The following is a 72,089-nucleotide window of genomic DNA, read 5'->3' on the forward strand; positions in this document are numbered from 1 at the left end:
CCCCCTAGTGGAGGATAATGTCTGCACAGAAAAGGCGATTCTAGTCCAGAATGAAAACTCTACAAAGCTCTACAAAGCAAAGAGGTGTGCAAAGTAGTTCCCTATAAGCAAGGCACGATAGATAGATAGATAGATAGATAGATAGATAGATAGATAGATAGATAGATAGATAGATATGAAAGGCACTATATAATAGATAGATAGATAGATAGATAGATAGATAGATAGATAGATAGATAGATAGATAGATAGATAGATAGATAGATAGATAGATAGAATTTTTTTGCAAATTAATTAAAAATAAAAAACCTGAAATATCACATTGACAAAGATATTCAGAGCCTTTGCTATGAGCTCAGCTGTTGAGATGTTTCTGCACCTTGTTTGAAGTCCACTTGATCAGTTGATTGAAGATACTGTAATTAGTAAAGTCCCATACCGGTCTATAGAATTTCCTACAGGTAAGCCAAGCCTGAGCTGAAAGTCAGGATTGTGTTGAGGCTCAGATCTGGGGAAGGCTTCTTCTTCTTCTTTCGGCTGCTCCCGTTAGGGGTCGCCGCAGTGGAGCATCTTCTTCCATAAGATCTGGGGTAAAAAAAAATGGAAGGCAACTTGGAGTTTTCAATAGGCACCTAAAGGGGTCTGAGATTGTGAGAAACAAGATACTCTGGTCTAATGCAACTAATATTGAACTGTCTGGCTTCAATTCTAAGTGTTGTGTAGTAGAAAGCAGGCACTGCTCATCTCCTGCATAACATCATTCCAGTGGTGAAGTATGGTGGTATCAGCATCAGGGACTGGGAGACTAGTGAGGGTTGAGGGAAAGCTGAATGGAGCAAAGTACAGAGATACCCTAAATGATGACCTGCTACAGAGCGCTATGGATCTCAGACTGAGCCAAAGGTTCACCTTCCAACAGGATAAAGCAAAAGACAACACAGGAGTGTCTATGAGGGTCCTTGAGTGGCCCAGTCAGACCCAAGACTTGGACCCAATCAAACATCTCCTAAAGAAACCTGAAAATAGCTGTCCACTGAGGGTCTCCATTCAGCCTGACAGAGTGTGAGAAGATCTGTAGAGAAGGATGGTAGAAAATCCCCAAATATAGGTGTGTGAAGTTTGTCACGTCAGAGCCAAGGAGACTTCAGGCTGGCCAAAGGGGGCTTCAAACGTAATACTGAATGAAGGGTCTGAACACTTGTCTGAATGTGAGATTTCTTTTTTTTTACTTAATTTTAATAAATCTGGAGAGGAAAAAAATGTAAAATCTTGTTTTTGGTTTCAGTGTTGAGCATTGCTTGATGATGTTTTCAAAAGGATGTAAAATAACAAAATGTGAAAAAAGTGAAGAGGTCTGAGTATGTTCTGAATCTACCTCTCTCTTGATCTATATATGTATATGTGTGGGTGTTTATTTTATTTGATCTATTTTATTATATACAGGCAGGTGTGAAAAAATGCTGTAAACAAAGAATGCTTTCAAAAATGGAAGTGTTAATCATTTATTTTCATCAATCAACAAAATGCAGTGAATGAACAAAAAAGAAATCTAAATCAAATCAATATTTGGTGTGACCACCCTTTGCCTTCAAAACAGCATCAGTTCTTCTAGGTACACTTGCACACAGTTTTTGAAGGAACTCGGCTGGTAGGTTGTTCCAAACATCTTGGAGAAATAACCACAGATCTTCTGTGGATGTAGGCTTCCTCACATCCTTCTGTCTCTTCATGTAATCCCAGACACACTTGATGATGTTGAGATCAGGGCTCTGTGGGGGCCATACCATCACTTCCAGGACTTCTTGTTCTTCTTTACGCTGAAGATAGTCCTTAATGACTTTGGCTGTATGTTTGGGGTCGTTGTCCTGCTGCAGAATAAATTTGGGGCCAATCATACGCCTCCCTGATGGTATTGCATGATGGATAAGTATCTGCCTGCATTTCTCAGCATTGAGAACACCATCAATCTTGACCAAATCTCCAACTCCATTTGCAGAAATGCAGCCCCAAACATTCCAGGAACCTCCACCATGCTTCACTGTTGCCTGCAGACACTCATTATTGTACCGCTCTCCAGCTCTTCGACGAACAAACTGCCTTCTGCTACAGCCAAATATTTCAAATTTTGACTCATCAGTCCAGAGCACCTGCTGCCATTTTTCTGCACCCCAGTTCCTATGTTTTTGTGCATACTTGAGTCGCTTGGCCTTGTTTCCATGTCAGAGGTATGGCTTTTTGGCTGCAACTCTTCCATGAAGACCACTTCTGGCCAGACTTTTCCGGACAGTAGATGGGTGTACCTGGGTCCCACTGGTTTCTGCCAGTTCTGAGCTGATGGCACTGCTGGACATCTTCCGATTTCGAAGGGTAATAAGCTTGATGTGTCTTTCATCTGCTGCACTGTTTCCTTGGCTGACCACCGTGTCTACGATCCTCAGTGTTGCCCGTTTCTTTGTGCTTCTTCAAAAGAACTTGAACAGCACATCTTGAAACCCCAGTGTGCTTTGAAATCTTTGTCTGGGACAGACCTTGCTGATGCAGTAGAACTACCTTGTGTCTTGTTGCTGTGCTCAATCTTGCCATGAGAGGAAACTGTCTTCCACAACCTCACCTTGGTAGCAGAGTTTGGCTGTTCCTCACCCAGTTTTAAGCCTCCTACACAGCTGTTTCTGTTTCAGTTAATGACTGTGTTTCAACCTACGTGTGACATTGATGATCATTAGCACCTGTTTGGTAGAATTGGTTGATCAGACACCTGACTTGAATCCTACAAAATCCCTGACTTTGTGCAAGTGGACCTATAAGAATTGATGCTGGTTTGAAGGCAAAAGGTAGTAACACCAAATATTCATTTGATTTAGATTTTTCTTTTGTTCGCTCACTTTGCATTTTGTAAATTGATAACAATAAACAATCATTATTTATATTTCTGAAAGCATTCTTTGTTTACAGCATTTTTTCACACCTACCTAAAACTTGTGCACAGTACTGTATTTATTATAATTTTTTGCGGCTATTAACTGCGTGGCCTCCTCCTGAAGCCGACCGTTATTAGACCTCCGGTCTCCTTGCTTTACTGAGAGCTGCCGGCGGGAGGCGCTGCTCGCATTCGCTTGTCGTTTTTTGATGCACGCAGATTCTCGGCGGAAGCTCCAGTTTGTCATTGACGTCGCAAGCCTTTTGCAGCGGTTCGGGCGCAAAGGTAAGCGACCTGCGCCGTCCTTCTTCTCGCCATGTTGGTAGCAGCGCTCGCAGGTGTCTGTCCGTGATGACGCCCCGATTGCGGACAGCACGCTGGCATTGCTTTAAGGTGCTTTATAATTATGGTAGTAAGGAGCGTCATCAGTGTACGTGTCCGCGCACGTCCGATAACCACCCCACCTAAAAATTAACGGCAATAAACGAATGAGTCTTCTACGAAATGTTATTTATGTGCACTTTTGCGGTTAATTGTGAAGAAGTTATTACCTTGAGCATTACTGCTGTAAATAGTTTTAGCCTGAATAACCCCCAGTCTCTTTATCTTAAATCTGTTTAAGCGCGGTGCCAGTGGGTTAACTGTGACTCTGTGAAAAAAGAATCCTTTTCCTCGTATGCGTTTACACACTAATAGAATATAAAGAACGTATTTATTCATGAAGGTGTTCGCTTCTGTTTTCCCAAAGATGTGGGTTCAAGTTTCGCAGCTGACTGGCAGCTTCGTCCTGAGTTAATTATTGAACCTGCTTATCCACCTTGGCACTTCCTTCATTCTTAAAAATAAAGGTTCCACAGCGGTTCTTCAGAGCAGTGCCACAGGGGAAACATTTTTTAGTTCCCAAAACACCCATCCATATGAAGGTTCCAGAAAGAAATCTTATTCATTTAGATCCCGAACTGGCTCTTCGTCGTAAATAAACATGAATAGATGGTAACAGATGTGAGAAATCCCAGTGGGTCCCGATTCTAAAATGACTCTCGCTGCACACAATAACACAGGCTGACCTCAGGTTTTCAGTATCTGTTTGTGCCCTGCATGGTATTGTACCATACATTAAAGATATCAGTTTGTTTTTCTACATATTAGGAATTTTTTTGGAGCACAAAGAACCAATTTCATCTGCAAAATTCCCTTCCAATGGCACAAGACCCAGTAAAGAACCATAAAGTGCCATTAAAGAACCAGGATGTTCAAGAGTGTACCCTTGTGAGGTTAAAAAAACAATTAGGTGATCTAAAAGAACCTTGGGTTGATTTTCCTTCCAAAGATGTGCATATTGGATTAATTTGTGACTTATAATTGGCCCTGCGAGCACAACTGTGAATTCTAAACGTCCAGGTTGGTTCTCTTTTTTGCACCCAATGCTGCTGGTACATTCCCCAGGCCTATCTCTCTATTATAATAAAAAAATCTTGGGATGAGACAAGACTAGATAGATAGATATTTTATTAATCCCAAGGGGAAATTCACTTACTCCAGCAGCAGCTTACTGATACAAAAAAAAAAAACAATATTAAATTAAAGATTGATAATAATGCAGGTAAAAACAGACAATAACTTTGTATAATGTTAAATGTTAACGTTTACCCCCCCAGGGTGGAATTGAAGAGTTGCATAGTTTGGGGGAGGAACGATCTCCTAAGTCTGTCAGTGGAGCAGCTCGGTGACAGCAGTCTGTCACTGAAGCTGCTCCTCTGTCTGGAGATAATACTGTTTAGTCAATGCAGTGGATTTTGCATAATTGATAGGAGCCTGCTGAGCGCCCGTCGCTCTGCCACAGATGTCAAACTGTCCAGCTCCATGCCAACAATAGAGCCTGCCTTCCTCACCAGTTTGTCCAGGCGTGAGGCGTCCTTCTTCTTAATGCTGCCTCCCCAGCACACCACTGCATAGAAGAGGGCACTCGCCACAACCGTCTGATAGAACATCTGCAGCATCTTATTGCAGATGTTGAAGGACGCCAGCCTTCTAAGGAAGTATAACCGGCTCTGTCCTTTCTTACACAGAGCATCAGTATTGGCAGTCCAGTCCAGTTTATCATCCAGCTGCACTCCCAGGTATTTATAGGTCTGCACCATCTGCACACAGTCACCTCTGATGATCACGGGGTCCATGAGGGGTCTGGGCCTCCTAAAATCCACCACCAGCTCCTTGGTTTTGCTGGTGTTCAGGTGTAGGTGGTTTGAGTCGCACCATTTAACAAAGTCATTGATTAGGTCCCTGTACTCCTCCTCCTGCCCACTCCTGATGCAGCCCACGATAGCAGTGTCATCAACGAACTTTTGCATGTGGCAGGACTCCGAGTTGTGTTGGAAGTCCGATGTATATAGGCTGAACAGGATCGGAGAAAGTACAGTCCCTTGTGGCGCTCCTGTGTTGCTGACCACAATGTCAGACGTGCAGACTAATCCTGCGATGAGACGTGACTTTTTGAAGAGACTTTTTGGAAGGAAGTCCCGCAAGATGGAGACTTTTGGCATGAGATTCTTTCAAGTCTCACCCTACTTACAACTATTTTCAAATAAGACCATGGTCTTCAGGTTCATTCTGGCACTTAACCTGGACGGACAGACACCAATCTATTAAAGGGCTTACTTATGAACACACACACACAAACTTATGAAGATCCAGTTTAGAATCACCCATTCATTTAAATACAGTATGTCACAGAGAAATGATGAAGTCAAACGAATTAACGCAAAAATGTCGATCGGTTACATGGCAAATTGATTAAATGTGTATCAATAGACTGTGCTGAAACAGTTGGTGGTGATGGTGCGGGAGAAGAAAACATCAACTTACAATATCACGAAGAATATCTACAACCGTTAACACCATGTAGTCTTCCACCGGCTGAATTACTGTTGAAAGAAGGATGTATCGTAATGTTATTTTGATGTCTGAGTGATGGGCTATGCAATAGGATAAGATTAGTTGTATTAAAATTGGTTGATCAGTTCTAACATGTAAAATTTTAACAGGCGACAAGAAAGGTGATGTAGTACATCTTGAGGGGATAACATTAGACACCAAAGGAGATCTTGATATGCCATTCATATTAAAACGTTTACAGTTTCCTGTGAGAATAGCTTTTGCTTTAACAATTAACAAATCACAGGGACAAACATTCGAAAAAGTCGGTTTATTTATTAGAGAGAAAGAAGCGATATTCACTCACGGGCAGTTATACGTTGCGTTATCACGATGAAAGTCCAAACAAGGAATCAAAATTCAATGCAATCTTGAAGAAAAGTTAATTCCAAATATTGTTTTAACTGAAGTTTTAAAGTAAAAGTGAAAAGAACACATACTGTATGTAACAATTCCCATGAAAATAACAATCTCTTTAAATTGTATATCCGGTTAACCAGACCCAGGGGTTGGCGAGCGAAGTGAGCAGGGGGCGGAGGCCCCTAGTACTCGTAAAAATAAATGTATCAGAGTGGTTGTATAGTACAGTGCCATAGGAGAACTGATTTTGGTTCCCAAAAAAAGCATCCCTTCCAGAAAGAAGCTTCCAACAACAGGTTCCATGAAGAGCCATGATGGTAACAGATTTGAGAACTACCAATAGGTTGCTGGTTTTTAAAGAACTCTTTCCACACACACAGGTTAAGCTCAGGTTTTCGTGATCTGTTATAACCTGTTAGGTCACCTGCCTTGTATTAAAGATTTCTGTTTTGTCCCCTGTTGGCCAAGTTCAGGAATGACAGGCTTGCCAAAGAACATTTGGGGCACTAATCAGGTCGTCTCGTTTAATTAACACAATGTTTAATCAAAAGAAAAACGTTTCTTAGGCATCATTGCCCTTGTCTTCGGGCTTCAGACAACAAAAGTAAGGCTCAGCTTCTAGCCATGGATTAGAGTCAGTTTGCTCAGTGGGTCACTCTTGTCAAAAATGACTTAACTTTCCGGGAAGCCGAGATTCTTATGGTCGGGGAACCAGAAGGGGGCGGAGTCAGGTGCCCCCAGTGGGCAGTTTCTCAGTGCTGCAGTGAGAGAAGGAGAAGGCAGTGTTAGCAATAGCGCCCCCTTCAGATTTTAATGGTTCTTTGACAAGCAGTGGGTCTATAAGAACTACACACCCCAACTGCCATTTTTAAACAAATGTTTTTAAGACCACCATAAACTACGTAAGTGGGTTAGAAAATAGATTGGTCTAGCTGGTGCCCAGTCCAGGGTTGGTTCCTGTCTCCCACTCAAAGCATCTGACATTGGGGTCATCTCCTGTTGACTTTAAAGTGGGTATGCAGGTCAAGAAATGCACAGCGCCTTCAGACAGTATTCAAACCCCTTCAGTTTTTACATATTTTGCAATGTTGCAGCCTTCTGCTAAAATCATTTCAATTCATTTTTTCCCCTCCATCTAACAACACCCAGTAATCCAGAATGACCAAGCCAAAACAGGATTTTATCATTTTTATCAAATTTATTAAAGATAAAAAACAGAAATATCTCATTGATACATGTATTCATGTCCTTTACGAAGCACTTCATTGAAGCCCCCTTGGCAGCGATTCTGATACGATAAGCTTCACACACCTCAATTTGGGGATTTTCTGCCGTTCTTCTATGAAGATCTTCTCAAGGTCTTGTCAGGTTGGATGGAGACCATAGTTGGACGTCCATTTTCAGGTCTCACCAGAGATGTTCATTTGGGTTCAAATCCAGGCTTTGATTGGGCCACTCAAGAACATCCATAGATTTGTTTATAAGCCATGTCTGTGTTGTCTGTGCTTTGTCCTGTGGCAAGGTGAACCTTTGGCCCAGTCTGAGGTCCAGAGCACTCAGCAGCAGGTTTTCATTATGGGTACCTCTGTACTTTCAGCTTTTCCTTCAACCCAAACCAGTCTCCCAGTCACAGTTGCTGCCACCATCGTGTTTCTCTGTTGGAATGATATTGCACAAGTGACGAGTGAGTGGCGCCTGGTTTCCTCCAGATGTGACATTTATAACTGAGGCTTGACAGTTCAACGAGAAGATCAGCAGCAGCATACAATTCGTCATCAGCCATTGAGGTCAGAGTTGATGGTAACAAGAAATTGAATGTTGAAGCCACTACATCAAGACTGTGAAAACGTTGTTTTAGTTAAGTAATTACAAATTTGAAAAAATCTATACAGCCCTGAGTGGGCCCCTCAAGCTCGTAGGCCCTTGTGCTTTGCACAGTCTGCACAATCCATTGCTATGCCAGTGATTATTACATAGTATTCAGGGAGAGCTTCTTCTTCTTCTTTCAGCTGCTGCCATTGGGGTTTGCCACATCGGATCATCTTATTCCATCTCTTCCTCTCCTTGTCATCTTGTTCTGTCACACCCATCACCTGCATGTCCTCTCTCTCCACATCCATAAACCTTCTCTTAAGCCTTCCTCTTCTCCTCTTGCCTGGCAGCTCTATCCTTAGCATCCTTCTCCCAATATACCCAGCATCTCTCCTCTGCACATGTCCAAACCAACGCAATCTCACCTCTCTGACTTTGTCTCCCAACCGTCCAACTCGAGCTGATCCTCTAATGTCCTCATTTCTAATCCTATCCATCCTCGTCACACCCAGTGCAAATCTTAGCATCTTTAACTCTGCCACCTCCTGTTCTGTCTCCTACTTTCTGGTCAGTGCCACCGTCTCCAACCCATATACCATAGCTGGTCTCACTACTGTCCTGTAGACCTTCCGTGTCACCCTTGCTGATACCCGTCTGTCAGAAATCACTCCTGACACTCTTCTCCACCCATTCCACCCTGCCTGCACTCTCTTTTTCACTTCTCTTCCACAATCCCCATTACTCTGTACTGTTGATCCCAAGTATTTAAACTCCTCCACCTTCGCCAACTCTACTCCCTGCATCCTCACCATTCCACTGACCTCTCTCTCATTCACACACATGTATTCTGTCTTGTTCCTACTGACCTTCATTCCTCTCCTCTCCAGAGCATATCTCCACCTCTCCAGGGTCTCCTTGACCTGCTCCCTAGGGCATCCGGTGTAAAATTTTGCCAAATCAGGAAGAGCAATGTTAAATAAACATCAGTTCCTCAAACTTTATGTATTGTTTAAGCAAACCAATAGGTGCCACTATTACCCAGAATAAAGGTACAGCGCAATGCCACAAAATTTTTTTTTACGTTTTAATACTACAAAGATCAACATATTTTAACATCTTGGAGCAAAGTAAATTGCAGTGCATCTCTGCTTAAAGGTCAACAGTGCACAAATTTTAACAATACGTTCATTCGTAAACAGCAAACATAGCTGAATTGCCCCTCCAAAGCATGAAGCAGGGAATTCTGTACACCCACTGTTATTAAATCATCTGGGTTTAAGGGGGGTCTAAGTTATAAAACAGAAGCTTGTTTGGGTTTTAAGGGAGAGAGAGAGTGAGAGAAGAAAGATTTGGGCTTAACAGAGCAAGTTATGGAGAGTTAGGGCTTGGATGGTTTCTTTATTCTTTCATTCAGGTGATAAATGTCGATTGAGTATCTAGCTGCTGTCAAAAGAGCCACAAAAAGGTTTGAACCCAGCTGTAAAATTGGTAAATAAATTGTACAGTTTTGTACAGACTGGAGTCCAAAACAGAACTGACTCGGCTGAGGCAAAGGTGGCGGCTTTAAAGGAAGCGATGTCATCGGGGAATTGGTCTGCAGTGGAAAGAGAGAAAGGATTAGCACACTTCGCCACCTCCTGGTCTGGCGTGGAATGACATTCGTTCGAGCCCTCTAGCTGCCTCCCAGACGCACGTGTGTGACACTGCGTAAAACTTTGTTTAGCTTAACAGCTAAGTTAGTGTTGTCCCCCTGCCTTGCTTCTTGTTTTGTGTGTAACTGTCTCCATAGCTGTATCCAGCAGGGGGCACTAGCTCCCTTGTTGGAATAAGTTCTTTTGTAATTGCGGTATGTTACATAACCCGAAACGATATAGATATAATATAAAAAGGCGATACCCCTCCCTTAGTGATATGATGGTAAGAAATCCCATAGGAGAAATAACTTAGCTTTCTTTAATGGCGGTTTACGCGGCATAACAGACGAGGAAGCCATGACAAGACCTTCGATGTATATAGTCTGCCATTTTTGTCACTGTGCTGGAAGGATTTTCCGGATTGGATGACGGTATTTCCCATCTGTCCATCGGCTTCAAAGGTGTGCCGGGCAATGTTCCAAGGCTTTATACTCTTTTTTCATGTGCAGGTCTTCACTTAGGTAAATCATGCCATTCCAAACAAGGAAAAGAAGATCCAATGTCATGCCGACTCTGACACACAGAAATTGTACAATGCCCATTTTGCAGTTGTCCTTAACTTGCCTTGTCTTAAAAAGCTTACCTAGCAGTTCGTATATGGAGAACTGCTATGTGCTAAATCTGGCTTTGTGTTAGCTGTACATGTGAGTAGAAAGGAAAAGCAGATTTAAAATATTTGCACAGAGCACAGTGACTTATTAAACTTATATTCTGATTACAATAACTTGTGAGGTTTTCTTTTTGACAGTAAATGGAGTCTGTTATTTTTTTTTTTAGCTGGTTTAGTCTTTTTCTGTATTTTGTCTCCCTCTCTCACTTGTGTGTGGCCTGTTTATATACCCCTAGGCCTTTGGTAGGCCGTAACAGAGAGAATTCGAAACTGAAAACGGATGTAGAAATCCTACACCTGTGTTACTGCTGGATGCGGGGCTGAGTGCGTTTGACGCCAAAAGCTGAGATTACAGGCGATGGCAGATGGCCTCAGACAAGGCAGGTGGTCCCATTGTGTTCCAGTGACGTTTCAGAGTGTCTACCATTGAACTCTGATTTGAAGGTGTGAATTGTTTTTGTGTAAAGAAACCGAGGACCTGGCAGGGGCCTTGCAGAGTGCAGTGCAGTCCGCCTTGATGTGTCAGCTTTAGAAGAACAGCGACCTGGAAATGCTGCTGGGGAAAAAACAGAAATGGAGATTAGGAACTGGAAATGTGGAAATCCCAAAGATTTTGCTTAGCAAATCGATACAATTTTAAAGTCGCCACCACCACTCCACCCTGGCCTCCCATTCACTTCCTGCACACTTTATTGTGTTGTAGATTGAATTTTAAGTGGATAAATGTGCCATTTTTGCCCATCATGTTATACTCTGTAATCCATATTGACAAGGAACAAATATTTATCTGCAAAATAAATAACAAAAATGAAAGCAATAAAAGTTTACTTTTTAATTTCAGTTCACCACACACAACCGTTAGGTTTTAGTTTCTGTTATTATACAGATTTCTGAGATCAAACTCTTGTTCTGGGTGTCCTGAATATGAATTTGACATTGATTTCTCAAAATTCCAGTCACTTAAAGAGCTATCAGATTTTGTGGACCGTTTCATCCTCCATTTGGTATATTGCATGATTGCCACCATATTTGTTTCCCGTTGTTAGGACCGTTTCTCGCGACCTTCATGTACAACACAACAGGATGAATGTTCAACCGCGAAATTGGTGTCTTATCTGAGAGGAGCATTTAAATCCCGTTTTCAAATTGAAAAAGTTTCACAGTCCTGTAGTGTCCTGGTTCTGACTTCTGCTTTAAATTTTTTGAATACGATTCTCGTGTCTCATTTTGGCTTTGACTCTTATTATAATTTTTTGGTTTCCCAGTTTTTGAACCTTTTTCTATTAATTTCATTTCTTAAATCTTGCCAGTTCATAAACATAGAGGAAAAAAAAGAACAATAACAGAATTATATTCCATACGTATAAATCTATATCTGCTTCTCACAACTGAGGGCATCGTGGCAGATGTTAGCCGACTTGCTGACCAACCACAAGCGTTACCTGGTAGGTAACCACCCATACAATCAGATTGTGATTCAGACTACGAATGCCGTGAATGTAATTACCCTGATCTACATGCTGTCAAATAAACGAACCACACGCCGTGGCGCAACGTTAGGGGCTTCGTCTCTAGCGCTGATGTCCGAGGTTCGATTCCCGAGAGGGAGTGCAGTACAGTGTGTACGCCTGATGAGCCCAGAATTAGGGCGAAACATGTGTCGCGTACTCTTTGCATTATTTGACAGTAAACTATTTCAACCATTCTATGATCTGCTTCTCACAACTGAGGGCACCGTGGCAGATGTTAGCTGACTTGCTGACCAACCACAAGCCTTACCTGGTAGGTAACCACCCATACAATCAGATTGTGATTCAGACTACGAATGCCGTGAATATATATATATATATATATATATATATAAGTCAAATATTACTGACTCACTCATCACGAAATCTCCTGAACCATGAGGACTTGGAACTTGAAATTTGGAATGTAGGTTATCCTTGACTCATAGGTGCTCGCTAAGAAACAGTTTTAAAAATTTCATTGTCCCAAGTGTGTTCTGTCTGTATGTCTGTCCGCTTTTCACGAGAGAACTACTTCACAGATTTAGATCGGGTTTTTTTCTATACTTTGCTTGAACTTTCCAGTTGATTTTGCGACTTCTCTCATTGCGCTAAGTATCATAGTTCACTTGTGGTACTGATGTATTTATGGCTGTGGGCCGAGAGCAGGGGGTAGGGCCTTCCTCATTCACTCGTCAGCCTCTGTTCAAGTTGGTCTACATCTCGCCATGTGTTGGAGTGCACCTTGCCCCCGTTTAGCTAGCGATATCTATTTGTTCAACAGACATTATCATCTACAGATTGTTAAGGAGTAACGTTTGATGTTTTTGAGAGATAGATCAGAGCTACATGTGTTTTAGAGGGTAGCTGCTGATTGCCAGAGATATCACGGCCATGTGCTCTTCTCCCCACGCGGGGAACGCTCTCCCGTCAGAGCTGAACGTGATCAGATACAGTGCCAACGTCTATTGATTTTTAAAGTTTGTCCTGTTTCATTACTATGTGGGCGCAACCACAGGGTACACTAGTATCCAATGTAATAAAAAATACACAAATACAAACAGGTAAATGCAACATTTAGTCACAAATGCAAAAGCTTGTGTGCTGTTCAAAGCTGGCCACCATTTTAAATATCGTTATGTTGATGAAGTCGTGAGCTGTGACTTCCGACTGTCATGTGATAACAACAGGAGAGTGTCACCTGTTATGAGACACGTAGTCACTCGAGATTAGTGCAGGCAAAGCAAGGACCTGGAGGTAAAGAACGGGAGTCAAAATTTGTAGTCGAGGACAGGCAGAGGCCAAAACTGAGAATGAAATGAGAATTTGTAGACAAAGCCAAATCAAAGTTAAGATAAAAATGTATTTGAAAACCTCACTCAAGCTCCTACTTGTTTAGAAAGGTGACAGAGCCGGTCATGTGATGCTATTCAGAAAATCACAGCACCTCCTCAAAGTAGTTTCTGCAGCTTCTCACTCACTAACTCAGGGTCATCTCTTAACAGTATGTTGCCCAGTGGTTTATTGTAAAATACTTGGGGGCTTCGCTTGCCCACCCCCTGGTTTGGTTAACCGGATATACAATTTAAAGAGATTGTTATTTTCATGGGAATTGTTATGTACTCTTTTGATTCTATGTTGCATTGCTTCTCCGTGTTCATAAATATACACCTGACCGAATTGTGGTTTCTTCCAAATTAAACTTGTCGTTGCTTTAATTGTTGCAGGACCTCAGATTCTCATAGCGTACGGTCCATTATTGTGTAAATCTACGTTTTGAGCATTGAATGATGCAATCGCGAAAAGCTTATTGTAGACTCGGATATTTTGCCTGTAGTATTTGTGGATTTCACTTTCACCAAACAACAAATCTTTTCATTCTCACGGATACGCCTCTTCATTGGGAGGCAACACGACTTCTCCCTGATGGCAACACAAATTCGACGATCTACAACTCTCCGACTTAAACTATAAAGCCTTACAATATCTACATACTACTGACATATCACCTATGTCCATATATTTAATCTCTTTTTGCTGTTCCGTTATTTCACCGAGTAATAATGTCTGTTTGTTTGTGCTAATTCGGTCTTTACTTTCTTTTTTTTTTGATACTTTCGAATTTTACTACTTTCATATTCTTTAACTTGCTCTGCATGTGTATCGCACCATTGTTTTTAAATGTCTTTATGAAGTCTTAGAACGTATAAAATTTTTAAGAGCTGGGAGCACATGAAATGTGTCAGCCAAAAGCATTCCAACAACTGAGAGGTTAGATGTCTGTGATCTTGTTTTAAATTGTTTGTAAGTAGGGCGTGACATGCAAAAGTCACCGTCTCATGGGTCTTGCTTGCAAAGGATGTAAAGTCTAGTCTCGTGGAACGTCAAAGTGTCTTTCCGAGAAGATCACGTCTTGACCCAAGATTTGTTTATGATAATAGAGAGATTACCTTGACAGTGGCAAACACTACACAACTTTTTTTCTCTTCTTCTTTCTCTCTTCTCCTCTACACCTCCCAGGCGAGCGTTGTCCTTCTACCAGTCGACTCCAACTCACAGAGTGATTCCCTTTACCCAAAACCCGGGAGTACTTCCAGTGCTAGGGCATATCCTGTCGGAAGTACTTCTGGGTCAACCAGAACTCCCTGTAAGAGAGCATAAACCCGTGCAGCTCCTCCTGGTGGCACCCAGGGTACCCAACAGGGCTGCTCCATGGCACCACAATTCCCAGCATGCCCTGCAGGTGTTCATTTGGGTACTGAAGCCCAGGGATGCTGCCATCAATGTTATGGAGTCCTCCCCGACTGTTCCATGATGTTGTCCTTCTGGCAAATTTCATGGCAAAGACAGGAAGACCCCTACCTTTTCTTTCTCCTGTCCTCCCAGTCATATAATGCCAACCCAGGTGTGCTGTCCATGACACTAAATAATCCTAAAATAACAACACACACGTTAAATATTTCGAGTCTTATTTAATAAACTGAAAAAAACTCCATTACAAGCCCTATAATGCTGAGCCCCTTTTCTGTCCCCTCTTCTCTCTCTTTCCAGGATGACCACTGATATTGAACCCTGTTCCTGTGATTGCTTTGTGGCCCTCCCGCCTGGATCGGCGGGCGACTACGTTATTTTTGGGAAGAATTCGGATCGGCCAGAGGATGAAGTTCAGGAGGTGGTTTATTTTCCAGCTGCCTCTTATGAGCCGGGGTCAACAGTCGAGGTGAGTGTGGGGGGGACCCTGAAGTTATCATCCAAGGGCCTCATGTAAATCTTGTTTACACTCGGAAATGTGAGTAAGCCATTTCTTACGCAAAAGTCAGGATTTATAAAACATGAACTTGGCATAGATATTGGCAAGTTACGGCAAGAGAATGAAGTGAATGGAAAATTTGATTTCATCAGTGTTGTGCAAGTTCACACCTCACAAGGACTCGCTCAAAGTTCAATTCACACAGATTAAAATGAATAAACTCACCTTCATAGTTCACCATTTCAATTTTCGTGTTCAGTTCATTTTGTATTTTTTAAGGAGTGAGAATTAATGACCCATGAGTTTACTTTTTGCAATTTTGCATGCCTTATATTAGGCTTTACAGTGTTTTTGAATCAAATACAATAAATATGAAGACTTTTTTATTTAAATACACTTTGTTGAGTTATACTCGGCAACAAATGCGTATAACCATATATGCTAATATCCTCCCGGTCAAAAAAGAAATTAAATAGATGCAAGTATCCGTATAAATTACTGCTCTATTTCCAACCGTGTGACTGTGGAACCAGCGTGTTGGTGAACTAACCTGTTTGCGTTACATATTGCATGTCCGACAGGGAAAAATATAAAGTCGCCTCGCGAAGTCCAGCGTTTTCCTAAAAGCGAAATCGGAGCTTCACCACATGCTCGTGTCAGAGGGGGTGCAGCTTAAGCACAAGCAGGCAGACACAGACAGCGGCGATTTGATTTAACGTTATTTTTTCCTAATACAAATACAATCATATGAAAAAGTTTGGGAACCCCTCTTAATTCTTTGGATTTTTGTTTATCATTGGCTGAGCTTTCAAAGTAGCAACTTCCTTTTAATAGATGACATGACTTATGGAAACAGTAGTATTTCTGCAGTGACATTAAGTTTATTGGATTATTAACAGAAAATATGCAATATGCATCATAACAAAATTAGACAGGTGCATACATTTGGGCACCCCAACAGAGATATGACATCAATACTTGGTTGAGCCTCCTTTTGCCAATATAGCAGCCTCTAGACGCCTCCTATAGCCTTTGAGGAGTGTCTGGATTCTGGATGGAGGTATTTTTGACCATTCTTCCATACAAAATCTCTCCAGTTCAGTTAAATTTGATGGCTACCGAGCATGGACAGCCTGCTTCAAATCATCCCATAGATTTTCGATGATATTCAAGTCAGGGGACTGTGACGGCCATTCCAGAACATTGTACTTCTCCCTCTGCATGAAGGCCTTTGTAGATTTCGAACTGTGTTTTGGGTCATTGTCTTGTTGGAATATCCAAGCCCTGCGTAACTTCAACTTTGTGACTGATGCTTGAACATTATCCTGAACAATTTGTTGATATTGGGTTGAATTCATCTGACCCTCGACTTTAACAAGGGCCCCAGTCCCTGAATTGGCCACACAGCCCCACAGCATGATGGAACCTCCACCAAATTTGACAGTAGGTAGCAGGTGTTTTTCTTGGAATGTGGTGTTCTTCTTCTGCCATGCAAAGCGCTTTTTGTTATGACCAGATAACTCAATTTTTGTCTCATCAGTCCAAAGCACTTTGTTCCAAAATGAATCTGGCTTGTCTAAATGAGCATTTGCATACAACATGCGACTGTATTTGTGGCGTGAGTGCAGAAAGGGCTTCTTTCTCATCACCCTGCCATACAGATGTTCTTTATGCAAATTGCGCTGAATTGTAGAACAATGTACAGATACACCATCTGCAGCAAGATGTTCTTGCAGGTCTTTGGAGTGATGTATGAGAGACTTATTTTTTCTTTTTAGTACACTTTTTAACTTTATATAAGTGTGGTTTTTAGAAGTATTTTTTATATATGTATTATTGTCTATAAAAAGGGTGTGCTGTGTGTTGTATGACATGACTAGCAATGGCAGTGCCAGCTCTTTTGGAGAATATCACTAATGACAGTCTAAAGCATGTTTTCAGGCATCACAATGATTTTGTGTCTCATAATGATGACTGGCTTATAAGCCAGTTTAGACTTCTGACATGGCATCACAATAGAGAGAATGTCTCCTGGCAAACATGTGACATGTTAAGTGACAGCCAGTCTCCAACTTTGTCCCTCTAGTGCACCTACATTGAAATTGAGCAGGCTGAGACGACACATGCAGTGATCCTGAGTCGACCTTCTTGGCTCTGGGGGGCCGAGATGGGAGCCAATGAACATGGTGTCTGTATTGGGAATGAAGCTGTCTGGACAAAAGTGCCTGTGGTGGATGAGGAAGCCCTGCTTGGCATGGATCTGGTCAGGTAATCCACTGACTTGCTCTTGTGCATTTGTGGTTCTTATTAAATTTATGGTATACATTTTTCCACGGGTTTATAAATTTTTATTTGTGAACTACTGTTTTTACTTTTATGTTTTGACCCACACAGATTCTAAAAATAACATTGTTTTCCCCAGAAGTATTGTTTGGGAATCATTTACCATTTTATTTTAAAATGTTGTTACAACACAGCTTTGCCATTTTGAATTACTGTTGCTAAGATGCAGCAGCAAGTTGCCAGGGGGTGTGTCCACGGAAGTCATATTTGCATGACATCATTAGTGCAACCATATTTAAATCTATATTCACATGAGTGTTGCGTGGTATGCTGGTTCTGAAAAAGTACTAAAAAACCTAATTTTTATAATGTCTCTGTACCAGCATTAAGCTAATTTTGGTACCAGACGTAAATGGTTTCTTTGATGCACATCATAATTATTTGTATATCTGCGTGAACTCCACAGGATCCCTCAAGCCCAACCCAATCAAACAGAATTTTTTATACTTATATTAATGTGCTGGAAGTCTAAAGGGAAACAAATCCCGATCAGATGAGACAAAACTTGAACTCTTTAGGCAGAACTCCAAATACTATGTCAGGCGAAGACCACACACTTCTCATCACCTGCCTACTACCATCCCTTCAGTGAAGCATGGTGTTGGCAGCATCATCCTGTGGGGGTGCTTCTCATTGGCAGAGACAGGATCAGTGGTAAGAACTGAGGGAAGGGCGAATGCAGCCAAACACAGAGAGGTTCTTGAAGAAGAGCTGCTCCAGAGTGTAGACCACCTCAGACTGGGGCGACGGTTCTCTTTTCAGCATGACATTGATCTGACACATACAGTCAAGACAACACTGGAGTAACATTGGGACAAGTCTCTGAGTGGCCAAGCCAAAGCCCAGCCTTAAACCCCATAGAATATTTGTAGAAAGACCTGAAGATGGCAGTTTACAGACAATACATACATATATATATATATATATATATATATATATATATATATATATATATATATATATATATATATATATGGTTGCAATAGTTTACTGTCAAATAAATGCAAAGAGTACACGACACGTGTTTCGCCCTCATTCTGGGCTCATCAGGTGTACACACTCCACTGCACTCCCTCTCGGGAATCGGACGTCAGCGTCAGAGGCGATGCCCCTAACGTTGCGCCACGGCGTGTGGTTCGTTTATTTGACAGCATGTAGATCGGGGTAATTACATTCACGGCATTCGAAGTCTGTGCCACAATCTGTTAGTGTGGGTGGTTACCTACCAGGTAACGCTTTGTGGTTGGCCAGCAATCTGCTAACATCCGCCACGGTGCCCTCAGTTTGTGAAGAGCAGATCATAGAATGGTTGCAATAGTTTACTGTCAAATAAATGCAAAGAGTACACGACACGTGTTTCGCCCTCATTCTGGGCTCATCAGGTGTACACACTCCACTGCACTCCCTCTCGGGAATCGAACCTCGGGCGTCAGCGTCAGAGGCGATGCCCCTAACGTTGCGCCACGGCGTGTGGTTCGTTTATTTGACAGCATGTAGATCGGGGTAATTACATTCACGGCATTCGAAGTCTGTGTCACAATCTGTTAGTGTGGGTGGTTACCTACCAGGTAACGCTTTGTGGTTGGCCAGCAATCTGCTAACATCCGCCACGGTGCCCTCAGTTTGTGAAGAGCAGATCATAGAATGGTTGCAATAGTTTACTGTCAAATAAATGCAAAGAGTACACGACACGTGTTTCGCCCGCATTCTGGGCTCATCAGGTGTACACACTCCACTGCACTCCCTCTCGGGAATCGAACCTCGGGCGTCAGCGTCAGAGGCGATGCCCCTAACGTTGCGCCACGGCGTGTGGTTCGTTTATTTGACAGCATGTAGATCGGGGTAATTACATTCACGGCATTCGAAGTCTGTGTCACAATCTGTTAGTGTGGGTGGTTACCTACCAGGTAACGCTTTGTGGTTGGCCAGCAATCTGCTAACATCCGCCACGGTGCCCTCAGTTTGTGAAGAGCAGATCATAGAATGGTTGCAATAGTTTACTGTCAAATAAATGCAAAGAGTACATGACACGTGTTTCGCCCTCATTCTGGGCTCATCAGGTGTACACACTCCACTGCACTCCCTCTCGGGAATTGAACCATATATATATATATATATATATATATATATATATATGAAAAAGTTTTGGGACCCCTCTTAATTCTTTGGATTTTTGTTTATCATTGGCTGAGCTTTCAAAGTAGCAAGTTCCTTTTAATATATGACATGCCTTATGGAAACAGTAGGATTTCAGCAGTGACATTAAGTTTATTGGATTAACAGAAAATATGCAATATGTATCATAACAAAATTAGACAGGTGCATAAATTTGGGCACCCCAACAGAGATATGACCTCAATACTTAGTTGAGCCCCCTTTTGTAAATATAACAGCCTCTAGACGCCTCCTATAGCCTTTGATGAGTGTCTGGATTCTCCATCCATCCATCCATCCATTTTCCAACCCGCTGAATCCGAACACAGGGTCACGGGGGTCTGCCGGAGCCAATCCCAGCCAACACAGGGCACAAGGCAGGGAACCAATCCTGGGCAGGGTGCCAACCCACCGCAGGTGTCTGGATTCTGGATGGTGGTATTTTTGACCATTCTTCCATACAAAATCTCTCCAGTTCAGTTAAATTTAATAGCTGCCGAGCATGGACAGCCTGCTTCAAATCATCCCATAGATTTTCGATGATATTCAAGTCAGGGGACTGTGACGGCCATTCCAGAACATTGTACTTCTCCTTCTGCATGAATGCCTTTGTAGATTTCGAACTGTGTTTTGGGTCATTGTCTTGTTGGAATATCCAACCCCTGCATAACTTCAACTTTGTGACTGATGCTTGAACATTATCCTGAAGAATTTGTTGATATTGGGTTGAATTCATCTGACCCTCGACTTTAACAAGGGCCCCAGTCCCTGAACTAGCCACACAGTCCCACAGCATGATGGAACCTCCACCAAATTTGACAGTAGGTAGCAGGTGTTTTTTCTTGGAATGCGGTGTTCTTCTTCTGCCATGCAAAGTGCTTTTTGTTATTACCAAATAACTCAATTTTTGTCTCATCAGTCCAAAGCACTTTGTTCCAAAATGAATCTGGCTTGTCTAAATGAGCATTGGCATACAACAAGTGACTCTGTTTATGGCGTGAGTGCAGAAAGGGCTTCTTTCTCATCACCCTGCCATACGGATGTTCTTTATGCAAATTGTGCTGAATTGTAAAATGATGTACAGTTACACCATCTGCAGCGAGATGTTCTTGCAGGTCTTTGGAGGTGATCTGTGGGTTGTCTGTAACCATTCTCACAATCCTGCGCATATGCCGCTCCTGTATTTTTCTTGGCCTGCCAGACCTGCTGGGTTTAACAGCAACTGTGCCTGTGGCCTTCCATTTCCTGATTACATTCCTTAGTGTTGAAACTGACAGTTTAAACCTCTGAGATAGCTTTTTGTATCCTTCCCCTAAACCATGAGACTGAACAATCTTTGTTTCCAGATCTTTTGAGAGTTGCTTTGAGGATCCCATGCTGTCACTCTTCAGAGGAGAGTCAAAGGGAAGGAAGCACAACTTGCAATTGACCACCTTAAATACCTTTATATCTCATGATTGGACACACCTGTCTATGACGTTCATGGCTTAATGAGCTCATCCAACCAATTCGGTGTTGTAAGTAATCAGCATTGAGCAGTGACAGACATTCAAGTCAGCAAAATTACAAGGGGACCCAAATTTTTGCGCATCCGGTTTTTCGCATTTGATTTAATTTCATATAACTAAATACTGCTTCACTAAAAATTATGCAGGCTGAGAGGGCTTCCCAAACTTTTTCATATGACTGGTGTATATATAAATATACTGTATGTATATATATATATATATATATATATATATATATATATATATATATATATATATATATATATATATAGTGCAAGTAACGGGGGCCATAGCGCTCCCCAGACACGGACACAGACAGGCACGGAGACACAATTGTAAAACCACTACACGGTTTATCCTTTTCTTGTCTTTTTGACACACAGTGCACAAATCAACAACAAATAATGCTCAGTCCCTTTTCTCTTTTCTTCTTCTTTCTTTCTCTCTCACTCTCTCTCTCTCTCTTTCTCTTCTGTGCCACCTCCACTCCATGCAAGCTTTGTCCTCCACCTCCCGACTCTGGCTTTGGAAAGGAGTGAGGTGGTCTCCTTTATAGTGCACCCAGATCCTCTTCTGGCAGCACTTCCGGGTGTAGTGGAAGTGCTGCAGTCCAGGGCTCCAGGACTCTCCAGGCGGCCCCTGACGGTGGCCACGGGCCCCAGCAGGGCTGACCTTCCAAGCTCCAAGTCCGTGGCCCCAATGGAATTCCCAGGGGTTGCCATCTCGTGTTCCAGGGGGAGGTATTCATATGGACATGTCCTCTTCCTCGGTCCTTCCTTTACAAGGGCGCCCTTGCCCGGGCAAGGCCCTTGCTGTACGCCACAATATATATATATATATATATATACTAGCTGTCCCCCGCAGCTCTGCCCACATAGTAGTGAAACAGGACTATCTTTAAAAATAATAAAAAATGTGAAAAAAAAAAATGTCATTCTGGGCAAACGTTAGGTAGGTACGCTCCAGTGTCAAACATTGGCACTATATCTGATCGTGTTCAGCTCTGATGGGAGAGTGTTCTCTGCATGGGGAGAAAACCACGTGGCCATGATATCTCTGCCAAACACCAGGGCCCCGCTTGCTTGCCCCTCCCCTCGGCTCGCAGCCTCTCTGTCAGATTCGCGTGAATAAATCAGTACCGCAAGCAAACTAAGATAATTAGTGCAATGAGAGAAGTTGCAAAATCAACAAGAATGTTCAAGCAAATTATTGAAAAAAACCCAATCTAAATCCATTAGGGAGTTCTCTCGTGAAAAGCGGACAGACATACAGACAGACCTTGGATTTTATATATATATATATATATTCACGGCATTCGTAGTCTGAATCACAATCTGATTGTATGGGTGGTTACCTATCAGGTAACGCTTGTGGTTGGTCAGCAAGTCAGCTAACATCCGCCACGGTGCCCTCTTTCAGTTGCGAGAAGCAGATCATAGAATGGTTGAAATAGTTTACTGTCAAATAATGCAAAGAGTACGCGACACGTGTTTCGCCCTAATTCTGGGCTCATCAGGTGTACACACTCACTGCACTCCCTCTCGGGAATTGAACCTCGGACGTCAGCGCTAGAGGCGAAGCCCCTAATGTTGAGGCACGTTTCAACCATTCTATGATCTGCTTCTCGCAACTGAAAGAGGGCACCCTGGCGGATGTTAGCTGACCTGCTGACCAACCACAAGCGTTACCTGGTAGGTAACCACCCATACAATCAGATTGTGATTGAGACTACGAATGCCGTGAATGTAATTACCCCGATCTACATGCTGTCAAATAAACGAACCACACGCCATGGCGCAACGTTAGGGGCTTCGCCTCTGGCGCCGAGGTTCGATTCCCGAGAGGGAGTGCGGTAGAGTGTGTACGCCTGATGAGCCCAGAATTAGGGCAAAACACGTGTCGCGTACTCTTTGCATTATTTGACAGTAAACTATTTCAACCATATATATATATATATATATATATATTGTTTTTTTTTGTTTTTTTTTCAGGAACCACCTAGAATTTTAATTTTGAAGCTTTTAGGTCAGGTGTACCCATCATGCCCACTGGTACTTAGGGCAGCAACAAAGCTCATTGACCCATGTCTATCCTTGGCCAATTCCAGGTATATGAGCCCCTGCAGAGGACTCAGGAAGGCCATTCCACATGGGAGTAAATGAACTCTTTGTTGCTGTTTCCATAACATAATTTTTTTTTTTTACAAGTTTGGCTTGTTGCTCCAAAGCTTAACCCCCTATAAGCTGGATGACTGGCAGATCGCCCTTTGTCTACCCTTAGACCTGTCTGGCTTGGGTGGTCCTTCCAGGAGCACATACTGTATCTCCCACCAGCATAGCTCTTTAGGTCATTGAGGCGATCCAGTGGGGAAGTTCAAAGCTTTTAGGGTGACCCAAACTCCCCAGAAGCCCTTTGTATTTCACATTTTGACTATCTCTTTTTGACTTTTATGACTCTCTTTTTCGACTACGATTTTTGCATCATGTTTTGCTTTTGGTGACTTGGTTGATTTGTCTTCCCCTAAATGACTCCTGGCGTTAATATCAACAATCCTTTTGAATCTAAATAGTCTACAAAGCTCTTCCTCCCAATCCAAGTTACTGTTTATCCTTTTGAATGCAGCACTTTGTTATCACTGTTGCTGATAAGGAGGTCAACATGGATTCAGGTCTCATTTCTTATATTTGTGGGTGATTTTATCTCTAAGGAGAAGCTCTTCTATTGTCCCGCTAACTTTGGTCCCTTTTTTAGGTCAACAGTAGGAAAATGGAGACCTCCATGCTAGCCTGCATTTTCATATTCAAATGATTAGATGGCCACTTCTCCTTCAGTTCTTACATAGTCTGCCAGACTTTACAGAGGTCTACTCCACTGATGCTCGATGTTCTCCACTTTTATGTGCTTTCTAGGCTGGCCCTGGAGCGTGGAAGCTCTGCCAAGAATGCTATGGATGTTATTGTTAACCTCTTGCAACACTATGGTCAAGGGGGCAATTGTCGGGAAGTGATGACCCCATTCAGCTATCACAATACTTTTCTGCTAGTTGACCGTCGGGAGGCCTGGGTACTAGAGACTGCTGGACATTTGTGGGCTGCACAGAAAATTAATGGTATGCTTTACCTGGCAATGAGATTCCTTTCTTGTAAACTTTGTGTTTTCTGTCATTTCTCGGGTATCATGGAGGTTGATATTAATGTGAAGTTCTGTTCTGTTCTTTTGTTTTTTGTTTCTGAGAAGACGGTGTGAAGAACATCTCGAACCAGCTGACAATCAGGACTGAGATTACCACTGAACACCCTGAGCTTCGGAGCTTTGCACAAAGCCATGGCTGGTGGGATGGGGAGGCAGAGTTCAGCTTCTCTCAGGTGTACTCGCCGGAGAACCCGCCAGCCAGGATGGAGGCAGCCAAGAGACGCTACCATGGAGGCCAGGAGTTGCTCAACAAACACTGTGGTAGTCCAGATTGTTGCCTAATTTCTGCAGTCTTGTGGCATTACTTTTTAGCATCAGTGGGATCTGCTAATGTGATTCCCTATTGTGCAGCAAGGGCTACACGATGATGTTCAGTGTGAGGTCCTAACAGGTTTGCTGGGAGGTCTTCCTATCTTGAAGCAACAGCAGGCATTACAAAAGGCCCAAAGGTGTCATCTAGAGTTGCTACAGCTGATAGAAACTCACCAAAAGGGCCCTAAAGTAGTGTCTTAACAGATCAATGGGAACTGGCCTGAGGGCTTCAGTGTATCCTGAGATAGTCCTGGTCGAAGTCTATATGGAGCACTAGGCTGAGGGGAAGGTCCCTTCAGTGTCCAGAGTGTTTGCCCCTTGAGTTACCAAAATGGTGCCCCTTGGTGTCCTCAAGGCACCTTCAGTAGTATTAAGCTTCAAGTACCAAAGGGGTCCTCCTTGGTGTCCAGATCACACTCCTTGTGACTTTCATAAATGGCACCCCAAGGAAACTGCATCCTAGGAGGCTGCCTGTGTCATATAATGGATTGATCGTCTATACCCTGAGAAGTGTCCTGGGGGTCTTGAAGCAATAGGGACTGTGAGATACTCCTCACTGGGGTCCACGTGGAGCTAATTGTTGAATCCAAAATCAGTTCATGCTACCAGGAGCTTTTCAGGGCTCACCACAAGCTAACTTATACCTGATATAGCAGGGGCTGTTGGGATCTTTCTAGAGCTGACACCCAGGTCAATAACGACTATCAAAAGTACCTCAGCGTGCTATCAGAAGTGTTGCAAAACTTTTCTATTGTTGTCTTAGAGGAACATTGACTTGCCAGTAGGTTTTTATTGGGGTTATGGAGTAATGGGGATGGGGACTGTCAGGAGCTCTTTGATGGCATCCTGGAGCAGCCATAAGGTCTACCAACATCCCAGCATTAAGGTTGCAGGAAACAGGGAGAACTATAACCTCTTTGGTAGGATCCTGGAGGACCTGCAGGTCCTACCAAAGATTTTCCCTGGAGTTTTAGAGGAAGAGACCTGCTGGGGGGTTCTAAATTGGAATGCTAGAAGAGTCGCAGAGTTTGCTGAGAATCATCCAGTGTGGTCCTGGAATTAGCTCACAGTTGGAATCCCTGATTGGTAGGTACTACCAGAAGTACTCTGATTGGTCCTGTAGAGGTGCCACAGATAACCAGATGGGATCTTGGAAGAAAAAGGGCATGCCAGGCGCTTTTCAGTGAGATCCAAGTGAGCTCATCTTTAGGGTTCCAGGACTTTGAGGTTACTGGACCTCATCAGCAGAGTCAATGAAAAACTGTAGAGGCAACAAAAATAACACATTTGGCGTGCAAGAGCATTAAGGGATGAAAGGGTCATTGGGGATTCCCAATGAGCTTTAATAGAATGGTTTACCCGGACTTCATTATGTGATCCCTCATGAGATCCTTGCAATTTGATTATCTAAGGGATTTATAAATCCCAGTCTGGTATAACCCCAAAGGAGTAGAGACTTGTGGGAGCTTTTCTAGTGTTGTTCAATAGGAACTGGAAGAGTAGTTGTCAAAAGCTGTTAAGTAGGTCAGTAGATGAGGAGGAGGAGCAAAGGCTGCTGGGAGAGCTTAGCAGAAACTACCAGTGGGATCAACAACCAATAGAGACTACCCAGAATCCTCAACTGGGCATTCATAGTAGTAATAGTAACAGGGCCTTCGATGAACACTCTATAGAGGTGCCTGTCAGCAGAAAGGCCCAAAAGACTCCAGCTGAGTAGGGTGTTAGAGGTGCTCATTGTTGCAATTCCAGGTCAATAAAGATCTCTTTAGTTGATTTCCAGACAAGTACTTCTGGAACATATAAATTTAAAATAAGTTGGAGGAGAGAAGTTGCGATATACTCCTCACATATAGCCCCCTTGGATCTCCTTTTGTAGGCTCCATGACATTGAAGACCATGATGGAGATCTTGCGGGATGAGGCTAGTGGAATCTGCATGGATTCAGGTGGATTTCGCACCACTGGCAGCATGGTCTCCATTCTGCCTCAGGACTCCTCTCAACCTTGTGTGCACTTCTTCACTGCTACCCCAAATCCATCCTGGTAAGAGCATGAGCATCTGTGATGGTCATTCAAACTGGCATCTCAAATCTGTCCACTAATTCACTCTACTCTCCTCTTCTGACAATTACAGTTCTGTGTTTAAACCGTTTATCTTTACGGATTCACCAACTCCAGTCCTGCAAACCATCTCTCCAAAGTATGGAGCACATGACCCAGTGAAGAAAAAGCCACGGTTCCAGAATAGTGTGGACAGGCGTCATGAGCTTTACCTAGCACATCAGGCAGCGTTCAAAGGCTCAGTAAGTGTGGCATGGTGCTGGACAAATTGACAAAGTGCATCTACCTCTTACATAACACATTTTGCATATGTCTGTTTATATAGTGCCTTTTATAATTTGATATTTATAATATAGCTATATTGATACCAGTCTGGGTGGCACGGTGACGCAGTGGTAGCGCTGCTGCCTTGCAGTTAGGAGACCCAGGTTCGCTTCCTGTGTGGAGTTTGCATGTTCTCCCCGTGTCTGCGTGGGTTTCCTCCTGGTGCTCTGGTTTCCTCCCACACTCCAAAGACATGCAAGTTAGGTGCATTGGCAATCCTAAATTGTCCCTAGTGTGTGCTTGGTGTGTGTGTTTATGTGTGCCCAGCGGTGGGCTGGCGCCCTGCCTGGGGTTTGTTTCCTGCCTTGCGCCCTGTGTTGGCTGGGATTGGCTCCAGCAGACCCCTGTGACCATGTAGTTAGGATATAGTGGGTTGGATAATGGATGGGTGGATGATACCAGTCTACTATGTGTTGCCCTTATTATCTGTTTATATAGTGCCTGTCATATCTAAGTATTTGCTTTACATCACTTTATCTATCTATCTATTGATTATATAGTGCCTTACATATCTATCCATCTGTCTATCTATTATATAGTGCCTTACATATCTATCTGTTTATTAAATAGTGCCTTATCTATCTATCTATCTATCTATCTATCTATCTATCTATCTATCTATCTATCTATCTATCTATCTGTCTGTCTGTCTGTCTGTCTGTCTATTATATAACACCATTTATATCTATCACATAGTGTCGTTCATTTCTATGTAAACTATCTAGTGCCTTTCATATCGGTCTGTCACTTTATAGCATAGTGCTTTTAATCATTATCTATGACAGTATCTGTTGACTAATTTACTGTAGAGCATCTTTCACACCAATCTAAATGCTTATTTATTACGTAGTGCCTTTATTCTTTGCCCATTTATTATGTAGTGACTGTCACTTGCATCTGTTTACTACTGGGTGGTGCAGGTATAGTGAATTCCAAAGCGAAAACAGAATAAATGTGAAATAACCGGGAAATGCATCATCAAGGAATGAGCCAAACTGGGAGTCAAAAAATTCTTTTATCAAAGTAAATTACACAATCAAGAAGTCACAGTTAAAAAACATGAGCACAAGATTTGTTAGCCAGAAAGTCAAGAAAATAAAAGTTTTTTCAATCACAAGCTCGGATACCCTGGAACTGCCGATGATGGCCTTTAACCTTTTGCCCAGAAGATGTCACAGATAAGTACATATTCCAGGGAATTCTGGGAAGTATTTTTCCATGGAGATGGTCTGTTGTACTAGGGTGTTGTACTGTGTTAGCCATTATGAATGTAGTGAGAAAAGCCAAGCAAAATGACACCTTTTATTGGCTAACTAAAAAGATTACAATACATCTTGCCTGAAAAATTAACATCATTTTGTACCCAAATCTTTAAATGCCTAGGTTGCCTCAAAAGCTTGCATATTGTAATCTTTCTAGTTAGCCAATAAAAGGTGTCATTTTGCTTGGCTTTTCTCTACATTCATAATGGCTAACACGGTACAACACCCTAGTACTACTGAATGTAGTGAGAAATCAAGCAAAATGACACCTTTTATTGGCTAACTAAAAAGATTACAATATGCAAGCTTTCGACGCAACTCAGGCCCCTTCTACAGGGAACTCTAGTTTCTGTATTACATCTTGCCTGAAAGATTAACATCATTTTGGACCCAAATCTTTAAATGCGTTTCAGACAGCCTTGGTGTCACAATCCCTCCTAATCCACAAACAGCATTGTTTGGTGGGCTCACTGATGGGCTTAAAATGGAGAAGGACAAACAAACTGTGATGGCCTTCACTACACTATCGCACGTTGACTTATCTTACTCAACTGGAAGAATCCAAGCCCACCTATTTTAAGTCAGTGGGTTACTAATGTTATACAGTAATCCCTCGCTATATCGCGCTTCGCCTTTCGCGGCTTCACTCCATCGCGGATTTTATATGTAAGCATATTTAAATATATATCGCGGATTTTTCACTGCTTCGCGGGTTTCTGCGGACAATGGGTCTTTTAATTTCTGGTACGTGCTTCCTCAGTTGGTTTGCCCAGTTGATTTCATACAAGGGACGCTATTGGCAGATGGCTGAGAAGCTACCCAGCTTACTTTTCTCTTTCTCTTGCGCTGACTTTCTCTGATCCTGACGTAGGGGGATTGAGCAGGGGGGCTGTTCGCACTCCTAGACGATACGGAAGCTCGTCTAAAAATGCTGAAAGATTATCTTCACGTTGCTATCTTTTGTGCAGCTGCTTCCTGAAAGGACAGGCTGCACGGTGCTTCGCATACTTAAAAGCTCGAAGGGCACGCATTGATTTTTTTTATCTGTCTCTCTCTCTGTCTCTCTCTCTCTCTGCTCCTGACGGAGGGGGTGTGAGCTGCCGCCTTCAACAGCTTTGTGCCGCGGTGCTTCGCATACTTAAAAGCAAACAGCCCTATTGATTTGTTTGCTCCTTTGAAGAGGAAGATATGTTTGCATTCTTTTAATTGTGAGACTGAACTGTCATCTCTGTCTTGTCATGGAGCACAGTTTAAACTTTTGAAAAAGAGACAAATGTTTGTTTGCAGTGTTTGAATAACGTTCCTGTCTCTCTACAACCTCCTGTGTTTCTGCGCAAATCTGTGACCCAAGCATGACAATATAAAAATAACCATATAAACATATGGTTTCTACTTCGCGGATTTTCTTATTTCGCGGGTGGCTCTGGAACGCAACCCCCGCGATGGAGGAGGGATTACTGTATACTATTTGAAATTGGAAAAAATCTAATTCGCACTTAGAGGATCTGTATAAAACTTTTTCAAAACCTGGCAGGATCTAATCAGTAACATTTTAGAATAAGCGTTTAATATTTTTTATTCTATTTATTCATTTTTTAACTTACCTACTTACTTATTTTTATTAGTTTAAAGTTCTAATCTGCTGGCCTAGCTCTCTTTCTCCTGAGTGGGAGTTGATTTGTTTCGAACCTAGTTTTGTTAAACTTGATTTGCTTGTATGGAATGTTATTTGATTTTAATAAAATCAATAAAATGCTTAAAAAAATAAAAATTAATTAAACTGGGATCCACAGTACTAATTCCTTTTCTAAATTTAAATACGTCAATCATGTCGAATTATAATCTCTGCTTAAACTGAAAAGGTTCTGCTCCTTCTGTCTCTCTTCATAGCGCACACCTCTTAGTCACTGTCCGGTAGACTTTCTCTAGTGCTGCTTTGTCTTTTTTGCAATATGGAGATCAAAACTGCACACAGTAGACCAGCTGTGTGGCATCACTAGAGTGAAAATGTCAAGTCTTCTCTACTGCACGTGCACAGATAACAGAACTAACTATACTGACTCGGAAAGAAGTGGTGAGGATTTGATGTAAGGACCAGGAGAAAGACAAAAGTCAAACCAAATCCAGAAAAGCAATCGATCAGATCCTATTAAATGAAACAGCTAACTAGACTCGTACACCACTAGACAGAAGCGAAGTTCGAAATACCGACAGAGAAGAATTCAAAGAGTTTTATCGCACATGAGTAGAGGTTTACCCATCAATCTCTGATACAGAAGCCATTCTAAGACATTGTACATGTTATGCTTTCCGGAAAATTCTGGAAAGGATCGCAAAAGAAATGCCCGATGCATATCCCCCAAAATGATGGCACCCATAGCAAATTAAAGATGGTGCTGCAGAGAAACTATCATAAATCTAAACTTCCTAATACTGCTATTAAACAGGAAAGTGATGAAATTTTCATTTTTTGGACCCAAAACAAACTCCGATTAGATGTTGTGAAATGATCAGAATCAACACACTCAAAAAGGTTTGGGGCAGCCACCCGTGAATTGTCTCTGGCTGCAATTAGTTTTGAAAAAGTAGATAGAAGGTGTCTTTGATGGTGTCCAAAAGTGATCTGAGTTGAGGTTGTAAAGATGGCGCCTTTATATGCCAAGACCAGAAGTGACCTCCTTGTGATGCTGTGACCAGAAATGACGTCATCCTAGGCATCAGAACTGGAAGTGATGTCTTCAGGAATGAGTCAGACAGGTTTTCCCACATCTGGTCTGCAGAGACAAAAGAAGAAGGTTTAGCGCACCCCACCACCTCCTGGTCTGGGGTGGAATTACTTTCATTTGGTCCATACAACATCCTCCTACTCGCACGTGTGTGACAATGTATATCACATTATGTATGCCCGGGTAAACCCAACATAAATTAATAAAGTAACACAAACAAAATAAAACAGAACGTGTGCCCACTAGCCTCACCCAACAACATTTGCTGGTGCTAAAACCAGGTGGGCTTCTTAACCCTGCACAGGGCTACTTTTTCATGCGCCAGCCTGTATCGTGTGTGTTTCATGGGTACCTTTCACATCTATTTGGATATCTCTGTTATTAATATAGTTCATTTCTTATATGTCTCTGGATAAACCTACTTATTCCAAAGTGCCTCTCACATCTGTCTGTACCCCTCATGTTTCAGGAGCGTCGCCAGACTTTGCTCCGCACCTTGCAGCAGCTGGAAGAGCAGTGCGTGGAGGACATCATGCAGATGCTGGCAAAGGGTGTCACCCCTGAGGGAGAGGAGGTGGCTGACCTTTTCTTTGATTGTGTGGACACAGAGATCAAGTTCTATCAGTTATACCAGTAGGTAACCTCAACACCAATCTCTCCTTGAAGGTGAAGTCTTTGAAGTGGCGTTATAGCAAAATGTAGGACAAAAGGTGCCAAAGACGGTGTTTTATTCCACAAAGAGTTATTTAATTCACAGTTGTTAACAAATATACTCCGTGCAGTCTTCAACAAGGTGTACATTCTCACAAGCTAGCAACCTCATGGTGGCCTGATATTTTATTTTGCCTCAATAGAGCCAACGTCTACGGGCGTTCTGAATTCAGAAGTCTAGGTATGAACCAGGCCTGGATATGGTGCTAGGTAATCACAAAGCACACTTGACATTCACCCTCACATTCACACACTCCGGAGTCTCCAGTCAGTGGTAGCATGTGCCTGAGCGTTGGCAAGAAGCTTATGAGAACATGTGAAGGAGCCTATGGAGACCCAGGGAACACAAGTAAAGTCCACAAAGAAGACACTCCAGATGGGAATCAAACTGAACTGAAGTGATCGGATATACCTGTGAACTTCCACATTTTTTTGAAATGTTTCTGATGTGTTATGGTTTTTCGGAATTAGAAACTTTTCCTGGTTAAAAACAATACTTGATCTAATCATAAAAATCTTAATTCTTATATAAATTAAGATGTTTGTGTGATTACATCTGCAAGCATAGAAGGTCTCTTTATACAATGAGAAAAAGGATATTTTCTGTGTTTGCACCATCTGCGAGTGATTTAATAAAAGAATAAATTGAAAAATAAATGTATGTGAAAAGATTACATACCATGTCAGACACTGTTTCCAATGGTGATCATACCGACTACGCTATTAGACAATATAAGACACTGGTCCCATATTACTGTCTTATTGCCAGGAATTAAAGGTAAATCTTGTTTTTTTATATATACTGTATATACAGTGCATCCGGAAAGTATTCATAACACATCACTTTTTCCACATTTTGTTATGTTACAGCCTTATTCCAAAATGGATTAAATTCATTGTTTTCCTCAGAATTCTACACACAACACCCCATAATGACAGCATGAAAAAAGTTTACTTGAGGTTTTTGCAAATTTATTAAAAATAAAAACACTGAGAAATCACATGTACATAAGTATTCACAGCCTTTGCCATGAAGCTCAAAATTGAGCTCGGGTGCATCCTGTTTCCCCTGATCATCCTTGAGTTGTTTCTGCAGCTTCATTGGAGTCCACCTGTGGTAAATTCAGTTGACTGGACCTGATTTGGAAAGGCACACACCTGTCTATATAAGGTCCCACAGTTGACAGTTCATGTCAGAGCACAAACCAAGCATGAAGTCAAAGGAATTGTCCGTAGACCTCCGAGACAGGATTGTCTCGAGGCACAAATCTGGGGAAGGTTACAGAAACATTTCTGCTGCTTTGAAGGTCCCAATGAGCACAGTGGCCTCCATCATCCATAAGAGGAAGAAGTTTGAAACCACCAGGACTCTTCCTAGAGCTGGCCGGCCATCTAAACTGAGCGATCGGGGGAGAAGGGCCTTAGTCAGGGAGATGACCAAGAACCTGATGGTCACTCTGTCAGAGCTCCAGAGGTCCTCTGTGGAGAGAGGAGAACCTTCCAGAAGGACAACCATCTCTGCAGCAATCCACCAATCAGGCCTGTATGGTAGAGTGGCCAGACGGAAGCCATACCTTAGTAAAAGGCACATGGCAGCCCACCTGGAGTTTGCCCAAATGCACTTGAAGGACTCTCAGACCATGAGAAAGAAAATTCTCTGGTCTGATGAGACAAAGATTGAACTCATTGGTGTGAATGCCAGGCGTCACGTTTGGAGGAAACCAGGCACCGCTCATCACCAGGCCAATACCATCCCTACAGTGAAGCATGGTGGTGGCAGCATCGTGCTGTGGGGATGTTTTTCAACGGCAGGAACTGGGAGACTAGTCAGGATAAAGGGAAAGATGACTGCAGCAATGTACAGAGACATCTTGGATGAAAACCTGCTCCAGAGCGCTCTTGACCTCAGACTGGGGCGACGGTTCATCTTTCAGCAGGACAACGACCCTAAGTACACAGCCAAGATATCAAAGGAGTGGCTTCAGGACAACTCTGTGAATGTCCTTGAGTGGCCCAGCCAGAGCCCAGACTTGAATCCGATTGAACATCTCTGGAGAGATCTTAAAATGGCTGTGCACCGACGCTTCCCATCCAACCTGATGGAGCTTGAGAGGTGCTGCAAAGAGGAATGGGCAAAACTGGCCAAGGATAGGTGTGCCAAGCTTGTGGCATCATATTCAAGAAGACTTGAGGCTGTAATGGCTGCCAAAGGTGCATCGACAAAGTATTGAGCAAAGGCTGTGAATACTTATGGACATGGGATTTCTCAGTTTTTTTATTTTTAATAAATTTGCAAAAACCTCAAGTAAACTTTTTTCACATTGTCATTATGGGGTGTTGTGTGTAGAATTCTGAGGAAAAAAATGAATTTAATCCATTTTGGAATAAGGCTGTAAAATAACAAAATGTGGAAAAAGTGATGCGTTATGAATACTTTCCGGATGCACTGTATATATATATATATATATGTGTGTGTGTGTGTGTGTGTGTGTGTGTGTGAAGGATACTGGGGCATCAGCAAGCCCCAAATACAAACACACAAAGAGTCCCAGGTTCAAATAATGGAAGGTTTATTCAATTCACCTCCATTAAGTATCAGAAACACAAAAACACAAGTTTTCTATCCTTAATTCTCTCACCACTGCACTGCCCTCCTCCAGTAAAGTGTTTCCTCTGTACCCCCCAGCACTGACTCGCCTGAATAAGGGAGTGTGGCCCCTTTTATTACAGACCCGGGAGTACTTCTGGTGCCAGGGTGATTGCCGATGGAAGCACTTCCAGGTCACACGGAAGTGCATTATAACAGGGAGCTTGTTTCCCTGCAGTGCCAGATTGCTTTTCTCGGCATGCCCTGCTGGCTTCCCAATGGGCATGGATATCTGGGGCTGCTTCCATCTAGTGTGCTTGGGGAGAAAATAGCCCCCAGCGGCATCTTTCCTTTCAGTAGGCTGTCCATCCATCTCTTCCGATGCTTCCTTCTGGGTCTTATCCCTTTCTCCTCCCCGGCCAGGGTGCCCATCTGCCTGTTAGGAGCCTCCCATCCAGGTAAAGAACCATCCCCTCTTCTGGCCAATATGCCCATCCAGCCCCTGTGGCATCTACAATATATATTATAATAAAAAAAAAATCCTGGGACGAGATGTGACTTTTTCAGAGAGATACTTTCATGTCCCGCGAGACGAGACTTTGTACCAAGAGATTTAATCTGGGTCCGGAAATAAAAGACAAAGAGTAGATGACAAAGTAGATAGATAGATAGATAGATAGATAGATAGATACTTTATTAATCCCAATGGGAAATTCACAAAGTAGAACGTCGTAAAGAATTCAAAAATGTTGGCGCGATAGACATGCAGAGCAGGTTAGATATCATGAAAGTACTAAAATTCGAAAGTCTCAAAAAAATTACAGTAAAGATCGCATTAGCGCAAACAAACGGAAATTATTACTCGGTGAAATAACGGAACAGCGAAAAGAGAACAAATATATGGACATAGGTGATATGACAGAAGTATGTAGATATTGTTTGGCTTTTAACTTTAAGTCGGAGAGTTGTGGATCGCCTAATTCGTCTTGCCATCAGGGAAAAGCAGTGTTTCTTCCCAATGAAGAGACGTATCCTCGAGAATTAAAAGATTTGTTGTTTGGTGAAAGTGAAATCCACCTACGCGAGCAGCAGAGACGCAAACTGGCCGGCGCGTAGCACAGCCCGGGGGGGTTGGCGATCGAAGTTTCTGTGTGTGTGTATATATATATATATACATAATCGTTTGTGTTTTTCTCCATTCAAGTCACTCAGTTATGATGGGATAAGAGTAAAAGACATTTTAATGAGCAGGCAAGGTCAGTACCAAAGGACAGCCGAGCAATTGTCAAAAAATAAGAATGCTAATCCAATGTCTAAAGCCAGAAAAAATATTTTGCTAAAAGAACAGTAAGCCAGACAGAGAAAGCAGCCAAGCAAAGTCAAATTGAGAATCCTAATATCGGCTGTTCTGGAAACCTTTGAGGCAACCTTTATGCAGGCACTCCCTCCGGATTATGTCACATGTCACACTTACCCTGGGGCTGTTGGGAAGGATCACCATGGCAACGACAGATGCTGATCAACAAAAAGCCAGCACTTAATAAACAAAATGGTGTTGCGATAAGACATTTTAACTTTTTAACCACTGAGAATTGAATGAAACCAATGTGATATCCATACTCCTCCTGGTTCAAAACTGTAAAATCCATGTAAAACACGTACTCAACAACCATAGAGAAGGCATAAAAATAAAAAGACAGTTACTCATTATAATACAGTGGTCTTGAGAGCCATTTTATATAAATGTCAGCCACATACTTATCCAGGAAAAATCAACAGAAGACTTCCAAAAGAATATTAGAGGCCTCTGTATGCATTGGGGAAAATGGCTGATCTTCTATGAGTTCTACCAAGAGATGGAAAATAGCAAACCAGTCAGTCAGTCATTCTCCAACCCGCTATATCCTAACACAGGGTCACGGAGGTCTGGTGGAGCCAATCCCAGCCAGCATAGGGCGCAAGGCAGGAACAAACCCCTGGCAGGGTGACAGCCCACTGCAGGACACACACACACACCTACCAAGCACACATCAGGGACAATTTAGGATCACCAATGCACCTAACCTGCATGTCTTTGTATCATGGGAGGAAACTGGAGCACCCGGAGGAAACCCACACAGACACGGGGAGAACATGCAAACACCATGCAGGGAGGACCCGGTAAGTGAACCCAGGTCTCTTTACTGTGAAGCAGCAGCACTACCACTGCGCCACTGTCTCACCCCACAGCAGACCACAAAGGCAAAAAAAATGACAGGTCTGTATATGACATGTGAGTCGAGAAATGACCATATAGTTAAGACATTGAAATTAATCCTAACAAATGTCAAAATGCAAATAGTAATCATCGAAGTTATTAAACTGTCAAATGTCTGCAGTCTAAAACTCTTCGTAAAGTTAGTAGAATTAGCCAAAATTGGACGACAAATTCAATGCGTCACTGACATAGAAACCGGCAGCCTGAATACATCAATTGGTGCAGCTTCTGAGGTCTGTTGCCTAGCAACCGCACTCGCATCCATGTGCAAAAAAACCAAAATGATGCCATGGTAAATTCATCCATCCATTTTCCAACCCACTGAATCCGAATACAGGGTCACAGGGGTCTGCTGGAGCCAATCCCAGGGCACAAGGCAGGAACCAATCCTGGGCAGGGTGCCAACCCACCGCAGGACACACACAAGCACACCCACACCCCAAGCACACGCTAGGGCCAATTTAGAATCGCCAATCCACCTAACCTCCATGTCTTTGGACTGTGGGAGGAAACTGGAGCGCCCGGAGGAAACCCATGCAGACACGGGGAGAACATGCAAACTGCAGGCAGGGAGGACCTGGGAAGCGAACCCAGGTCTCCTAACTGCGAGGCAGCAGCGCTACCACTGCGCCACCATGCCACCCACTGGTAAATTCAAAATAAATAATTTGTTTTATCATCCACAAGTACTATTTCATAATCAAAGCCCTTGAATTTTAAAATTTTCATCTTCATATTTATGGAAAATAGTCCTAAAATACAATGGGATTTTTTTTCTGAAACCATTAAAAACACTGTGTGCTCCATCTGCACATCCTCCTTTAATAAGAGATGTCTGGGTATACGGGTGTCCATCTGATTGCTATGTGTCCTTCATTCCAACAGGTGGTGCATCACAAACAGTAGTTATAAAATACATTGTATTTGTCATTCCAACAGATGGCAGATCACAAACATTTGTAGTAATGCATTTTACTACTACACGCATTACAAAATACATTTCAATTGATGGTACTGTACACTGCAAATGTTAAGGGTGATTAGTTAGGTTTCACCTTTTCTTAGAGTGGTAACACAGCTGGTGATTTAATAAAAGAATGCATTAAAAAGTAAATGTTGTTACAAGACATATAGTCTCTTGGGATTATTGCAAATGAATAACTAAGACAGGGGTCTCATTTATAACACTTTGCATGGATCTGAGCCTGAAACTTTGTGCACACCAAACCAGGAAAGTGCATGCACTGAAAACAATTTTGATCAATAAAAGCAGGTATGTGCACCTTTTTACGGCGTTTACATTTGTAAATGAAAATCATCGTGTAAATGTGCATAACGTGAACACGCCTCGAACCGTCAACAACAAATTCCATCAGCCTGTGTGTTACGTTATCCTTTTTCGTCCTGCAGTCCTGGCTAGAATAAGACAGTAAAAAACATGAAGGCGATGCTATCAGCAGTGTCTGCAATATAATGAAACAATAGCGGTGAGTACAATGGCACAAAACTATTACTCACGCATCACACAGAAATTGAATCCTAGTCACAATTTAATACATCGGAGTTGCGAAGGGGGCGGCACGGTGGCGCAGTGGGTAGCGCTGCTGCCTCGCAGTTAGGTTTGCATGTTCTCCCTGTGTCTGCATGGGTTTCCTCCGGGTGCTCCGATTTCCTCCAACGGTCCAAAGACATGCAGGTCAGGTGCATTGGCGATTCTAAATTGTTCCTAGGGTGTGCTTGGTGTGGGCGGGCGCCCTGCCCGGGGTTTGTTTCCTGTGTTGGCTGGGATTGGCTCCAGCAGACGCTCGTGACCCTGTAGATAGGATATAGCGGGTTGGATAATGGATGGATGGATGGAGCTGCGAAGGACCCTGCAACCCCCATTGCAATCCATCTGGAGTAGTCGGCAGCCGGGCAGCTGCCCACTTTCCAAGAACATTACGCTGTGAAAAAAGGGAACTGGCAGCAGTACCGCCGCTCCCTATACGCAGAGTACGCAGTCTGCGTAGGGCACCAACTCCCAGGGGGGCACCATCCCAGCTGCTCAAAAAAATCGTTTTTATATATTATAATAGTAAATTAATATTAATAATATACATATACAAATAAACAAAAATATAAACGTATATATTGCATTTTACGGTGAACGCAGAGTAGGCTAAGCACACCTTATTTGAATAAAGTTCTGTTTTGGCCCCTATAGTAGGTGTTTTTTTTATTATTTTATTTTTACTTCCGTAATATTTGGGGGAGGGGGCACAAAAGTAAATTTCTGCTTAGGGCACCCATTTGGCCAGCAGCGGCCCTGACTGGTAGGTTGTTACATTTACAAAATGTATGTACTTTGTATTGTTTAGAATCCACTTTTGAGCATAACTCGATCATGTTGGATTTATTGAATCTTGTGCGATGTACAATAAACAAATTTTAGTCATTTAGGCAGAACTCAAAATAGTTCTATTTAGTACTCAGCGGAAAATTAATAAGCCGATTGATCGTCAGCTGAGGAAAACTTGCCGGTAAAGTCACGTGACTTTCAAAGACGCAAAAGGTTGTGGGTTTGAGTTATTGTCGCCGGTTAAGAACAGAAGGTTCGTGAGATAAAAGTTAAAACCACACACAACAAATATTCAAACATTCATTTAAAACACTTAATCACACAGACTTACGTTGCTCCGTTTTGACTTTTTTCCTTGTATTCTCTTTTAATATTTTATGAAACTATGCTTGCTAACTACCGTCACAAGTCACTAGAGGTACTATTAAGTTGTCTGGATTCACTCGCTTAATACGGGTACGTTTACATATTTAAAAAAGTTCTGACTTTCGTTATGGGTCAACTACTCTCAGCATTGCTGTTCATTAGTATTATCATAACATTGCTCAACCAGATAATTCTATTAATACAGAAAAATAAATAATACGCCCAAATACAATACAATGCAGTCGCCGAATTTTCTTGTTTGAAAATAAAAAACAAATTATTTTGTGAAAGAAGGTGCCAAAAGCAACTATTTTTGCACTTTATATTTTACTAATATTTAACATTTTTATATAATATATGCATTTACATAAATATAAATAAATGTATTTTATAATACAACACTCTATGCAAGGATCGTTTTGTGTTCATATTTAGTTATACATTGCTCATGGCATTCTGGCACAGCCAAAGAAGCAGTGTTATTACAACTGTTGTGCATTTCAGCTTTAGAATACTAATCTTTTGTATTTTTGGTGATTTGGATTGTTTTTACCAAATAAAACTAGTTTTGGTATAAGCAAACCTGTTTATTTCTTATAAATAACTTAGAACATGAACTATAAAATGATACTTGAACAAGTATAATTAATAACCTAAAAAAGGTTATAGCTCAGTAACTCGGTGAGGTGCATTTTTTAAAAATTTTACAAAACAATTGTTAAAATATTATGCTTTATTGACATGTTCATTTAACATAATTAATGTAACAGAGAATTAAAAAGTTTAATTAATTTTATATAAAATATGCTGTTTCAGGATATTTTAATTTATAGTATTAAGCATAATTAAATTATTTTGGATAAAAACTATTTTATTATGTGCAACCGATGTACAGTACATATTTTTTTTATTTTAATCTGACATGCCATTTTTTTCAGTGCGGCCCACCAGAAGTTACCACGCTTTACATGCGCCATAATGAGGATTTCTAATTCTTATGAGAACAAGTACAATACTATGAAAATCCACATTTTAAGACAATTTTATATTTTAATGAATCAAGAAAATAAACACACAGAGCCAACATTCACACCCCGTCACTTTCTGTACAGTTTGTTACGCTGCAGCCTTATGTTAAAATCGCTTACATTATTTTTTTCCCGTCATCAAACAAACACTCAGTACTCAAGAATGACAAGTTGCTATTCAAAGAAACCTGATTTCTATAATGCCATGTACTGTAAACCCTTCTTCCGATCAGGTTATTGGACTCTGAGAAACCTAATTAACAGGTAGATTTCTCCGCCGATAATCCGATTATGTAGCCATGTAAACTCACAACCTTGTAACAGTTAAAGATTTTGTAGATGGAATGGAAACTGTAATTGTACCGTAGCAGAAATCCTATAAACGGTTATATGAGCAGGGCGTTCTGTCTACTTCATGCAGAATTCAATATAACAGCGTCCCGGACAGCAAACCTCAAACGTTTCTGCGGACTACGCTGCGCTGGGGTCTTTCTTTGTTAAAGGTTTCGTCCAGTGGGAGTCCAGCTGAAGTTGCTAGTAGAGTCTAGCATTACGTTTAGCGGTATAACAAGAAGTACACACTTGAGTCGGACTCGAGACGTGCCCGTTTCGAGCTTTTGGCACTCACAGTCTGTTCTGGTTTGTTCCCCTCCGCGCCGGAAGGTGTCGCCTGTCCTCAGGCTGCAGGAGGCACGCGGCGTCTGTTGTCATAGCAACACAACTGCCTCGACGAAGGAAGGAGGAGGTGCTTAAGTGTGGACGGTCTGGGGCTGAAACCTAATAAGGTTTAGCTTTAAGTCATTTCACATTGTTATTACTCTGTAATACCAGGGTTTCTAAAACTTTTTTGATTTTTTTCTTGGCACAGTGAAGCGCAAAGAGAGGGCAGCATGCTGGATTGTGCATGGGGTCAGTGATGGCGTCTTTGTAAAGTCTGCGCTAGGACGCACCTTAGTGAAATTTTACAAAGCTTGCCCTGATCGTAGACATTATGCCTTCTTTGAAGACAGTGCGGTTAGACAGACAAGGACTAACTGAAATCAGTCCCTTGGAGGACCCCGGAAACGTGCACAGCCTCTACCTACAGCAGGTAAGGGCCAGTCTAGTCTGAGTGTGGGGACGTAGGGGAAGGTGGCTGATCAGCGTTAAAATGTATATATTTTTTGTAATTCTAGAATGAGATAGAGAAAATTGAAAATCTACATTCCATGTCCAGTCTAAGGTAAGAGCGTTATGGCTTTCGTGTATGGTGCTTTAGAGAGATTGATTGGTCACTTTGCTTAAACACAAGATGAACATTCTCTCAGATTAAATCACCAAAGAGCTACCATAAATGAACTGGAGTGGTATGGCTGTTTCTTTCAACCTGTTGGAATAGAAAACCTGACCAAATGTCATTCAATTTCCTATGTCAATTTCTCATTGGGATTAATAAAGTATCTATCTATCTATCTATCTATCTATCTATCTATCTATCTATCTATCTATCTATCTATCTATCATGTCTTTTGCCAAGAGCGAATATGCACTCCCTGAGCAAATTAAGCGCAATGAATGGAAAGATGAATATTTGTACAGAGCATCTTCAGAATAGGTTGCTGTCAAGCGCTTTATATAAAAATGCAAAACAGCGACCGACATATACACTCACTGAGCAAATCATTAGGTACATCTGCTCATGCAGGCAATTATCTAATCAGCCAATCGTGTGACAGCAGCACTATGCATCAAACAGGTCAGGAGTCTCAGTTAATGTTCACATCAGACATAAGGGGTCTCATTTATAAACTCACCAAAAGAGGCCTGAAATGCGCATACACAACTTTCCACACAAACTTTGGGATTTTTAAAAGAAAACTTGACTAGGATATATTAATAGCAACTCTGACCCATGTGTATGCAACATCTCGGAGAAACTGTGAAGTGACGACACCCTTTGATCCAATAGGGAAATACAGCCCAGTGTGGGCTGGGTGGTCTCATGATCCTGGAACCCCTGCAGATTTTGTTGTTTTTATCTCCAGCCCTCTGGAGTCTTTTTTTTTTTTTTTCTGCCCTCCCGGCCATCGGTCCTTACTTTATTCTTTGTTATATAGTATTGCCTAATCTTATTCTTATTTTTTAGAAACTTTTCTTTCTTCATCATGTAAAGCACTTTGAGCTACATCATTTGTATGAAAATGTGCTATAGAAATAAATGTTGTAGTTGTTGAAGCAAACCCAGGTCTCCTAACTGCGAGGCAGCAGCGCCGCCCAGGGCTGTTCTTCTGAACTCCAATTCCCATGCAGCCCTGCAGGTGTTCACACTGGGACTACTTGCAAGGGGCACTGCCACCTGTTAATTTGGGGGATAAAGTGCTGCTGGCCTCCAGCGCTCACCAGACCATCCTTCTTTCCTGTTTCCCAGCCAGGACAGGAATTATACGGCGCCCCAGCTGGGTAATGTAGAAGAAGAATGTTCTCCTCAGCACCATGTATAGTTAATTAGAATTTTATAATAACTAATTTATAACTTGCCAGTGAGAGACGCTTTGGCTTATGAACTAACAAAAATATGTTATTCCAGGGTTCAGGAGAAATAGTGTCCACATGAATAAAATCTAAGCTGTTTCTTGTTTTCCCTTTCTCAGAGTGAATGTTTCACGGACAAGGTCACAAGGCTGCAGAAAAGTACATGTAGTTTATGCAAAGGCGTCTCTCCTGTGCTTAGCTTTGAGAACACAGATAATGCTTAGCTCAACAGACATATTGTTTAACTCTACTTAGATGATAAGGATGTTTTTCTGTCTTATCAATCATGAGATGCTGAAGTATAAAAAACCCCTCCTGGCTTTTGATCAGGGTTCAAATTGAGTTTTGCGGCAATAAGTTATGCTCTTTGAATCTCTACTTACTATGACTCCGAATGAATAATTAAGAGAACTGAAGAGAAATATTATCTGCCTGCTTTCAGTGTGCCTTTTTCGTCCACAATAATGTCTGCAATCTGGCCATCCCTTCCATTATGGCCTTCCCGGCCAGGCAAGAGATCTTCCCCATTCTTGGCCAGGATGCCCGTCCTTCCTCCTTGGGCACTTACACAGAGTTACGCATTTAAAGCTATGGCAAAAATAGAAATATTTCTAAGTACCTTATAAATGTAAAAATCATACTGCGGTGCTTTTTGGAATGCAGAATAAGAGGGAGCCATTGTTCTTGACCATGTGGTGTTTCCTACATTTCTAATCCTAGCTTTTATTTTTTTTTTGAGGTTCCTGACTCTAGCTGGAAACAAGATAAAACAAATTGAAAATCTCCAAGCTCTGAGTTCCTTGCAGTTTCTGGATTTGTCCGACAACCTCATCGCGCAGCTTGATCTGGGTAACGGGCGGCCTCCACTGAGTGTGAATTGTGCAGTGGTGACTTGTATTCATGCTGAACGTGTGGTTGAGCCCACTTAATTTATATTTTCCTTCTTTAGATGAGCTGCCTAAAAACCTGATCATATTAAACCTCACCGGCAATCCATGCACAGCTGAAAAAGAATACAGGTAAGGCCGGGCTTGGCACTTAGGGGTCCAGACACTTGAAACCTCTGCAGTGGCACTTCTTTTTAACAATCAGCTTGAGTGTCATGACAGGAATAAAGACAGGGTGTGCCAACCTCTACATACAGGGAGTGTTTAGTTAATTAGGCATTCTCAATGCCAGGTCTGTAGGACTCTTTATGTTCAGCTTTTATTATTGTTATTATTATTATTACCAGTGCCATCTCTAGTATTTTTTATGTCCTGGGCAAAAGTAAAAACATCCCACACCACCCAGACCCGTGCCACTGAAATACATACGGTGGTAAGATCAAAATAGGGGGTGGGGTTCTTCTTTGGAGTTTTACAAGAGTCGTGCATAGATGTCAAATCTAAAAAAGCAGGCGGGGGGTTTGGGCAGGGCCGTATTAACACATGGGCATTTGCCCAAGGGTGCCATGAGCATAGGGAGCCCACGTTTTTTTATCTGATGCCTATATATGTTTATAATTAGCAGCAAAAACAGGTCACTAATTAAGAAAAGGGTTAAAATGAAAACCTGTAGCCACTGGGGCCCCCCAGGACTGGAGTTGGACACCCCTGCTGTATACTATCATTATTTGCAACATATAACTTTACAATAAATGTTAAAAAGCATTGTAATACTTGTATTTTTAAAATTATGTGGGCTATTTATTAAATGATGCACCCTTTGGTAGCAATGCGTTGTGGGTAAGGCAGTCCTAGTGCAAATGACATTACTTGTAGTTAAAGACTGTTAGTTACATTATATAGTTATATTTTTCCTGTTTGAATAAACACGTACAAAATGTTTGATATGCATATATGTAAATTGTATTGATGCACCTAATCCTAGGGGCCCATTCTGTCTAGTTATGCCCCTACATAATACTGAAATGCCTTGAATTTCTTTTCTCTAGGACACGGTTAGCTGATGCTTTGCCACATCTTAGGGACCTGGACAACCAGCCAGTGTTGTCCAAAAAGGACTCAAAGACGGACTGCAGTGAAGAGCGGGAGGAGGCAACCAGCTCAGAGGATGAGGATGATTATTACACCCATGAGGCCTGGTCGACAGACAGAGTGCGAGGTAAAAAGTCCAAATCAGGCTGTCTGCAGTTCTTCAAGGGCTGATATTTTATTTCTTGGTTTGGCAAAATGGGAAAATGTTGCTGTTGGAATAATCGGCAGTAGTAGGCCTGCACACAATAAGAACACAAGCTAACAGGGGCTTTATATTGACATACAGATGTAACACATACAGGTACTGGTCATAACATTAGAATCTAATGACAAAGTTGATTTATTTCAGTAATTCCATTCAAAAAGTGAAACTTGTATATTAGATTCATTCATTACACACAGACTGATGTATTTCAAATGTTTATTTCTTTTAATGTTGATGATTATAACTGACAATTAATGAAAGTCCCAAATTCAGTATCTCGGAAAATTAGAATATCAATTAAGACCAATGCAAAAAAAGGATTTTTAGAAATGTTGGCCAACTGAAAGGTATGAACATGAAAAGTATGAGCATGTACAGCACTCAATATTTAGTTGGGGCTCCTTTGGCCTGGATTACTGCATGGCATAGAGTCGATCAGTCTGTGGCACTGCTCAGGTGTTATGAGAGCCCATGTTGCTCTAATAGTGGCCTTCAGCTCTTCTGAATTGTTGGGTCTGGCGTATTGCATCTTCCTCTTCACAATACCCCATAGATTTTCTATGGGGTTAAGGTCAGGCGAGTTTGCTGGCCAATCAAGAACAGGGATACCATGGTCCTTAAACCAGGTACTGGTAGCTTTGGCACTGTGTGCAGGTGCCAGGTCCTGTTGTAAAATGAAATCTGCATCTCCATAAAGTTCGTCAGCAGCAGGAAGCTTGAAGTGCTCTAAAACTTCCTGGTAAACGGCTGCGTTGACCTTGGACCTCAGAAAACGCAATGGACCAACACCAGCAGATGACATGGCACCCCAAACCATCACTGACTGTGGAAACTTTACACTGGACCTCACGCAACGTGGATTCTGTGCCTCTCCTCTCTTCCTCCAGACTCTGGGACCTTGATTTCCAAAGGAAATGCAAAATTTACTTTCATCAGAGAACATAACTTTGGACCACTCAGCAGCAGTCCAAAGGCGAGACGCTTCTGATGCTGTCTGTTGTTCAAGAGTGGCTTGACACAAGGAATGCGACAGCTGAACCCCATGTCTCGCATACGTCTGTGCGTGGTGGTTCTTGAAGCACTGACTCCAGCTGCAGTCCACTCTTTGTGAATCTCCCCCACATTTTTGAATGGGTTTTGTTTCACAATCCTCTCCAGGGTGCGGTTATCCCTATTGCTTGTCCACTTTTTTCTACCACATCTTGTCCTTCCCTTCACCTCTCTATTAATGTGCTTGGACACAGAGCTCTGTGAACAGCCAGCCTCTTTAGCAATGACCTTTTGTGTCTTGCCCTCCTTGTGCAAGGTGTCAATGGTCGTCTTTTGGACAACTGTCAAGTCAGCAGTCTTCCCCATGATTGTGTAGCCTACAGAACTCGACTGAGAGACCATTTAAAGGCTTTTGCAGGTGTTTTTAGTTAATTAGCTGATTAAAGTGTGGCACCAGGTGTCATCAATTTTGAACCTTTTCACAATATTCTAATTTTCCGAGATACTGAATTTGGGACTTTCATTAGTTGTCAGTTATAATCATCAACATTAAAAGAAATAAACATTTGAAATACATCAGTCTGTGTGTAATGAATGAATCTAATATACAAGTTTCACTTTTTGAATGGAATTACTGAAATAAATCAACTTTGTCATGATATTCTAATTTTATGACCAGCACCTGTAGAGCAAAATAAAGAGCACTTCCATATACAGGGTAGAAGTGGCCCACCAGAGGGTGTAGTGACCTGCATGTTCAGAGGGTGTCCAGGTGAAAAATTCCCCACAGGAACCACATTAGGGCAGAGTGGAGGCTCTCAGGCTAAGGATCTGCGCTGGTATCTGGAGGGTTGCTGGTTCAAATCCCATTACTGGCAGCAGGACCCCTTCTGGGTCCCTTCTTAACCTAAAACGTGCTCCAGGGGCCACTGTACGTTGGCTGACCGTGCACTCTGACCTCAAAAGGGTATGTGGAAGGACAGATTCTCCTTGGGGATTAATAAAGGTCAGGTCAGTTTGGGGATCCTGCACTGGTACAGCACGTTGCCATACCCATCACACGATGAAACAGCTCAGGATGCTGGCATGTCATAAGGGGCACCTGATCCTGTATAACTTAATGAAACCTGTTTAGCCCATTTCAGGGGCTTGGGCATTTCCTAGAAGTACTAGACATAAGGCAGGAACCATCTCTGAACAGGACACCCGATCACCACAGGACCCAATTAGAAATACCAATTAACCTCACACACATGTCCTTATTATTTGTGGTAGTATTGTTATTATAGTACTGTATAGTAGTGAGCCCACTTAAGCCTGATTCAGGGTTTAATAGATCAAATATGTGAAAGAAAAATTAACTGCTTGCAAGCTACTAAGGGTTAAAAACTGACATATTTGTTTTGCTATAACGGCAGGTTATTCATACAGACGTCTGTCATAAGACAGGATGCAGTAAGCTGACCAAGGACAACTTCTTTATTTAGAACATGTCCGTTAGACACGGGAAAGATGACCTTTCCTTCTTTGGGGCCCCTCTGACACGTACACAAAACAGAAATGGTTGGCCGATTTGCGCAATATAAAATGAAATGCATAAGTAAACGAAATTATGCTTTTTTTATAAGAAAAGGGAAGGGGAGGGAGAAAATATAAAAAAGCTGACTGAAAAGCAGAACTTTGCTCTTCTGCCTTGCAATGCAGAATCCATGTACTCATCTGTGACTGAAAAAAGACTGATTGATTGAACTATTCCTGTCTTCCTCGGAGATCTCCTTCCACAAATACTACAATAGTAGACTTGGTTAGCAAGAGGTGGGAATGCAGTGGACAAGCTGGTACAAAAGCCTCATAATCTGGGTCTGACCATATCGTTGTGTCTCAGGATCAGGGACTTTCTCACTAACAGGCCTGAGGTGGTTAGAATTGGAGATCGTACATCAGCCACACTGGTTTTGAACACAGGCACGCCACAGGGTTGTGTGCTCAGCCCAGCACTCTTCACGTTATTTACACACGATTGCTCTGCCATCCATGCCACAAATATGGTTGTGAAGTTTGCGGATGATACAACCGTGGTGGGTCCCATATCAGCCAACAACCTCATCTTAAACACCAGCAAGACCAAAGAGATCATTGTGGACTATAGGAGGTCCAGAAGAACAGAACATGCTCCTATATTCATACATGAGGAGGCTGTAATGTGTGTGGACAATATCAAGTTCTTAGGTATCCACATCACATCGGATCTGACCTGGTCTTTGAACACATCTCACCTGGTAAAGAAGGCCCAACAAAGACTTGTTCCTCAGGAAGATGAGACATGCCAGATTCTCCTCTCGGCTGCTCACAAACTTCTACAGATCCACTATAGAAAGCATTCTCTGTCACAGTATGACAGTGTGGTACGGCAGCTGCACAGGACAGGAAGGACTTGGCACGGGTGGTGAGAACAGCACAGGGGATCATGGGAAGTCCTCTCCTAGACCTGGACTCTGTATATGCTGGAAGGGTGCAGAAGAGGGCCAAATGTATAGCTGCGGATCTCACCCATCCTGAAAATGGACTATTTGTACCACTGCCTTCAGGAAAGCGGTACAGAAACATAAAAAACACGTACCAGCAGAATGAAAGACAGCTTTTTCCCCAGAGCCGTGAAGTCCATCTGCCCCTGCTGATACACACACATACATCTACCCCTAACCTGCCACCCTGTAGACATGCACTTTCCCTTGTAATCAAACACACACTCGTATTTCTCCCGTGCAGACCCATGCACACAGATCACTGGTCTCTGCAGGCGTACTACCTCAGGAAAAGTCTGGACTTGATGATGTTTTATTGCTGCTGTCTTTTATACGTATTATGTTTATTTTATTATTTATAGTGTATTGTGTATTTAAGTATTCTGCCTCGATGCTGAGTCCTACCAACAAAAAAATTTGTTATGTGTATGCATAATGACAATAAAGAATTCTATCCATCTATCTATGCCAGAGCCACCCGTAATCCTGAGTTAAACTGTGAGTAATAAAAATAATAACAGCAATGATAATAACCCCTGTCCTGGAGTGATGAACCATCTAAGGTTAGTCCATGTCTATCACCCAATACTGCTGGCCCCCTACAAGTCTCAGTTGGATTAAATGGCGTTGCAAGTGGATGGAAGAATTTTTGTAATGGTCAGCTATGACAGATCATTCATATTTTATCATGGTGCTTTATCATACATCCAGAATTGCATGCAAGCTGCTAATTCCTCTTTCACAGCAATCGGTTTATGCACCCAGACAATTGTGAAAAATAAACAGATTTATAATTGGAGCGTAATATAAGAGTAATGAGTTTAAAGCAGGGGTGTCCAACTCCGGTCCTGGTGGGCTGCAGTGGCTGCAGGTTTTCATTCTAACCCTTTTACCTAATCAGTGATCAGTTTTTGCTGCTACTTAACTCCTTTACCCTTCATTTTAATAGCCTTGTTTTTAAGGATTCTGTCCTCTGAATTGGTTTGTTTTTTCATTAAATGGCAGCCAAACAGAAATGTGACGTGAAACGAGCCGACAGATGACCAGCTAAACTAGAACATCAAACTTCAGCCATCTTCACTCCAACCAGTTTGTTAATGAGAAGGCGATTCTTGCTGTTAATTAAACTCGTTATTTAATTCCACTGCGTGTTGCTGCTCTCATTCTGCCACAGCAGACTTGTGATATTCTATTTTTTCTAAGACCACCGTCAAGATGTTTTGGTGACCTGAGCAGACCAACCTTTCTTTATTTTCAGGTGAGCTGCTCATGTGGCAGCTTGTTTTGTGTCTCATTATTGTTTGGCTGCTCATTAAGGAAAGACAAACAACTAAGGCAGGGGTGGGCAAAGTCGTTCCTGGAGGGCCGCAGTGGCTGCGGGTTTTTGTTCCAACCCAGTTTCTTAAGAAGCACTTATTGCTCAAGTAACACTTCTGCTTCACTTTAGTTGTCTCGCTTGTTAAGATTTTGAACCCATATTGCTTATTTTAGTCTTAAACAGCCGTATTCTCATTTTTTAATTGCTCCTTATTGGCCATAAGATACAAATGACAAAAGAAACCAGCAGTTCTCCATTTAGCTTGTTTCTATTTACAACTGTGTGGATTTATCTTGCACTGTTTGGTTTAATTAAATTCTTGGAAGGAAAGTGAAGAGAAAAAAGTGAAGGACTGAGATTTACTCATCCATTTTAGCCTTCAAATTATTTGGATGATATCCTTATAAAGGAAAATGACTTGACACAACAGAGTTAAAGCACTTAAAACGCCATGAAATTAAATTATTGGCAACAATTGTTTTCTAATTAAGCAATTGGGTTGGAACAAAAACCTGCAACCACTGCGGCCCTCCAGGAACGACTTTGCCCATCCCTGAACTAAGGGATCTGAGTCACGTCAATTAAAATGAAGACGAAGCAAGTGAATCAGCAGCAAAAATGGCTCATGAATTAAGAAGATGGTTAGAATGAAAACCTGCATTGACTGCGGCCCACCAGGACCGGAGTTGAACACCCCTGGTTTAAAGCATATGCTTTATTTGTAAAACAAAGACATAAATGCTACAGGCTGCTACTAATTTATGGGATATAACTGTTTAAAAAAAATCACGACAATACTTTGTAAAACTTTGAAACTTGCGGATCACAAGATGCTCATGAAGCTGTGAGGTTTCATCCTTGGTGAGCACAGCCTTGCCCTTTTTATTGCTTCATTGGCCTCACTGTCAGTTTTCCTTTTTTTTTTTTTTTTTTGCCCCCCAGATATGTTTAAGACATTCCGGGAAGAACTGCTCCACCAATCCGAGCAAAGAATACGCTATGCCACTAACGAACACGAATCCAGAATGGAGGAGATCGAGATGCTGGATGGATCAGCACCTTCAGCAAGACGCCTTATCCAGGAACAGACCTCTGCTGTAAATGAACGCAAATTAGAGGGGCCTAAAGAAGCACCCGGGAGTCACCCGGTGGACAGTAACGTGAACGCAAGGGAGACTTCTGGAAAGCTTCAAAGGAGTAAAGCTAACTCAGCAAGAATGAAACAGTCCCAGGATGTCACCAGGATGTTGCCGGCTATCAGTGATGATCGCCATAAAAAGAACTCATTGGGCATGAGCAGATCGGTCAAAGCAATTCACTCCCCCCAGTGTACTTGCTCAGTTCCAAAACCAGGGAGCGCCGGAAAAAAAAAGGCAGCCAACACACCCATAAAATCTGCAAATGACATGAAGAGGCCAGTTAAAATATCTTCCTTAAGTGGAAAGGCCTCCTCAAGGATTCAAAGCACTGAAAGTGCTCTGTTGGCAGTCGACAGCCAGGAGAAAAACTCACGTGCAGCAGCCGGCAAAGACAGGACGGCTCCCTCTGTCAATCCCAGGAGATTTGCTGCATTCCAAGGAAACTGACCACCAGCCTAAACGTGGCCAGTGTCCTGGCATTCATTTCCTCTCGTGAAGGTTTGACTTTTGTGGATTGCATTTGACATTTTTTCACTGTTGTTGCAAAATTAAGGAATTACGTTTTTGTGCTACTTTCGATATCATTCTTACTGGAATAAAAGTTCACTTCTTTACCAACAGAGCACAGAGGATAGCACTGGTTTGAGTGGCAGCAGTCCATATCAATGCTTGATGTGGAACTGAATTAATGGCGGTACTCTTTTCATAGCGATACAGTGACATTTGATTAACGACTTTTCCCCTCTTGTTCTCAGAGAGGTTCTGGTGCTCAAGAGTATGCTAAAAAAAGGGTGCTGGTACGCTGAAACATCAATCATGGCAAAGCCGTGAAGGTTGATCAAAGAGCCCTTTAGGGTCCCCTTGAAGATTCATGAAGAGATTCTGGTGTTCACCACTATGCTTAAAAAAGTTGCCTTGCCGATCCGTGATGATGCAGAGTAGTGATGACTGTGCTGCTCGATATGCCGATGGGGACAGCTCTTTGATCGTGACCCTCTAAAAGCCAAAGCTGGCAAACACTATTAGATTGCGCAGCTCGAGTCACCAAAGGGCATCCTCTACCCCCACCCACTCTTCGATCACGACCCTCTAAACGTCAAGAAGGACAATCATCCCCACACTTGCTTTTCAATTGCTCAGCTTGAAATGCTAATGCTAACTGCAGCACGAGGCTAATCATTCTAAAACCAGCCCTGCTTCTGATACATTTAATTAACCGATGGCACCAAAATGGAGGCCCAATGTATTAGGAAGTTTCTGGGGTGAAGCTGGGTAAGACACTGTATATACCCTCTTAATCAAATTTAGAGCCTATCCTGGCACCATTGGGTGTAATTATGGAAACAGCCCTGGACAAGATGCCCACCCTCACACATCCTCATTGAGGCCGGGTGAGACAACTAGCACTGTATATACCCTGTGACAAAAGGCGCTATACGAGCGCTCAACCCGACACAGACAGACGCAGGAGGCACACTGACAAAACAAATAAATGTTTTTATTTTTATTTTTCTTCACCTGTGGACAACTGCTTCCTCTGTTCTTCTTCCCACAGGCACAACACAGTCCCACAAGCACAATAGCACAATCACCACACTACTTCTCTTTATCTCCTCCACTCCTCTCTGGCAAGCTTTGTCTCCCTCCTTCTGACTCTGGCTCTCAGAGTGGTGGCTGCTGGCTCCTTTTATAGCCCACCTGGAAGTGCTCCAGGTGTTTAATGGTCCATTTCTGGCTGCACTTCCGGGTGTGGTGGAAGAACCGCCCATATGGCCTCAGGAACCACTGCAGCGCCCCCTGGTGGCACCCCCAGATCCCAACAGGGTTGTAGAGAACTCCATCTCCCTTGGAGCCCTGCAGGAATCCGAGGCACCACTGTCACCCAGTGGGGCTGCCATCTAGCGTCCCTGTGTAAGTACTTTCCTGACCAGGCTTGCTCCACCGGTCCATATAATGAAGAGGTGTCCCGGCCATCTGTGACAACCCTCTTAATCAAATTTAGAGCCTATCCTGGCACCATTGAGTGTAAGTATGGAAACAGCCCAGGACAAAATACCCACCCTCACACATCCCCTTTGAGGTCATTTTATTAAACTATTCTCCATATCTTTTGTGATGTGGGAGAAAAAAAAATTAAGCCACCAGAGAAAAATCAATGTAGACATGAGGAGAATGGCCGACCTCACAATAGACACTGACCGATTACAACCCACCCATGAGGCAGCAACACTAGACACACAACAGAAGGGTAGTATATACTGTGAACAAAAGACAATGGGGAAATAATAAACGGGTGGAGACCAACTGGGACCCCCATTTAATGTTGGGCAAATTAATGAAAGTAAAAGAAACGTTCAGATGAAAATGATTGTGGATGTTGTCGTCTTTCCTTGCCAATCTCAGGCAAAAGAGATTAAAATGTTCTCCTCAGCAGCGCTCAGTTCTCTTCTGAATTGGTTTCAGAAATGAATGGCAACTTCCAGCGACGTTGTTCTTTAAATAGCCCATGGGGCAGAAGAGGTGGGAACTTTAGGGACCAAACCAAAAGTGTTATCCGCCATCATTGTTCAGTCCTGAGTCGGGAGGGAGCAGACTTGCTGGAGGAGGAGTGGAAGCAGAAGGACACAGATAGAGGAAGAGTGAAGAAGAAAAGAAAGTGTTGGTTGCTTTATTTGTACTGTGTTGGAAAGGTGGGAAACAGTTGGGAAGCGTTTCCCACAACCCATTAAAAGCTATGTGATTGTGAAACTTGTGTCTGTGTTGGGTTTGAGGAGCAATGTGCCCCCTGTAGGGTCCTACTATAGGTCCTTTAAAAATAGAGAACCTACTGGTATTTCACAAATCTGTTATCATCTATTGATAGATATTTATGGAACCTCTAACGGTTCTAAATAAATAAAGGTGATTTCTGGGCCTTCATGTGGATGGGTCTTTTGGAAATTAAAATGGTTCCCTTATGCCACGGCTCTGAAGAACCAGTTTGGCACCTTTAATTTTTAGAGTGCTAGTGAACAGCGTCTGGTGGTGCCACCTCTGTGTGGCATCAAATCTCAATCCAGACTATTTTCATGTGTAGCTCCAACCTGGTGGTACAAGCTGCCCACCTCCATCTGAGCAGCTGACTCGGGTTGTTTAAGAAGTGCTTGGAGACCCTCTTGTTTGGTAAATGTGTGTCTAACTGAGCTGTTAGATTTTTATAACCTAGGAAATGTAACTTGCTTGTGTTTTGTTCTGCTCTCCACACCCACATTAATCAATTCTGTATCCTTGTCCTATCTCACTTGTTCCTAAGAAATCCACCAGACTGATGTCTACTCAATTACGCTGAACTCTTTTTGTAAGTCGCTTTGGATGAAAGCATCTGCTAAGCAAGCAAACAGAAATGGAAATATCAGGAGCCTACTGATAGATGAGCGTTGCTTTAAAGAAATACAACTTGTATGGGGATGAAAAGTTACAGATGTTGAACCAGAATGAGAAAAAGCAGATAAATATTCTAGACCTGATAAAGAAGAAATAAATGCCCTGGTGAAATGGAGCCACACACAGACTCATTCTAATAAGTCTGTGGAGTGCACCGTATGGGTCTGTGGATGGCTGGGAATTCTTGATCACTGGATACTTGAGAATAAGATAACAGTTTTGGAGGTCATAGTCCAAATATTGATAACAGGAATCACTTTGGACTGAGACGTGATTAAATATGACTGTATATGAATGTATTGCAATAACAATACCTTTGGACAGCTCTTGAAGTAGAAGATTACTAATGGTATTTTTTTTTTTTTTGTATTGGTGTTTTTTTGTTACACTTACATTCGAACACCGGAATAAATCAAAGTTCGATGGAAGATGATGGGGTTTGGGGGTGGGGTGGTGTCCTTGTAGATTCTCAAAGAGGTTCAAATATTCACCGGTGCTTGAAACACAGATGCCTACATCTACACAAGTGTTACCATGTCCATGGTTTTCTCACCCAGTTGGGCTGTTTTTAATTGTTGTCCACAAAGAAAATGGGCTTTCGCTTGTTGTTAATTGTTTGGGCTACTTTTTTAAAAAGAACATGGAATTTTGGGCTATTTTTCAGTCCCACTCAGACAAATTTTAACCATGTTTTTCATCCATCTGGAAACCCTTCTCCAGCTATTTGCAGTCATATTTTTCTTTACCTTGTGAAGGTGTGATGGTATATATCCAGCCTCTCACTCTGAAATACATTATCTCAGAGGAGACCCCTCCACCTTGGGGAACAATAGTGTGTTCCTAACCCTCTCGCTCTATCACAGTCCCCCTGATTTCCAGTATGTCCTTTTGTCAACCTCAGATATTGGGCTATTTTCTTTGGGCAAATTCGCTATTTTTAAGTTGTCCTTGGGCTATACATTTTTTTAGGAACCAGGCAACCCAGTGGTACATTGAAACATCAATAGATCATTGCAAAAAAGTGAAAAGTGAACTCCACCTTGAAGACTCTTAAAGAGGTGCCGATACTCACCAGTACGATAAGGTAAGGTGCTGGAACTCTGTGTTGAAATTGAAATGGGTGCCGGTAATGGGTAACGGTGAGTACCGGCTCACCTCAACCACTGCCTTTGGAAGTGGAAAAAACAGATGAAAGAAACCATAGAAAAATTGATCTGGTGATCCATTGACACCGCCAGAGGCCACTAGAGGGTGCAGTCTAACCATGAGATGAGATTTCTTAAAGCAGCCATGAGGCAATGTAACACAAAATTCACAAAGCCATATGACTCCGTTCAATTGGTGGTATGCAGGGGACACTCCGAGGTCAGTTTTATAGAGTCGCCAATTATCTTAACACCCATGTCCCTCGTCGGAGAGCGCAGTAATCTGTTTTGACATGGGAATGCTTTTTTTTTTTTGGTCTCATAGCAATGCACCTCAGTAAGTGAGGTACTTACGGTAACCACCCTTTGAAGAAAAGCGATGTACTTTAGTCTGCCGTGATCATCCTCTTTGAAGACAGAGTCATGTATTAATTAGGCTACTTATTTTGCGTTCCTGTCTTTGGAGTTGTGACAAGAAAACGCACAAACGGGAAGTAGTTGGAAATAACAATTGAGATTCCAGCCCAGAACTCACCATGCTAAGGTAACTTATGTGGGCAGTTTGCGGGCCCCTCTTGAGAACAGTACCTGGAGCAGGCTCTCGGGCAGAGTTTTTCTAAAGAAGAAGGTGACCCGAACTCCCCACACAATAAATTTGTCAGTGTTAAAGTAACTCTTGAAGTGTTAAATCTAACACTGTCTCAGATAACATTTGGTCCTGGCCTACACAGTGTTATATGATCTTTGTATAATGTTATATTTTCCAGTGTTGCTTTTATCCACTTTATGTTGGACTCTTAACACTACACTATACCAGCCGGTGTAAAAATATAACACTGACACTATCTAACTCACTGAATGTTTAATAAAAATGACAATAAAGTGTCTGCGGTGGGCTGGCACCCTGCCCAGGATTTGTTCCTGCCTTGCGCCCTGTGTTGTCTGGGATTGGCTCCAGCTGGCCCCCGTGACCCTGTGTTAGGATATAGCGGGTTGGATAATGACTGACTGACAGTGAAGTGTATACAGTACAAATGAGATTCAAATCCCCTCTTACTTTGTGGGGTGTTGTTATTACTCTACGAGGTACAGTTACACTTACGTTTACCCACTCTGTGATGTGTCAAGTACTACACCACAGTGTTGACAGATCCTTTATTCTGTATTGTTATGCATTACCCAGCTGAGTATTTACACATAATTCACATTCATTATGGACTGATACATATTGCTCAGCTAAGTGTTAATGCCACATAAAGTACTCTGGAGGTTTGTGATACTGCTAAAAGCTTACCATTTCTTATGATTAAAAATCTCTCTTGTTAAAGTTGTTACATTCACGCCAAACAATCAATAATGACAAACACAGATTACTCACTTTAATATTTCCGACAATATGTAACGCCTCAAAAGTCGCACAGACGGTGTGAAAGAAATGGTGCTTAAAGCCCGTCAAATCTAAATGGGCAGAGTTTAACATTGAACTTGACTGCATAATTTAATTCCAGCTTTGAACACCAACACCGAGAGGCGTTTTACTCTTTCGGATGTTAATTTTGCACAAGTAGTGTTAAAAAAAAAGTCAACACTGTGATTTGAACTGTGCCATTTTTACTGTGCCCATGCAGCCTCTTCCCTGACTGCTCTGGGCTGTGCTGGACTCTCCGGGTTTCCAGTCTGTCTTTCTAAAAATAAAGCCTAACAGACTGGGATGTAGGCAAAGCTTTAGACTTCAGACCCTGAGGTTGTGGATTCAAATCCTCAGTGTCTTGAATATGGTGTCAGTCAAAATAATAATAATAATAATAATAATAATAATAATAATAATAATAATAATAAATGTAAATCGTGAAAATGGTCCCCAGAAGCCAGAGAGTGGTGGCAAAGCAACAGTGACGTGTACAAACCTTTGATGGGCAGTGGCTCACAAAGGGGAGAAGGAGCTCTTTACAGGACAGAATTTGTTAGGTTTTAAGTCCCAAACACAAATTAGTGTCTACTTATATTTCTGTGTTTTTAATTTCACTGAATAATGTGGATGAATGTTATGATTGCGGAATATACAGTGCATCCGGAAAGTATTCACAGCGCATCACTTTTTCCACATTTTGTTATGTTACAGCCTTATTCCAAAATGGATTAAATTCATTTTTTTCCTTAGAATTCTACACACAACACCCCATAATGACAACATGAAAAAAGTTTACTTGAGGTTTTTGCAAATGTATTAAAGATAAAAAAATTGAGAAAGCACATGTACATAAGTATTCACAGCCTTAGCCATGAAGCTCAAAATTGGGCTCAGGTGCATCCTGTTTCCCTTGATCATTCTTGAGATGTTTCTGCAGCTTAATTGGAGTCCATCTGTGGAAAAATTCAGTTGATTGGACATGATTTGGAAAGGCACACACCTGTCTATATAAGGTCCAACAGTTGACAGTTCATGTCAGAGCACAAACCAAGCATGAAGTCAAAGGAATTGTCTGTAGTCCTTCAAGACAGGATTATCTCAAGGCACAAATCTGGGAAAAATTTCTGCTGCTTTGAAGGTCCCAATGAGCACAGTGGCCTCCTTCATCCATAAGTGGAAGAAGTTCGAAACCACCAGGACTCTTCCTAGAGCTGGCCAGCCATCTAAACTGAGCGATCGGGGGAGAAGGGCCTTAGTCAGGGAGGTGACCAAGAACCCAATGGTCACTCTGTCAGAGCTCCAGGGGTCCTCTGTGGAGAGAGGAGAAACTTCCAGAAGGACAACCGTCTCTGCAGCAATCCACCAATCAGGCCTGTATGGTAGAGTGGCCAGACGGAAGCCACTCCTTAGTAAAAGGCACATGGCAGCCCACCTGGAGTTTGCCAAAAGGCACCTGAAGGACTCTCAGACCATGCGAAAGAAAATTCTCGGGTCTGATGAAACAAAGATTGAACTCTTTGGTATGAATGCCAGGGTCACGTTTGGAGGAAACCAGGCACCGCTCATCAACAGGCCAATACCATCCCTACAGTGAAGCATGGTGGTGGCAGCATCATGCTGTGGGGATGTTTTTCAGCGGCAGTAACTGGGAGACTAGTCAGGATAAAGGGAAAGATGACTGCAGCAATGTACAGAGACATCCTGGATGAAAACCTGCTCCAGAGCGCTCTTGACCTCAGACTGGGGCGACGGTTCATCTTTCAGCAGGACAACGACCCTAAGCACACAGCCAAGATATCAAAGGAGTGGCTTCAGGACAACACTGTGAATGTCCTTGAGTGGCCCAGCCAGAGCCCAGACTTGAATCCGATTGAACATCTCTGGAGAGATCTTAAAATGGCTGTGCACCGACGCTTCCCATCCAACCTGATGGAGCTTGAGAGGTGCTGCAAAGAGGAATGGGCGAAACTGGCCAAGGATAGGTGTGCCAAGCTTGTGGCATCATATTCAACAAGACTTGAGGCTGTAATGGCTGCCAAAGGTGCATTGACAAAGTATTGAGCAAAGGCTGTGAATACTTATGTACATGGGATTTCTCAGTTTTTTTATTTTTAATAAATTTGCAAAAACCTCAAGTAAACTTTTTTCACGTTGTCATTATGGGGTGTTGTGTATAGAATTCTGAGGAAAAAAAATGAATTTAATCCATTTTGGAATAAGGCTGTAACATAACAAAATGTGGAAAAAGTGATGCGCTGTGAATACTTTCCAGATGCACTGTATCTGAGTATCAGTAAACACAATATTCTCCCTCAACACTATTAAAAATAACGGCTCCTTATTGGCACTTACGGGGTCGTGTGGTTACTTGTAGAATTTTTGCCTTACAAAGAACCATTTCATTCCAGAAGCGTTATTTGCATGTTAAGTGGGGTCTTTGAGTTTTGAAAAGCTTCCCAAATCATTTATAGTATGTAACCTACAGTAGGAGGATATGAGCAGATCTATAAAGCATGCCTTTCCCCGTTTGAGTAAACCTCAATGACTAAACTTATGGGTGCTAGCAGAACACTGACAATTTTAGGAGTGGACCGCTTCGAACTGGAATTGTTGACACCCCTTGCCGCACTTTTTGGCGCTGATCGGTCGTTTGATTATACATTAAGTTTTGGCATAATTCATGCATCATGTTGAAGCAAGTCCTGCGGTGGGTTGGCACCCTGCCCAGGATTGGTTCCTGCTTTGTTCCCTGTGTTGGCTGGGATTGGCTCCAGCAGACCCCCGTGACCCTGTGTTTGGATTCAGCGGGTTGGAAAATGGATGGATGGATGGATGTTGAAGCAAAATGTAGTGCATTCCGGGCACCCACTAAGCGAAATCCAGTACGTTTGTTTTGATCTTATTTAATGACTTGCAATCTGTGGACACGAATTAGAGTGCAATACGCTTTTGTATTGCATTTTAAACCGGTACAAAATTCGCATGCCATAGTGAAGAGCAATAGATGATATGTTTTAATTATGACACAATATAACCGTAAAACTCGTCACTGAAGATTTTTCTTTTTGCAAAATTGTCGTCATCTTGTTCCAAAATCCAGTCGGCGAATTTGCATGATCTACTAGTTTCAGCTCTTGTGTCAACGGAATCTTGTAGAGGTGCATATGAAGATCTTTTTTCAGTATTCGATACACCGAAGATGGTGACATACCCAGCTGTTAGGATAGACGGCGAAGCGACTTCACGGGGCTCACATTCACACTGTCTTACACTACCGCAGTGTTTTGTTGCGTTCGAACATTACGGTTTCGACCGGGCGATTTTCTGATTGCAACTGACCCAAATTCTTCGAATTTCTGTACCACCCTCGAAACTGTTGTTGCGGTTGGGGCATTGTCACGTCCAAAGATCGCGCGTTTCTTAAGTTTACTGACAGTCTCTGCGTAGCACTCCCCATTTTTGCAATGAGTTTTCACAATAAGAATGCGTTGCTCGATACTGAACCGCTCCATGGCTACTAAATGGAAAAACGACAAATTGTCTTCTAATCGGAGTGATAATAGATAATGAAAATGACTGGGACAGTGCTGTCAACCTTTAAACAAAAAAAAAATCCCACGCAATTCAAAATCCGCGCACTTTATGATAGAAAAGATAGCTCTTTAGCTCTTTAGGAGAATACTGATTTGATTGGTCAAAGCGTTGTTATTTGCTCCGCCCTCATCTGGTAAACGCAAAGGGCTCGTCACCCTACGCAGCCAATGAGAGGAGGGCTGCTACAGGAGTCATTGGCGTCTGGGAGGATGATGGCGGCGACCTTGTCGTGTGGGGTTTCGCTTCTACGTGGTGAGTAAGGGAGGTTGTCCAGTTTAATTCAGGCATATAAGGGAAAGATGCATACGGCGCTTACTAATCAAAACTTCGTGTCGGAGTTCAACAACGTGTGCTTTCTAATAAAAGTGCACTGTCAGCATGGCTCGTTTCCAGTTGTATTATTTTCTTTCTGGCTGTCTAGTTTGATTTTATACAATGTTCACGTTTTATCTTGCCCCGAGTGTCTGTGTGCTGTTAGTGTGTCCATTTGTAAATGTATGTCTCATTCCATTCATTCACTGAGTGTCGAATCTGAGTTCTTGTTAAAATTGAAATTCTTACAAAGTTTGAAATTAGCGTAAGCCGTCCCAATTCAGTGTGTTCATGTAATGATTTAATTCATAACGTGGAAGTATATGTCAAGCAGGAATGATTGCGTCACATATGTAACATTAAAATGTGTGCTACAGTTTAAATGTTTCAAGTCTAAATATTGTCGATTGCAATAGAAATCTGTCACTTTTTATCCTCTGATAGAGGTCGATAGAAGGCTAGATCAATAGTAAAGGATACACGATGAACAGTAACAACATATTCGTAATCACTGACCATGAACTAATGATCTAAAACGATACTCCAACGTGCTTATGTTTGAAATGTGTCACTGTTAACTTTGTGAATATGGTCATATTCAGGATCCTCATCCTCGAAATAGCATCAAATGACACTCCACATGTTTATATTACTGATGCCCATTTTTACAAAGTTTTGTGAAAAAGAGTAACCACTCGTGTCCCATTAGGGGGTGAATGCCTGGGGTCAGTTGATGTAGCATGAACAGCTTCATCCCTTTGTTATCATCTTTGCTGAAGACACCTATTCGTTTACTTCTTATCATAAGGGTGAAATTTTGTGCCCAGAATATGTTCCGTAAATGGCCAAAAAATTAGTATTTTTCGGGTTGTAGAGGGGCAAAAGAAGTGGGGAAACCCCAAAAAGCTCAATGTCTTGCATAACTAGACATCAAGACAAATCTAACATTATATCATATCTGGAGGTTTTTTCATACTAGTGGGTCAGGAGGTGCTGGACAAAAATAATGAAGTGAGTTAAAAGCGTTTTATAAGTAACTCAAATGAACACAATTTAACATACTTTAAATAAGTTACTGTACTTGCATTACTGATACTTGCTAACCGGGCAGTCCAACAATGCTTTCAATTAGGGCTGCACAGCGGCCTGGTTCTTGGTCATTACTCCATAACTAAGACTTACGTTGTAGGCCTCCATGTTCATCACAGACTGTGTACCAGTACTTTGAGTTTGGAGTTTTCCATCAGCACAGATGTAAACTGCTTTCTAAACAGTGTCATGTATTAATGCCAGCAGTGCTTGGATGATTGTGAATTTCGTTTTAATTATGTGTTGTCAAGACTGAATTATTTCTTATGTGTCATGTTGCATAGATCAAGAACCTCAACCCTGTTCTCAGTGAATCCAATATAGCATGAAATCATCCAGACTTTGCAGTTCTACTTAACAGAAACTGAATTTTGAGTCACATTTCTTTGGTGAAATCAAAACTTCACTCGAACATCACAAAATTCTGTCCCCACCTTTTCTGTTTACTAAAGACAATGTGACATTACATGGCTTTTTGTTGCGAGGTAGGTCAGATATGCCAGTCGTAGTTGCTGATGTCAGTGCTACTCTATGTCAAATTACTCAGTTAATTAATCTATCTGTCTGTCTGTCTGTCTGTCTGTCTGTCTGTCTGTCTGTCTGTCTGTCTGTCACAGCCCATGACACATTTACCGACCGAGTGCCTATCTTCCAGCATTGTTGTGCTTGTCTTTTTTATTCTTACAGCCAATAGCACACTGTCTGACAGAGCCATTGCTGCATGAAGGGTTAACAGCTGCAGTGAGTTCAGCAGCAATCTCTTCCTTTTGTTTTTTCCATTCTGTTATGGTGTGTAAAATACAAGACATCAGACGGACAAGCATCTCTTCTGTTTGTGGGATCCCCAACCCCTGTGCTACCTGATAGAGCCACAGCATACCAGCATTCAACAAAGAGTTAATAGCTGTGTTGCGTTCAGCCGCAGTCTCGGCCCTTTTTTCCGTTCTGTTTTAGTACATAAAACATGAGACATCAGGCAGATGAGCTTCTCTTTCATTTGTGAGGTTCAGAACACCTGTGTTCTTTATTTCTCATCGCTACATTCTATGCATCGTATTTCTGGCTGAACACTCATTGTGTGCAAGAGTTGAGAACCTGTTTGATTTTATTGTAGTCAGTCGTAGAGTAGTCGGTCTCAGACGCTGGGTATGTCGCATTAAATGATCAATTTTATAGGAGCCTTCTGCCGACCTCCTCCAACTAGCTACAGTTATGTAAAAGAAGGTTATGACTGAAAAGTGCTGGAAATATCCTTTAAAATAGCCTTCCCATGCCATACCCTCATTAATGAAATTTTTAATCCAGTAGGCTTCCTTTATCGAGTCTTGACTGATTTCAAGAGCTGATTATGCAGCCATGAGAGTTCTGACTAGTGCCAAATGCAGTGAACTTTACAGATTAGCTGTCTCAATTACAAAACCCACTTTAGACTTCTCTGCAAAATTCTATTAAGTTGAAAACCAATGCAAACACCCTGTCAGGTTATTTGTCTGCGTTGCTTTAACGACTGTTACACCCCAAAAAAAATTTTTTTTCAGGTTAATTACCCCATATAGTTTGTAGTTATGGCCGAGAAAAATCTTTAATCTCATATTTTCGTGAAGAAAGGACCTAACAAAGCGTTTGAATTGAAGACTTGCCTCTTTCGCTTATCCATTGGTCAAGAGTCCTGTCTTCAATTCAAAAGCGCAACCCTGTCTGAAGGGGTTTCCTGTTTGTGGGCTACTTTAATTTTCCACAGTTAGAATTTTTTGCTAAAATATTGTTAAATTTATATGTTTTTTGCATTGTTGTGAGCATAGGACTGGATTACTTGATGCATGCATGGGTTGTGCAACATGGGTAACGTGAGATTTTCATGGTCAATTTATATTGTTTGCTGTTGTCCAGTGTTGGTCAATTTTGGGCCTCATTCGATCAGAAACTTTATGACCTTTCTCCATGAAAACATTAGATTAAAAATTGTTGTCATTATAAGCCACATGGGGTAAGTAACAAATACTCGTTTAACTGGTGCAAACCCATAAGCACATAACCGCTCAAAATAAAGGTAAACCCATTATTGCTGGATGGGAAAATAATTTGATGTTGTGCAATAAAACTACTCATCTGTTGTCAAATTGGCTAATCCTTTTCAGGGACATGGGAGCCAGAGTCTACTTCTGTGGGCTCATTTCTGGGTATCCCATAGGGCAACCTGCTCACAGACTAAATTAGAGTACCTCAGACTACCTGTCCTGCATGTCAGACACGGACAGAACAGGTACAATTCTCACACTGTAATTAGACCAAGATTCAACCAAAGTCTACTGAAGATGTAAATAATAATGCATTTTTTAATTAATTCTTGCCAAGTTTCTTAACTATACAAGCAAACGCTGCTTTGAATTACCGTATGAGGAACAACCCAGGAAAGAGGGCTAGAAATCCAGTCTAAGACTCCAATGCTGTGAAGCGCTGTGCCATCAAACCACTCTTGTAATATAGTCTCATAATTTATAAGAAATGGAAAATATATTATGAAATGAACCAATTGCTCACTGTGTAAAATATAAACCCCTTTTAAGCTCATGTCGAACTTCCCTTTACCAGTAAACAGCCTTATTGCAGAAGGTACAACTGATGCATTTATTGCAATATTTTTTATTAAATGTTTCAGGCTTCTGCTCCTTGGCAAACTGTGTTTAACAGAATGGATAGTGCAACAGATGAATAGGATAATTAATGAGCCAGTCAAGCCTTGTTAAGGCATGAGTTAAAAATAGCTTTGTCACAGATCCTCGATCATTCCTCTTCACTCTCCTTGCTGCTTTAATCATGTGTTGCTGTTTAAATTTATTGTTGTAATGTAAACTCCTAAAGTGCCAAACAGTCTGCAAAACGGATATGTAGGACATATGCATAATACATCGGTTCACATGGTAGGCATGGTGGCACGATGGTGTCTGACTGTCCGTGTTAGTTTTTCTCCCCTTGTGCACATGCGCTGTTACATTAATTGGTGATTCCAGTTTGCCCCGAGTGAATGTTTATGTATTTGAGAGAGCAGACCCTCTGAAGACCAGGTGCCCTATCCAGGGCTGATTCTTGCCTAATGCTCAATGCTGCTGGGATAGGCTCTGATTACACCAACACCATGCCTTGGATTAAATGGGTTTTAGAATATTGTACACTGTTAATCGCTACTTGATTCTGGAGCGGCAAGCAGCACTTGCCACACAGAACACATTACATTTATGGTATTCCTGCTCTCTTCACATTTAGAATCCTTACATTTATACTTGATATCACTTTCATGATAGAGTGCATTAAAGTATGTATGCTACATTTTACAGATAAGTCATTAACTTCCTTTAAATAATGAATACTGTTAATAAATACACATATTGGCACGGCACGGTGGGAGAGCGGTAGCACTGCTGCCTCACAGTAGGGAGTCACTTCCCTAGAGTTCCCTGCCTGGAGTTTGTGTGTTTTACTGGTGGGTTTCCGGTTATCTTCCAAAGACATGAAGGTTTAGGTATTTGGTGACGTTAAACTGGTGCTAGTTTAAGTGTATCCTTTTGTTCACCTTGCGATTAACTGATGCCCTGCCCAGGGATTGTTTCTACCTTATGCCCAATGCTAACTGGAATGGGCGCATCCCTTGATTGATGGATTTAATCATTAAACATCCTTTTCAGAGATATTGTGGCAAGGTGTCCTCGGAATTTAGTGGATGCTACAGGCAATTCAACACACATCAAAGCTGAATGTTCATCTCACCATGATGATATCTCGCACTGCCACCTGGTGGAATCCTCCAAATTTACGTAAAGTACAATGCTTGCGTAGCAGCAGCTTCCACTAGAGCATGCATCATGTTGTGTGAAGTATAAACCCGGCCTTAGGGTCTTTATATATTGCATTCCTTTGCGCACTTAATTTTGTTTTGCTAAGTTTAATTCTTTATTTCGTTTCTGTAATTTTCTTGATGGTATGTGTATAGAATCAAGGTTATTCAATCTTATATTAGTAAAGGGGTTAAAACTGTATTTTTCCATACCTGCTTATCTAGTTCAAGGGGAGTGCAAGACCAAGAAAAAGGTGGGGATGAGGCCTGTAGAGGACATGAGGGTACAGTTGCATGCACACTTCCACACTCACTAATGCAGGGCTAGTTTACTCTGTAACATTCTTTGCACATCCTTGGAATGTGGGAGAAAGACTAGAGTACCCTGAGGATAAATCCACACCATCTGTTATTTTTACGTAGCACATATCACAAATTAAGGTCAGATCTTTTCGCACATTTAACATGGCATGAAAGTAGAGGACAAAATTAAGAATTAGCTAGTATATCCAGTAACCAGTAAAACTCTCCAAAACATATCTTTATGTTGCTCACATCTCTCCTGTCAAATTCTTCTGTTAGTTCAGGTGGGTCAGGATTGACTTGTTTTGTTTATTGAGGTCACAGGTCAGAAACTCCATTTTGTTTAGAGCCTTTTATGGTAAATTTGGTATGTTGTTTTATACAGTATATACTGGATATCTCTCGATTTATAATAAAATAATCCTGCGATGAGACGACTTTTTGGAGGAATTTTTCAAGTCCCGGGAGTTGAGACTATGGCCGTGAGACGTTTTCAAGTCACGCACATGGCCCTCTCACTTTTCAGTCGTGTGCATGCTTTTGACAGACACAGTTCTTGCTCTCTCAAGTCTTATAAATTTTAATGTTTTCCTTACTTTAAGTTCCCAATTAAAGAAGACATATCTTATTGAAGTATTTCATCACGAAGGGTTATCAACAGTAAAAATGAATACACTGGGCAATCCTAGCACAGAGAAACGATGAAGTCAAATGAATTAACGCCAAAAATGACAAGCGATTACACTGCAAATTGTTTAAATGCGTATCAATAGACTGTGCTGAAACAGTTGGTGGTGATGGTGCAGAAGATGAAAACATCAACTTACAATATCCCGAAGAATATCTATAACTGTTAACACCGTCCGGTCTTCCTTCACACAAATTACTGTAGAAAGAGGGATGTATCCAAGAAAGGTAATGTACTACATCTTCAGGGGATAACATTAGACAACAAAGGATATCTTGATATGCTATTCGTACTAAAATATTAAGTTTCCTGTTAGAATAGCTTTTGCAAAGACAATTAACAAATTGTCAGGGCCAAACATTCGAAAAAGTCATTTTATTTAATAGGGGGAAAGAAACGAAATTCAATCACATGCAGTCGTACGTGGCGTTGTGTTGAAAGTCCAAAAACAGAATCATAATTCAATGCAATATTAATGAAAATTTAATTCAAATTGTTTTTACTGAAGTTTTACAGTTAAAGTGTAAGTTTAAAAAGTTTTTGCATGTTAATTTCAAAGCCAAACAGAACAAAATCGTATTAAGCAATGAATAACTCTTAACGCAACATGAAACATAATTTAAATTCAAATTATTACATTTTAATATTTTTTAATATGATTAATTACTTGCTGTAATGTAAAATAGTAAATTATACATTCACATCCCCATACACGAGTGGCAGAACCGCAAAGAGGCTAGCGCAAGCACGGAGGTTGGCGAGCGAAGCGACTTAGTCTTTTATTATGATGCAGATGGTGTATGTAAATCATGAATACAATTACGTTGAGTTGATCAGGTAGCAGATCAAGTTGATGACTGGCATTGTAAGAGCCATTTGTTAGTTATTTTAAGTTATAATAAATTTTTGCCTATACTGTATATTAGTGCATAGTCTATGGGAGGTTTTTTACAACCCCCATAAGTTGAATTGAATTGGTATATTCTAACTATTTCTAGCCTCTCTGACTACACATTATACTCGGTTAGTGACCTGCCTTGCCATGTGTAAGGTGTTGAGGGCACACGGTTTTAAACATTGCCTTACGTGCCCAGTAACATGAAAGACAACGTTCTCTATTGAATGTGCAGTGCCATATGTTTAAAGTGTACTGAAGAAGTAAAGCATCTAAGAATAGTTTAGAATTAGTATAGAAACAACTAAAGTTTGACAAAAAAAGCCAAGTTTAGAGAAGAGACATTTTTCCTAATTTTTTGCCTTTTAATATATGTGTGTAACAACCTTTTTCTCTTTATTCTTGTGTGGACTGTTTGCTTTGAATTTTCACTAAATCTTTTAAAATGAACTTTTGTACTGAGAGATTTCTTTTGGCACACGTTTTACCCGTGCTTGATCCAGCCTTACGCACCCACAGCTACAGGCATTGAACCTTTGTTGCACTCTGTTTTTCAGCCTAGCTGTTTAGCCTCCAGGGTGGACTTATCATTTTTCCTCTTTGCTTCCGTAAGGCCAGCCACCATTATGGTTCTGCACTTGTTAAACTGCCTTAATACAATATGTCATTCTGGGTTCTTCATGCAAACTTAAAATCAGATAGTGCTAGGTGAATGCCAACTTTGTGCAGTTACTGTGAGTAATTATGCTTGTATTCTTCTAGGATGGCTGCCCAGTGTACGTAATGTTCGGCACGGCTCCAAGGCTGTAACTCGTCATCGGAAGCCCATGCACTTCCTTAAACAGAAGTTGATGGCTGTAACAGAGTATATACCTCCAAAGCCAGTCATTCCAGATAGGTGTCTTAAACCTCTGCCTAAACGGAATCAAGAGGTAAGCAAAGTGTAATTTATACCAATACAGACATTTTTTAAACATTACATCTTGTGGGTATACTGGGTATTGAGAAACTTATTGTAATTTTGGAAACTGGCTTTCATGCCCTGCGCCCCCCAGTTTTTTTGTTTTTCTTTTAAATGGACAGACTATCAAGACACACCTGAGGCATGTAGAGTATCCATTTAGGAATCTAAAGTTGCATTTTTCATGTTTGTAGATGAAAATGTCTTTTTGGGCACATTTGACTGTGATATCCAGCAAGCACTGGAATAGTTTCAGCTGTGTGCAAAATTTTCAAGCTCATAATCGACACAGATCTGAAGTCATGATTCTGTTCTAGGGAAGAGTGGGTTGCTCCCTAAAGATCAAAGAAAAAGCAAAAGTGAAAACAAAAATTCAGTCTAGTATGGCAAATGTGAGCAGTCCCTGTAAGAATAGCGAGCCACCTGTTTTTTGCCATATCTATCTGTCTATCTATCTGTCTATCATATAGATTTCAGTAAACATGCCTCACACATTTTTGTGCAATATTTATGACAACCAAAGAAAATTAGAAGTCAGTCAGTCATTTATTTGATCATAGATTCTTGGCACAGTTTTCCTTAAAGTCATAGTACATACGCAGAAACTTCACACATGATGGTCACTGTGAATTCACAAGCGAATAGGTAAGTTGCAGTCGCAGTTGGGTGATCTGGGGACCCGGGTTCGCTTCCCGGGTCCTCCCTGCGTGGAGTTTGCATATTCTCCCCGTGTCTGCGTGGGTTTCCTCCGGGCACTCCGGTTTCCTCCCACAGTCCAAAGACATGCAGGTTAGGTGGATTGGCGATTCTAAATTGGCCCTAGTGTGTGCTTGGTGTGTGGATGTGTTTGTGTGTGCCCTGCGGTGGGTTGGCACCCTGCCCAGGATTGTTTCCTGCCTTGTGCCCTGTGTTGGCTGGGATTGGCTCCAGCAGACCCCCGTGACCCTGTGTTTGGATTCAGCGGGTTGGAAAATGGATGGATGGATGGATGGACAACTACTTGTTTGTGAAGCTCTGTAGCATGGTGAAGAATAGAGCTGTATGGTATTAACAATGGGAGTATTGTTTACTAGCCAGCTGTAGCTTTTGTATAGGGCTGGGTTTGAATCTCATGCCTGGCCATTATCAATGTTTGCACGTTTTCCCAATGTGGTTTGTCCTCCCACATCCTCAGAGTCATGTAGATTATGTGAATTGATGATTCTACATTATTTTGAGTGGAAATGTGGATTGTGGTTCATGTGTGGGGTGTAAAGTGACAACTTTGTTTAAACCTTGAGAAACATCTTACCCTAAATCGGAGCTCTACAAGCCAAAGCCAAACACTGTTTATACCAGTGTATCTTCCAGACACACACAAAGTAGTACCTGTTACCATACAGGCTCGCTAATGAAGAAAGCATTTAAGTGAACATACTGTTCTCTGCAATGGAAGATCATAAAATAAAACATAATTAAAAAAAAAAGATAAATGTAGACATACAAATTCAAGAATTTTCAGTAGTTTCAGCCACCACTGCATTCAGCTAACAAGGTTACTAAAATAACACTGTCTGTGTAATATTTTGCCAAAACATAAAATTGCACCATGGCTGATATGTGTACATACCAGTGTAAACAAACATAAGCAAAGGCAGATATTAAACCACTTGACTCACCATTACAGCTGAAAACATTCTGGGAGCTGAATCTCTACAGCAATCAGGTAAGCAAAATCACAGTGCATTGATCTTTAGGTTGCACTTTCACATTTTTCACCAAACAGTAATTTTTATTCCTTTTTTATTTTTTATTATGCACGTTTTCATTATGTAAATCACATGTATTGTGTGTGTGTGTGTGTGTGTATTTTTTATGTGTGTGAATATCACAAACATATATATTCCCAAAAACTGGTATACACAGTTTTATAACATTTGTGCAATCTCAAGATACAGGTCAGTATTTAAGAACATTTGTGATTTGAAAATGGATGTACCTGTACATCACTTTTTTATCCCTATACCATTGCCTGGTGGGGAATCCCTTTAATATGCTAAGACAAAAAAAAATTTTTTTTTTTTTCCCTTTTCAAAACCTTTTAAAAACATTAATAATTGCACATAGACAAGTGTTGCTTTTACAAAATGACAGTAGAAACAAATTAACAGAGTAAAGCAAAATGGGAATTAGAGATTGAACTGGACATTGAATTAGAAATGGATTGTAACAAAAGCCAGCTGAACATCTGGACTGCTCATTGCTGTCATGTTTTGTGTTTTCTTTCGTTTTAAAGTTTCTATCTTTCCTTCTTCCTCTTCATCTTTTCCCACTTCTTTTTGAGGTTGAGGTACTTGATCAACCTCCTCCAAACAGCTCAGTCAGACCCTTTTCTTTCAGATTTTCTTTTACTTTATCCATTGAGGTCCACCAGGGGGTGCACCAGCTGCCCTGACACAGACAAACGTGGGACACAAGTGCAAGCACATGCTTTTATTTTATTTTTTCCTTTTTCCTGTGGGAAACGCCTTCTCCCATTTCTCACGTGTACAGCACTGTTAAGAGCACCAAACACTTCTCATCAATTTCTTTCTTTTTCTTTTTTCTTTCTCTTTTTCTTTCTCTTTCTTTCTTTCTTTGTTTCTTTTTCTTTCTTTCTCTTTCTTTTTTCTTTCTCTCTCTTTCTTTCTTTGTCTACACATCTCCTCCAGCAAGGAGTAGTGGCTTCTGGCTCCTTTTATAAGTGCTCCAGGTGCTCGTTGGTCTACATCGGGCAGCACTTCCGGGTGTGGCGGAAGTGCTGCAATTAAGGGCTCAGTTGAAACACCCCCTGGCGGTGCCCATGGAGCCCAAAAAGGCTGCACCAAACTAGGGCTCCCATGGAGCCCTGCACCTCTGCAATCCAGGAGGGCTGACATCTAGCGCTCCTGGGGAGGTAATGCTGTGGATACGCTCCCTCCCCCAGTCCTTCCCGCGTCGAGGTGTCCCAGCCAGGGAAGGACCCCGGCCGTATGTCACACCATCTACCTCCTCTTTGACCTCCCTTGCTTTCTCTTCCCCTGTACTTCTATTCCCATCACTCTTTTGCCTACATATTCAACGTTTCTCCTCATCAAATGTCCATACCACTTCATCCTGCTTTCCTGTACTTTCTTAGATATCTCTTCCACTTTTGTTGTACCTCCTGATTGTCTCATTTCTTAGTCTGTCCTTTTTTTCATCCTTTAATGATGGAATCAATCTTTTCTCTGATTTCAAAGATTTTGTGACTAGCCTAGTAGAATAATGTCAGCTGGCGTGTGGAGTCCTTCAGCATATTTCTTACTTTTTCAAAAAGTCGCCTAGCTCATTGGAGTGACTGTGCCACACTGAACATTAGTCCTTCATGATTACTCCATTAAAGGTTATTCACAAGCACAAGCCCTGATTTGTTTCAAGTCATTTAGTCGAATGTCTCACAGTGCTAAGTCTCTGTTTGTTCTTGACATCGAGTACTACTATTATCACCATTCTAATCTCTCTGTAAGATTAGGTACA

The 72,089-nt window shown here is 41.8% G+C and overlaps 3 protein-coding genes across 3 annotated transcripts in view; all 3 read left to right on the top strand.

Annotated features, from left to right (window-relative positions):
• The first annotated feature begins 3,101 nt into the window (after window positions 1-3,101).
• Window positions 3,102-32,121, top strand: scrn2 (secernin 2). The gene is made up of 8 exons (XM_028819299.2): window positions 3,102-3,202; window positions 14,887-15,055; window positions 17,172-17,353; window positions 24,000-24,199; window positions 24,328-24,543; window positions 26,471-26,636; window positions 26,728-26,896; window positions 31,436-32,121. The coding sequence occupies exons 2-8, from the start codon at window positions 14,888-14,890 to the stop codon at window positions 31,601-31,603; spliced, it is 1,269 nt and encodes a 422-aa protein (XP_028675132.1). The 5' UTR covers window positions 3,102-3,202; window position 14,887; the 3' UTR covers window positions 31,604-32,121.
• An 8,812-nt stretch (window positions 32,122-40,933) lies between these two features.
• Window positions 40,934-53,288, top strand: LOC114665106 (leucine-rich repeat-containing protein 46-like). Its single transcript, XM_028819499.2, has 7 exons — window positions 40,934-41,038; window positions 41,122-41,343; window positions 41,429-41,475; window positions 43,504-43,613; window positions 43,714-43,783; window positions 44,701-44,870; window positions 50,724-53,288. Exons 2-7 carry the CDS (start codon window positions 41,245-41,247, stop codon window positions 51,365-51,367), a joined length of 1,140 nt encoding a protein of 379 aa, XP_028675332.1. The 5' UTR covers window positions 40,934-41,038; window positions 41,122-41,244; the 3' UTR covers window positions 51,368-53,288.
• Window positions 53,289-60,648: 7,360 nt separating this feature from the next.
• Window positions 60,649-72,089, top strand: part of mrpl10 (mitochondrial ribosomal protein L10) — a 21,521-nt gene continuing 10,080 nt past the window's right edge. The window contains exons 1-2 of the mRNA XM_051918777.1: window positions 60,649-60,745; window positions 68,375-68,544. Coding sequence (XP_051774737.1) covers window positions 60,661-60,745; window positions 68,375-68,544 — 255 coding nt within the window. The 5' untranslated portion in view covers window positions 60,649-60,660. The remainder of the gene's footprint in view (window positions 60,746-68,374; window positions 68,545-72,089) is intronic.

The sequence above is a fragment of the Erpetoichthys calabaricus genome, chromosome 14 (assembly GCF_900747795.2).
Source record: "Erpetoichthys calabaricus chromosome 14, fErpCal1.3, whole genome shotgun sequence".
Lineage (NCBI taxonomy): Eukaryota > Metazoa > Chordata > Cladistia > Polypteriformes > Polypteridae > Erpetoichthys > Erpetoichthys calabaricus.

Bases quoted from the DNA above. Each gene is read 5' to 3' on its own strand.
- scrn2 (XM_028819299.2), top strand. From the start codon at position 14,888: ATGACCACTGATATTGAACCCTGTTCCTGTGATTGCTTTGTGGCCCTC. The intron at 17,354-23,999 runs GTAATCCACTGA...TGTGCTTTCTAG, and splicing joins CTTGGCATGGATCTGGTCAG to GCTGGCCCTGGAGCGTGGAA. The intron at 24,200-24,327 runs GTATGCTTTACC...GTTTCTGAGAAG, and splicing joins GGCTGCACAGAAAATTAATG to ACGGTGTGAAGAACATCTCG.
- LOC114665106 (XM_028819499.2), top strand. From the start codon at position 41,245: ATGCCTTCTTTGAAGACAGTGCGGTTAGACAGACAAGGACTAACTGAA. The intron at 43,614-43,713 runs GTAACGGGCGGC...TTCCTTCTTTAG, and splicing joins CATCGCGCAGCTTGATCTGG to ATGAGCTGCCTAAAAACCTG. The intron at 44,871-50,723 runs GTAAAAAGTCCA...TTTGCCCCCCAG, and splicing joins GTCGACAGACAGAGTGCGAG to ATATGTTTAAGACATTCCGG.